General features: G+C 41.5%; 1 protein-coding gene and 1 long non-coding RNA gene across 2 annotated transcripts; both read left to right on the forward strand.

Moving 5' to 3' along the window:
* Positions 1 to 16,510: 16,510 nt before the first annotated feature.
* On the forward strand, positions 16,511 to 18,049 carry LOC129863317 (B-cell receptor CD22-like). Its single transcript, XM_055935207.1, has 6 exons — positions 16,511 to 16,859; positions 17,072 to 17,162; positions 17,352 to 17,391; positions 17,605 to 17,714; positions 17,857 to 17,947; positions 18,026 to 18,049. The coding sequence occupies exons 1-6, from the start codon at positions 16,580 to 16,582 to the stop codon at positions 18,047 to 18,049; spliced, it is 636 nt and encodes a 211-aa protein (XP_055791182.1). The 5' UTR covers positions 16,511 to 16,579.
* A 31,552-nt stretch (positions 18,050 to 49,601) lies between these two features.
* LOC129863244 (uncharacterized) lies at positions 49,602 to 50,725 on the forward strand. The gene is made up of 3 exons (XR_008760951.1): positions 49,602 to 49,731; positions 50,033 to 50,125; positions 50,306 to 50,725. It is a non-coding gene; the product is annotated as an uncharacterized LOC129863244 (long non-coding RNA).
* Positions 50,726 to 72,089: the final 21,364 nt, after the last annotated feature.

The raw sequence follows: 72,089 nt of genomic DNA on the forward strand, positions 1-72,089 counted from the left end.
GAGTGCACTACTTTTGACCGAGCCCTATAGGCCCTGGTCAAACGTAGTGCACTATAAAGGGTATAGGGTTCCATTTGGGACTCAGTCTTTGTTTCATTTCTGTTTCTCTCTCCTCAGACCAGCAGCAGCACAAGCAGCTGAGGTGGATCCCTCTGAGATCTACAGTACAGTCAACAAACCCAGAACCATGAAGACTTGAATATAACAAACCCAGAACCAAGAAGACCTGAACACAACAAACCCAGAAACAAGAAGACATGAACAGAACAAGTTTGACAAAAACCTTGTATATCTGAGCCTGTATATTCAAACTAAGTGACATAAGGCCTGAGGGGGTGTGGAATATTGGCCAATATTAACCAGTAGGTTCGAGCCCTGAATGCTGATTTGCTGAAAGGTGTGGTATATCAGTATGACATACAATTACTATTTACTGGTCTATTTATGTTGGTCACCAGTTTCTAGTAGCAATACGGCACATCGGGGGTTTGTGGCATGTGGCCAATATACCACGGCTAAGGGCTGTATCCAAGTACTCAGTGTTGCGTTGTGCATAAGAACAGCCCTTAGCCATGGTATATTGGCCATATACCACACCTCCTCAGGCCTTATTGCTTAAGTTGATAATAGCAATAACAAACTATAAGGGTTTGTGGTATATGGACTGTACCACGGCTAAGGGCTGTTCTTGAGTGAATATGCCGTGGTATATTGACCATATACTGCAAACCCCTGAGGTACCTTATTGCTATTTTAAACTGGTTACCAACATAAATTGAACAGTATACAAGTATTTTTGCGTCATACCCGTGGTATATTGTCTGATATACAGTATACACTTCTGAAATGCTGTTTCAGCCAATCAGCATCCAGGACCCAAACCACCCAGTTTATAATTGTATATAATAATATTATCCATCCAACAGACACTTTTATCCAAATTCACTCAGTCATTACAGTCATGTTCGAATACATTTCTCGTATGGGTAGTCCCAGCAGTGTCACGCTCATTAAAATGGACTGACCAAGGCGCAGTGTGAGTTGGGTTCCACATATTTATTTGTAGTGAAACTTAAACCAAAAACAATAAACATACATGAACTACGTGGTGCTGAATGCACTCACACAAAACAATATCCCACACAGCAGGTGGAAACAGGGAACCCTTAAGTATGATCCCAAATTAGAGACAACGAACATCAGCTGCCTCTAATTGGGAACCATACTAAGAGCACCAACATAGAAATTAAAAGACTAGAACACCCCCTAGTCATGCCCTGACCTACAACATCATAGAGAACCAAGGGCTCTCTATGGTCAGGGCATGACAAGCAGGAATAGAACCCATGCACCATGCTGTACAAACTGAGTCAGACAGGACTGCTCTATTCACACTTAGAGTAGGAGTGCTGATCTAGGGTCAGTTATGCCTTTTAAACTATGATGAGGACCTTAAAGGAGGACCTTAAAAAAAAAAATGTTTTGTAAAATTGTAAACATTTCTGATTACAATATCTTTTTCCCAAAATGTTGTATTTCTGAAGTAGGCAACCTCAAGGTCCAGTTATATTTTATAGCTATATATGTTGTTATGTTATATGTCTGAAACAATCATCAGACTTGTGAGACTATATGCTGTATGAAGGCTAAGAAGAAGAAAGTAATTATATCTGCTTCTATTATATTGTATTACTTCATATTGTACTGTTAGATGATACACGTAGTAGAAGTTTGGTATATTTTTAGTTTTTATGTCCAGGAAAGAGTTCTGCTTGATGCAAGGTTTCTTATTGCTTTTATCAAATGTTTTTTTTTGTAAGCTAGTGTGTGAAGTGTGACTTTTTTAAAGAATAAACTTCATCGTCATTGTTTTCACCTTGTTATAAGAGTATCTTCAACGGAGACAAAATGGAAAGCTTTCAAAATCACACCTCTTCTACTGTACAGTACATACAGTAACTACAAATAAGAAATGTACATTGGTTTGGAGAGCAATAGTGGTTAATCCACCTTCATCACCATCATCATGAATGCACAAAATATACACAGACACTTTCAGAAGGAGCAACGGGTGGCAGGTAGCCTAGTGGTTAGAGTGTTGGACTAGTAACCGAGAGGTTGAGAGATCGAATCCCTGAGCTGACAAGATAAAATCTGACGTTCTACCCCTAACAAGGCAGTTAACCCACTGTTCCTAGGTTGTCATTGTAAATAAGAATGTGTTCTTAACTGACTTGCCTAGTTAAATAAAGGTAAAATAAAATGTCCGTTACCTAGACACACAACCAGTTACATTAAATATTATTCATTGTCGTTTTTAAAACACACAGACACAACATGACGTAACATGGATGTTTGGAGTGTGGAGGGTAATTCAGTCAGCGATGGCATTCCATTCCAGAACACTGAGAGATGGAACATTCTGGAATGTTGATGATTGATAATAATACATCTCACAGTTAACAAGTTCAGACCAGGCAGTGAGATTATTGCTTGTTTTAAAGCCTTTTGTCCTTAGAAGAATAACAGTCCACCATTTTGTCCAACTAGTAGTTAGAGAATAAGATACATAATTGTTTAGTGCAAATAAAATAGATAATTGTTCAGTGAGAATGTGATGTCATATAGAATGAGTGCTATGGTTTCCAACATGGCTCTTGACCCCCTAACTGTTGACCGACCTTACCAGGTAGGGGTGTCTCTCTTTGGGGACAGAGAGGGACTAGGAGTGGAGGGCAGACTGGAGATCCCATGGAGAGATACCTTTTATCATACTCATACCCAAATAATGTTTATTTATTTTATTTAACCTTTATTTTAACATGGAGTACATATTGAGAACTAGGTAACTTTTTAAAATGTACCCTGTATAATACAACATAAATATTCACATTACACTCTATATACAGTACCAGTCAAAAGATTGGACACACCTACTCATTCCAGAGTTTTTATTTATGTGTACTAGTTTTACATTGTAGAATAATAGTGAAGACTAACATACAGTGGGGCAAAAAGTATTTAGTCAGCCACCAATTGTGCAAGTTCTCCCACTTAAAAAGATGAGAGAGGCCTGTAATTTTCATCATAGGTACACTTCAACTATGACAGACAAAATGAGGAAAAAAAATCCAGAAAAATCACATTGTAGGATTTTTTAATGAATTTATTTGCAAATTATGGTGGAAAATAAGTATTTGGTCAATAACAAAAGTTTATCTCAATACTTTGTTATATACCCTTTGTTGGCAATGACAGAGGTCAAATGTTTTCTGTAAGTCTTCACAAGGTTTTCACACACTGTTGCTGGTATTTTGGCCCATTCCTCCATGCAGATCTCCTCTAGAGCAGTGATGTTTTGGGGCTGTTGCTGGGCAACACGGACTTTCAACTCCCTCTAAAGATTTTCTATGGGGTTGAGATCTGGAGACTGGCTAGGCCACTCCAGGACCTTGAAATGCTTCTTACGAAGCCACGCCATCGTTGCCCGGGCGGTGTGTTTGGGATCGTTGTCATGCTGAAAGACCCAGCCACGTTTCATCTTCAATGCCCTTGCTGATGGAAAGAGGTTTTCACTCAAAATCTCACAATACATGGCCCCATTCATTCTTTCCTTTACACGGATCAGTCGTCCTGGTCCCTTTGCAGAAAAACAGCCCCAAAGCATGATGTTTCCACCCCCATGCTTCACAGTAGGTATGGTGTTCTTTGGATGCAACTCAGCATTCTTTGTCCTCCAAACACAACGAGTTGAGTTTTTACCAAAAAGTTATATTTTGGTTTCATCTGACCATATGACATTCTCCCAATCTTCTTCTGGATCATCCAAACACTCTCTAGCAAACTTCAGACGGGCCTGGACATGTACTGGCTTAAGCAGGGGGACACGTCTGGCACTGCAGGATTTGAGTCCCTGGCGGCGTAGTGTGTTACTGATGGTAGGCTTTGTTACTTTGGTCCCAGCTCTCTGCAGGTCATTCACTAGGTCCCCCCGTGTGGTTCTGGGATTTTTGCTCACCGTTCTTGTGATAATTTTGACCCCACGGGGTGAGATCTTGCGTGGAGCTGTAAAGGTCGTCTTGTGGTGAATGAGCGGACCAAGGCGCAGCGGGTGATGAATACATAATGAAATTTATTAACAGAACGACGAAACACGAAAACTCTTTAACAAACTACAAAACAAATAAACGACGTAGACTGACCTAAAACATGAGAACTTACAAATACACGAAGAACGCACGAACAGGTACAGACTACAAACAAACGCTACAGTCCCGTGTGGTACGAACATACATACAGACACGGAAGACAATCACCCACCAACAAACAGTGTGAAACAGCCTACCTATATATGATTCTCAATCAGAGGAAATGAAAAACACCTGTCCCTGATTGAGAACCATATAAGGCTAACAGACAATGAACCTAAACATAGAAACACATAACATAGAATGCCCACCCCAACTCACGCCCTGACCAACTAAACACATACAAAAACAAGAGAAAACAGGTCAGGAACGTGACAGGAGCCCCAGATCGAGGGAGATTATCAGTGGTCTTGTATGTCTTCCATTTCCTAATAATTGCTCCCACAGTTGATTTCTTCAAACCAAGCTGCTTACCTATTGCAGATTCAGTCTTCCCAGCCTGGTGCAGGTCTACAATTTTGTTTCTGGTGTCCTTTGACAGCTCTTTGGTCTTGGCCATAGTGGAGTTTGTAGTGTGACTGTTTGAGGTTGTGGACAGGTGTCTTTTATGCTGATAACAAGTTCAAACAGGTGCCATTAATACAGGTAACGAGTGAAGGACAGAGGAGCCTCTTAAAGAAGAAGTTACAGGTCTGTGAGAGCCAGAAACCTTGCTTGTTTTTAGGTGACCAAATACTTATTTTCCACCATAATTTGCAAATAAATTCATTAAAAATCCTACAATGTGATTTTCAGGATTTTTTTTCTCATTTTGTCTGTCATAGTTGAAGTGTACCTATGATGAACATTACAGGCCTCTCTCATCTTTTTAAGTGGGAGAACTTGCACAACTGGTGGCTGACTAAATACTTTTCTGCCCCACTGTATATGGAATCATGTAGTAACCAAAAAATTGTTAACTTCTACCGATTCAGAAACCCGGATCCGGGAGCACCCCCCACCCCCCCACCAGTAAAAAAGCTGAATAGCATAGCTAGCATAGCGTCACAAGTAAATACTAGCATCTAAATATCATTCAATCACAAGTCCAAGATACCAGATGAAAGATCCACTTCTTGTGAATCCAGCAATCATTTCTGATTTGTAAAATGTTTTACAGGGAAGACACAATATGTAAATCTATTAGCTAACCACGTTAGCAAAAGACACCATTTTTCTTTGTCCACCATTTTTTCTCTCCACCAGTAGCTATCACCAATTCGGCCAAATAAAGATATTGATAGCCACTAACCAAGAAAAAAACTCATCAGATGACAGTCTGATAACATATTTATTGTATAGGATAGGTTTTGTTAGAAAAATGTGCATATTTCAGGTAGAAATCATAGTTTACAATTGCACCCACCATCACAACTCGACTAGAATAAATACAGAGAGCAACGTGTATTACCCAATTACTAATCATAAAACATTTCTTAAAAATACACAGCTCACAGCAATGGAAAGACACAGATCTTGTGAACTCAGACAATATTTCAGATTTTCTAAGTGTTTTACAGCGAAAACACAATAAATCGTTATATTAGCATACCACATGTGCAAACGTTACCCGAGCATTGATTCAAGGCAAAAAGAGCGATAGCATTATCACCACCAAAATGTATTAATTTTTTCACTAACCTTCTCAGAATTCTTCCGATGACACTCCTGTAACATCATATTACAACATACATATAGAGTTTGTTCGAAAATGTGCATATTTAGCCACAAAAAAACGTGGTTATACAATGAGAATAGTAGCAAAACTGGCCTGAAAATGTCGGGCGCCATATTGGACAGTGATCTAGTCTAATGAATAAATATTCATAAACTTGACTAAAAAATACAGGGTGGACAGCTATTGAAAGACAATTTAGTTCTTAATGCAATCGCTGAATTACATTTTTTAAATTATCCTTACTGTGCAATACCGGGTGCGCCAAAGCGAAGCTACCCCAAAGAAAATGGCGGAATATGCGTTTAACATTTTTCTACAGAACAACGATTTATCATCATAAATAGTTCTTACTATGAGCTGATCTTCCATCAGAATCTTGGGCAATGTATCCTTTCTCCGGTCTAATCGTCTTTTGGTCGAAAGATGTCCTCTTGTCCCGTCGAAATGGCCACTAACGTTCGGCATCTACAGGAAAAGTGTCCAACTCTTCAAAGTGCGTCACAAAGAAATGCCTCAAAATCGCACTAAACAGATATAAATTGCTATAAAACGGTTTAAATTAACTACCTTATGATGTTTTTAACACCTATAACGAGTAAAAACATGACCGGCGATATATTACTGGCTAAACCAAAGCTTGGAAAGAGGCCAGTCCGACGTCCATCGTGCGTCGAGCGCATTGAAGAAAAGAAAGCTCCTTCCGCCTTTCTGTCTTTTATAAAGTCCCTGATTGCGCAATCGACTCCATTCAAATTGTCACCACTTACTGACATCTAGAGGAAGGCGTAGGCAGTGTTTGTAGCCCCATAGGATTCACAGGGACTTAAAAACTGAACTGGGAACAGGGACCAAGATTTCTGAAATCTCACTCCCTGGCAGGAAAAGTGCTGTAGAATGAGTTCTGTTCCACTCAGAGACATAATTCCAACGGTTATAGAAACTAGAGAGTGTTTTCTATCCAATAATAATAATAATATGCATATTGTACGAGCAAGAATTGAGTACTAGGCAGTTTAATCTGGAGACGAATTTATGCTAAGTCGAAACAGCACCCCCTATACTCGCAAGAAGTTAAACAAGTCAAAATATATTTTATATTTGAGATTCTTCAAAGTAGCTACCCATCAAACGCTGTGTGTATCAAGAATGGTCCACCACCCAAAGGACATCCAGCCAAATTGACAACTGTGGGAAGCATTGGACTCAACATGGGCCAGCATCCCTGTGGAATGCTTTCGGCACCTTGTAAGTCCATGCCCTGACAAATTGACGGTGTTCTGAGGGCAAAAGTGGGGGGTGTAACTCAATATTAGGAAGGTGTCCTTAATGTTTTGTACACTCAGTGTATATTCACAACATGACACAACAACACAACAAAAGCATGTGGACGCCTGCTCACAGAACATTTCATTCCCAAATCATGGGCATTAATATGGAGTTTGATATAACAGCAGAGAAACGCTCAACCCTCCAATTATGAGAACTGAAGAGAACCTGGACTGAACAAAACCACCACAGAACCTGGACTGAACAAAACCACCACAGAGCCTGGACTGAAGATAATCAAAACAGAACCTGGACTGAAGAGAACCACCACAGAACCTGGACTGAAGAGAACCAAAACAGAACCTGGACTGAAGGAAACCACCACAGAACCTGGACTGAAGAGAACCAAAACAAACCTGGACTGAAGAGAACCAAAACAGAACTTGGACTGAAGAGCTACAGCATCAAACCAAAGCTAGGCTTCACACCTCTATTCTCATGCTTTCATATTATTACCATATCCAGAATGTTTTCCATAGTTTTAACTTTTGAGTAAATTTGGAGTTGAATTCTCTTTCCTTGTAGTGATAATTAAGTATATTGATGATAAATAAGATAGACTGTGCTTCTGCTCTTTTCCTGTGGGGTTTGGCCATTTAGATATATTTTATTACATAATGTACTTTTCTCAGTGACTGGTATTGATAACATTGACAACAGCTTTTTAATGTGTAAAGTCTTGGACCAAGTTTATTTTGATGTGTTGAAATTATGTACTTTGTATTGCTGTCAGACATTATTGAGCAATGGCATTAATGAGAAGGAGAAGTTACACCATAATCACAGTTTTTTTACATACAATTATGAATAATTACCTAATTTAGATAAAGTATGATTCAGTGTAATTTATGCATCATGTTGTAAATAAGCTCAAAGTTTAAGACAATTCAAACAAAATGTTTTTCTTTTAAATTACAGTTTAGCCTGTCATTCTAAAAAATAAAAAATAAAGATTTTAAATGTATTCCACAGTTATTATAATATTGTATGACATCATTGGGTGTCAAGCATGTAAATGTGGCCGCGTTCGACATTGCAGCCGACTTTAAAGGCGAGTCGAGACTGACTGATCTACAAATAATATGAAGTAGATATTTATCATGCAAGGTGATTTGTAGATCAGTCAGTCAGTCAGAATTTCCCGTCACACGTCACAGTTTTGATGATCTTGAGCCTGTGTGAATGAGGAAGGAAGCCATCTCTGAATTAGCATCTTTGTCCCTGACATAGAGTTGGATAGAGGGCGCAGCTTTGCATCTTTTCATGATGGGTTCTGTGACAATATCGGCAGTGCAATTGAGGGCTCTCTGTATTTTAAAGTTGTCAATTTCTTCTTCTTCAACCTCCAGGATTTTAATGACAGTCGATAAACAAACTGAAAAGATGCATACAATGTTATACCCATGCCTAAAATGCCTTTGTAGCTAGTGTGCCTTTTATCCAACTCTATGGTCTTTCACTACTTCAAAGTTGTGTCAACCACGGACCTCATACCTCACAGTCAGTGTCTGTTTCCTCAGACTGACAGATAGTTCATTACAAGACCTCTCTCCGCTTCACTCTGTAAGTATGCTTGACAAAATCTTAAAATATGTATATTTTATTATTTGTCTATAGCCATGAACCATATTCCTCTGTTATGGGCATGGCGATGCTATAGGAAATTATGTTGTTTTGTTTTTCTGTTATGTACAGTTTACTCTGTAGATGTACTTTTGCATATGAATCTGATTGGGAGATATACTGTATAAGTGGTTTCGTGTATCAACCTTCTGCATGTTATTGTGAGGGTTCTGAGAGTAATAGATTGTTGTGGATACTTCTGCATGTTATTGTGAGGGTTCTGAGAGTAGTAGATTATAGTGGAGAGGTTTGCATGTTATTGTGAGGGTTCTGAGAGTAATAGATTGTTGTGGATACTTCTGCATGTTATTGTGAGGGTTCTCACAGTAGTAGACTATAGTGGAGAGGTTTGCATGTTATTGTGAGGGTTCTGAGAGTAGTAGATTATAGTGGAGAGGTTTGCATGTTATTGTGAGGGTTCTGAGAGTAGTAGATTATAGTGGAGAGGTTTGCATGTTATTGTGAGGGTTCTGAGAGTAGTAGATTATAGTGGAGAGGTTTGCATGTTATTGTGAGGGTTCTGAGAGTAGTAGATTATAGTGGAGAGGTTTGCATGTTATTGTGAGGGTTCTGAGAGTAGTAGATTATAGTGGAGAGGTTTGCATGTTATTGTGAGGGTTCTGAGAGTAGTAGATTATAGTGGAGAGGTTTGCATGTTATTGTGAGGGTTCTGAGAGTAGTAGATTATAGTGGAGAGGTTTGCATGTTATTGTGAGGGTTCTGAGAGTAGTAGATTATAGTGGAGAGGTTTGCATGTTATTGTGAGGGTTCTGAGAGTAGTAGATTATAGTGGAGAGGTTTGCATGTTATTGTGAGGGTTCTGAGAGTAGTAGATTATAGTGGAGAGGTTTGCATGTTATTGTGAGGGTTCTGAGAGTAGTAGATTATAGTGGAGAGGTTTGCATGTTATTGTGAGGGTTCTGAGAGTAGTAGATTATAGTGGAGAGGTTTGCATGTTATTGTGAGGGTTCTGAGAGTAGTAGATTATAGTGGAGAGGTTTGCATGTTATTGTGAGGGTTCTGACAGTAGTAGACTATAGTGGATACTTTTTTTGAACATTTGATTGTGAGATATATCCTGTACATGTTGCTTGTAATATTTGTGCCTGCTAAATGTGAATCTAATAAGCCAAGACTCTCACATACACGTGTCGGTTTGAGAGGAATAGATTATAGTGTGGACATTTTTGAAAATTATCTAAAGTAAGAGTGACAGTAAGAGTAAGAGTGATTGAGTGAATGTTTCGTAAAAGGTTTAGGAGTAGTATTAACATGAGACAGTGATGGTGGGTTGTGTTTAGGAGTAGTATTAACATGAGACACAGTGATGGTGGGTTGTGTTTAGGAGTAGTATTAACATGAGACAGTGATGGTGGGTTGTGTTTAGGAGTAGTATTAACATGAGACACAGTGATGGTCGGTTGTGTTTAGGAGTAGTATTAACATGAGACACAGTGATGGTGGGTTGTGTTTAGGAGTAGTATTAACATGAGACACAGTGATGGTGGGTTGTGTTTAGGAGTAGTATTAACATGAGACAGTGATGGTGGGTTGTGTTTAGGAGTAGTATTAACATGAGACAGTGATGGTGGGTTGTGTTTAGGAGTAGTATTAACATGAGACACAGTGATGGTGGGTTGTGTTTAGGAGTAGTATTAACATGAGACACAGTGATGGTGGGTTGTGTTTAGGAGTAGTATTAACATGAGACAGTGATGGTGGGTTGTGTTTAGGAGTAGTATTAACATGAGACACAGTGATGGTGGGTTGTGTTTAGGAGTAGTATTAACATGAGACACAGTGATGGTGGGTTGTGTTTAGGAGTAGTATTAACATGAGACACAGTGATGGTGGGTTGTGTTTAGGAGTAGTATTAACATGAGACACAGTGATGGTGGGTTGTGTTTAGGAGTAGTATTAACATGAGACACAGTGATGGTGGGTTGTGTTTAGGAGTAGTATTAACATGAGACACAGTGTTGTGGGTTTGTTGGTTTAGATGAACACAATCACTTTCCTGTTCTCCTTTCCTGTCTGTCCTCTGACAGGCCTCCTGAATCATATCAGAAATCTATATATGCACATTAGACTTTACAGAATATGGTCCTCTGTAGCTCAGTTGGTAGAACATGGCACCTGCAACTATATGGGTTAGGTTACCAGGGCCACCCATATCTTAAACATATGCACAAAGACTGTACATTGCTTTTGATAACTAATTGGCATTATTTATGGACAGCAGACTACAATAGACCACACAGTCAGTACATCACACTATGGTGATGTTCAATCATGCCTCTACTTGATTCAGCTACTACCAGTACTGTACAACAGAGGAGGCTGGTATATAGGAGGATGGACTCATTATAATGGCTGGAATGACGGGAACACCATTCATTTTATTCCCATTACTTCCCAAATGAAAGAGGACATCATGAGGACATCATGAGGAATGGAGGCTGCAGTAATGTTGAGATGCCAGTAGGGAGAGCTCTAGTCTAGAACACTGCAGTAATGTTGAGATGCCAGTAGGGAGAGCTCTAGTCTAGAACACTGCAGTAATGTTGAGATGCCAGTAGGGCGAGCTCTAGTCTAGAACACTGCAGTAATGTTGAGATGCCAGTAGGGAGACCTCTAGTCTAGAACACTGCAGTAATGTTGAGATGCCAGTAGGGAGAGCTCTAGTCTAGAACACTGCAGTAATGTTGAGATGCCAGTAGGGAGAGCTCTAGTCTAGAACACTGCAGTAATGTTGAGATGCCAGTAGGGAGAGCTCTAGTCTAGAACACTGCAGTAATGTTGAGATGCCAGTAGGGAGAACTCTAGTCTAGAACACTGGAACCTTCAGTATCACTTTGATGCAGATGATGAGGATTGATGGTTATGGGTTTTAAATGGAATGGGTTCTAATTGAATGACATCATGGAACTTTGACCTGTATATACAGAACTCAGAAGGGCAAGGTAGGTCATTAAAATGTTAACGTTATAAATAGTATTGTCAACACATTGTTTACATGGTTCTGTATGTAGTATAAAGATCACATTGAAAATTGACATTTTTTTTAAATAAAATAAATATATGCCCAGACTTGTCTTTTTCACAATTTCTGTTCAAATACAGTAACAGCCCTTTTCTGGCGTGTTGGTCTGGTTGGCGTGGATGTTAATGTCTAAACAGGAAGGACATGTGTGTGGTGTGTGTGTGTGTGTGTGTGTGTCACTGGCTGTTTATCCTCACAGCTTGGTGATACGAGCTATTATTGAACCTGGTGGTCAGTCTTTAGGCTGCTGTACAGCTTCACGGACCGTAGAGGATTGAACATTTATCCTCCTATATTTGGGGTATTGAGAATAAAACAGCTTCAGAACAATCGATATAGAAATATGTGTTTACAGTTCTACACATCTGTTCAATAAGTGATTGTTGTTGTTTATAATGATGATGATGACTATTGTATATATTAGGAATTTATTTTTGCTTCATGTCATCTTAAATAGACAGACGTAGACATACATGCAACACGTCACACATATTACATACATAGTGCAATAGACTTACAGACAGACAGTATTCACATAGACAACCATGTAGCACAATACAACACAACACAATATGAGCCTGGTTCATTTTCAGTAATGAGGTCCTCTACCTCATTTACAGTTTCTACTTCAATGTATCAGGTGGAGTTATTCACCAGCTATAGAGTGAGTTGTTGTTTATGTTTCTAAGACTGCAGGGTGGGAGATGCAACAATGGCCTTGAGAACAGCAGGAAGTGTGTTGGTGGTCTTTCTCTGGTCTGTAGCAGGTATGGTCTCATTCTTATCTTTTAGTTGCTCTGTTTATCAATCTACAGACATTTCTAAAAGGATAAGAATCATAATGTTGTTCTGGTGTGTTCTGTTAGGAGTCTCCACTTCACTTTAAATAGTTACACCTCACTGAGTGATGCTTATCTGTGGTTTCCATTCACACTCAACTCAGCAACTATGGCAACAAAGTGTGGACAAACCTTACAGTCAGTGTGAGCCAAAAGACCTTGACTTAATTCTGATACCCTTTACATTGTGTAACTGTGTTTCAGTGGTACTGGGTCAGAATAGCAGGAGTGTGACCTGCACCAAGAATAGTATCTGTACCTTGAAGGGGTCAACAGTGGATCTGTCCTGCTCTTACACATATCCCAGAGGTCATACAGTCACAACAACCAAGTGGTATGAATGGAATAGTTGGATCTGGACTCAAATCCAAGATGAATATGAGGATCGTATAGCGTACCGTGGGAATAAGGAGAATGACTGCACCCTGAGAATCACAGACCTGAGAGAGGATGATTCAACAACATATTACTTCTCATTTACAACAGGCTCATGGACAACTGGCTCAGCTGTCACTCTCTCTGTCACAGGTTCTGTAATCTAACATAAAGAGTATAGTTCTTCTAATGATTTATTACATTTTCAATGAGAACCTTGGAATGGTGCTGACTGACAGACGTTGTCCATTGTTCTTTATTCTGACATAAAGAGTATAGTTACCACTTCCGTGCTTCTACACCTGCAATGCTTGCTGTTTGGGGTTTTAGGCTGGGTTTCTGTACAGCACTTTGATATATCAGCTGATGTAAGAAGGGCTATATAAATTCATTTGAATTGAAATTTGATTTCTAAGGATATATTACATTTTCAATGAGAACCTTGGAATGGTGCTGACTTACAGATGTTCTCCATTGTTGTTTCATAACTACAGATCTAAAGGTAACTGGGGGAATGTGGACAAGAGGGGAGTATTGGAAGACACAGACCTGTAGCACCCCCTGTACTCTGAGTGACAACCCCACCTACATCTGGTACAAGAACGGACACAAAGTAAAGGAGGACACATCCAGCCTGAACTCAGACTCCTTTAGTGATGCAGACAGTTACTCCTGTGCTGTAAAAGGCCATGAGGATCTCCACTCTCCTGCAGTGTGTAAGTGTGGACTTTTACATACAACATTTGTTTCAGGTTGTCAGACAATCATTATTTAATTTGCTGTGAATGTGACGTTCACTTCTGCTTTAGGTCCGTATGCTTTGCCAGGCAGTGTTGAACGAGCTTCAAGATATATATATAATCAAATTCATGAAAATGCAGTGAATGGATGAATTTACATCTACCAGATACCTTTCATTATGTTTTTGCACTTGTACACCATAGCACTACATTTTTGAGCACTGAAGACCCATGAAAAAAAAAAGTTTAAAAACTACAAAGCTGAGGGGATAGTCACTTCCTGGTTACTTTCACAGCATATCATTTAAACATTGTAGATTTTTTTTCATTTATATTTTGAGGTGGGATGCCCCGATTGGCATCACTCGTTAGTCAGTATGTGTTACAACTGTGTTGGCATGTGGGGTTTTATTTTGTTTGCCTCTTCTTGGGCAAATCATGTGGGCGCTCATGTCTTTTTGGTTCCAGTTGTTGTTGATAGTCAATTTTCAATGGACACCCCCATGAGTGTCTTTCAGAACCCACTGGTCTCATTTTTGTCTTTGTCAGTGACTCTTTTATTAATTCCCCCTTTTGTTTGGGTGCCATTTTAGGTTTCCTTGCTGGGGAACGTAACTGCATAAGTGTATACAGTAGACATTGTAATTAAGAATTTTATGAAGGTGTTATATTGTCTTGTATTTCAGGTCAGAACTGTTGGAGTGTGACTTACACCCATCAGAAGATCTGTGCCTTGAAGGGGTCAACAGTGAACATGTCCTGCTCTTACACATATCCCAGAGGTTATACAGTCACAACAACCCTCTGGTTCACTAAATGGGGGACTGGTGTAGAACCTGAAGATCTAGGTCAGGTCCCAGAGTATGCAGGTTGTCTGGAGAATCATGGGGCTAAGAAGAAAGACTGCACCCTGAAAATCAAATACCTAAGAGACAGACTCAGCTACGTACTGGTTCAGATTCTGGCTGATCCTGTCTGGCGGACGGTTCTAGCGGCTCCATTCTGACGGGCGGCTCCTGACTGACGGACGGCTCTGAAGGCTCAGGACAGACGGGCGGCTTTGAAGGCTCAGGACAGACGGGCAGCTTTGAAGGCTCAGTACAGACGGGCGGCGCTTGGCAGACGGACAGTTCAGACGGCGCCGGATATACCGGACCGTGCAGGCGTACTGCCTGCCCAACCTTACCTGGTTGTATGCTCCCCGTAGCCCGACCAATGCAGGGAGGTGGAATAACCCGCACTGGGCTGTGTTGGCGAACCGGGGACACCATGCGTAAGGCTGGTGCCATGTATGCTGGCCCAAGGAGACGCGCCCATCAGAAGATCTGTGCTTTAAAGGGGTCAACAGTGAACATATCCTGCTCTTATACATATCCCAGTTATCATGAGATCAAAAAAGCTTTCTGGTTTACTAAATGGTCTGGTATGGAGGCTGAAGATCTGAGCTCAGTGCCAGGCTATGAGGGTCATATAGAGTACCTTGGGGATAAGAAGAATGACTGTACCCTGAGAATCACAGACCTGAGACTGAGTGACTCTGCTGGGTACAGGTTCAGATTGATAACATCTGGAGGAAGGTTTTCTGGCTCACCTGTCTCCCTGACTGTCACAGGTAATCTGTCACACATCTCACATCTATGACACATATCTAGATAGCTGTAATGTGAGTGTTGTTTTGTATGTATGCTAATGAGTATGTTGTGTTGTAATCGGTTTTATTTATTCCATGGAACCCAGGACTTCCTGGAAAACAGTGGAAATTATTACAGAGTTTATTGTCCTGGCTAAATATATCAAATTAATGACCGTAATTACCTTATTAGCAATGCAGTCATACAGACACTGCAGTGTTATGTAACAGGGAAAAAACAAATGTAATATTTCACATAAAATGACATAAATAGGAGGAGAATAATGATTTGTTTCGTTTTACTCTAGATGTTGTGTTGGAGATGGATCCTACATCTGTGTCAGAGAGGGAGAATGTCACACTGACATGTAGAACCAAATGTGCACTGGACCCCATCACAGCCTACAGTTGGTATAAGAATGGACTGCCTTTACCAAACAGCAACACCTCCTCTCCTGTCTATATCCTATTCTCAGTCAGCAGTGAGGATACAGGCAGATACTCCTGTGCTGTAGAAGGCCATGAGGATCTCCCCTCTGCTGAAGAGACGCTCACTGTCACATGTAAGTACATTGGAGGATTCGATGTCCAGTTTGATATACTGATCATGTTGATATTAGAATAGATTGTTTCCACATAAATATATCTATCAATACATATTTTAACATCCTGTCACTCCCTGTTTAGGTCAGAGCGTGACTAGGGGGGTGTTCTAGCCATTTATTTTCTATGTGGCTGGTTTGTATGGTTCCCAATTAGAGGCAGCTGGTAATCGTTGCCTCTAATTTGGGATCATATTTAGGAAGCCCTTTCTCCCACCTGCTTTGTGGGATATTGTTTTTGAGTGAGTGCATGTTGCACCTCAGTACTGCACGGTCGTTGTTTGTTTCTTGGTTTATTTTAAGTTTAAAGAAAAATAAAGATGTGGAACTCGAACCACGCTGCGTCTTGGTCCGTCTCTCCACACGATCGTGACTCATCCATTTCCCTGAATGTGTATTACCACAATGTCATCATTATTTTGACTGATTCTGTTTTAGATTTTCTTCTACTCTGAATTAATAATTTATTATAATTTATAAATTATTTCAAACTCACCCGTAAAATGTAAACACAAATGTTGCTATAAATAAATACAATGTATTTTACACCAGATGGTCCAAGGAACACCTCAGCGTCAGTCAGTCCCTCTGGTGAAATAGTGGAGGGCAGTTCAGTGACTCTGACCTGCAGCAGTGATGCCAACCCACCTGTGGACAAATACACCTGGTACAAGAAGAACGTAACCTCAGCAAAAGCATCAGGACAGAGTTACAGCATCACTGACATCATCTCTGAGGACAGAGGAGAATATTACTGTGAGGCCCAGAATGGAAGAGGATCTATGAACTCTACAGCTCTGATGATCATTGTAGCAGGTAAAGTTACATCCTCAATACTTCAATACAAAATGATGTTCAATAATAAATGATGTTTCAAGGTAATCATCTTCTAGTTTGCCTTATGACACTTTGGTTTATAACTATACATAGGCTTCTATATACAAGTATTGCATTAATGTCCTGTATTGCTGTATATTCATTTTCACTTCATAATAATATGTTCTCATATCATCCATTTGATCTTTTAGGGAAACAGACATCAGTTCTGACTGCAGCTGTAGGAATCATAGTGGTTGTTCTGGTTCTCATCCTCTGTCTCTCTGGACTCATGTGGTTCAGGTGAGTGAAGAAGGGAACATTGATATTTGTATCATTCTTTCACCTTAGACCTCTGATTTGTTATTAACTTAATTAATTCATGAATGTATTTATTGGCCCAATGCCCTTAACTGCTAAATTGTATTAGTAACATATCAACTTCCACTAGAGGTCAGTAGAGAGCAGAACTCACTCTGTCCCTCATTACAGGAGATCCACAGGAGGAAGTGATGCCACAACAGACACACAGGTGACTCTATCAGTTATCAGTTACACCAGGACCCCCCCCCCCCCCCCCCCCCCGGTGTAGTGCTAGGGCAAAAAACAAAACGTGCACCCAGGGGGGCCCCAGCTCCGAGTTTGGGAAACCCTGAGTTACAACTCCATTTTCATTAATTTACTGTGTCACGACAGACTCTTTCATACTATTTTCATTGTTACCTCTCTCTCTCTCTCTCCACAGAGTGTCCATCCTGACTGTAACTGTGACACGTACACAGGTCTGAACATGAGGACCAGGTCACCAGACTATGACACTGGCAGTAAGTCTCATAAAATGAATGCTGTTTGTTTGTGAGTGTGTTTGTGTTTTATACTTGAATGTGTTTAGAGAAAATGATGGAAAGACTCGTGTTTCAATGAACACATGCATTTCCTCTCTCTCTCTCCCTATCTCTCTATATATTTCCCTCTCTCTCTCTCTTTCTGTCCACAGTGTCCATCCTGGCCCTAACATTGACGCCAACAGTGACATGTACTCACCTCTGAACATGAAGACCAGGTCACCAGAGTATGACACCCTGGCAGTAAGTGTATTTGTGTGTGTGTGTGTCCATAAACATTTTAGTGGGAGTGTAAATTGCTAATTCAGTGTCTTCTTTCAGAATGTGAGGGGACCCTCCCACTGAAGAGAACCACCGTAGAACCTGAACTGAAGAAAACCACGACAGAACCTGGACTGAAGAAAAGTACCTCAGAACATCAACTGAAGAGAATCACCACAGATCCTGGACTGAAGAGAATCACCACAGATCCTGGACTGAAGAGAACCACCACAGATCCTGGACTGAAGAGAATCACCACAGATCCTGGACTGAAGAGAACCACCACAGATCCTGGACTGAAGAGAATCACCACAGATCCTGGACTGAAGAGAATCACCACAGATCCTGGACTGAAGAGAATCACCACAGATCCTGGACTGAAGAGAATCACCACAGATCCTGGACTGAAGAGAACCACCACAGAACATGGATTGAAGAGAACCACCACAGAACATGGACTGAAGAGAACCACCACAGAACCTGGACTGAAGAGAACCACCACAGAACCCGGACTGAAGAGCTACAGTTCCAATCCAAAGCCAGGCCTCACACCTCTATTCTCTTGCTATTATATCTAGATGGTTTTCCAGACCAAGAACTTTAACTTTTGAGTAAATGCTGGAATATATTTTTATTTTCTTATTATGATAATTATGTATATTGATGATAAATATGATGGGTTATGCTTCTGCTTTTTTTCAATGGGATTTTTCCATTTCCATTTGTTTGATATAAACAGCATACTTTTCTTGTGTACTAATCTGTTTACTATCTACTATATATATTATATTTTTGATCTTTTTCTATGGGATTTTGACATTTAGGTATTTATAACATCAATCTTCTTAATTGTCTTACTTTCCTCAGTAACTAAAATGGATAATATTGATAAGAGCTTTTTAATATTTTTAGCTCTTGGCTCAAGTTTCTCCTGATGTGTTTAATGATGATTTACTTTGTATTGCTGTCAGACATTATTCCGCATTTTATATTTAATATTACGTAATACTATATATATATATATATTTTTACTCCATCAGATTTTTACTACATCAGTAGCTAATTCACAAATTCGACCAAATAAAGATATAAATAGCCACTAACCAAGAAACAACTTCATCAGATGACAGTCTGATAACATATTTATTGTTTAGCATATGTTTTGTTAGAAATATGTGCATATTTCAGGTATAAATCATAGTTTACATTGCAGCTACAGTCAGAAATTGCACCGAAAGCAGACAGAAAAATTAAAGACACCAACGCCAAATAACTAAATACTCATCATAAAACATTTCTGAAAAATACATAGTGTACAGCAATTGAAAGACAGGCATCTTGTGATTCCAGACAATATTTCCAATTTATCAAGTGTTTTACAGTGAAAACACAATATAGCGTTATATTAGCTTAGCACAAGAGCAAACATAACAACAGCATTGATTCAAGGCAAAAATAGCTATAACGTATAAACCACCAAAATATATTAATTGTTTCACTAACCTTCTCAGAATTCTTCAGATGACAGTCCTGTAACATCATATTACACAATGCATATAGAGTTTGTTCGAAAATGTGCATAATTAGCGCCACAAATCGTGCTTATACAATGAGAATAGTGTCCATAACGTCAAGCAATCTGTCCGGCGCCATCTTGTAAAGGCACCTTTTCTTATCAAAAACTATTCATAATCTTGACTAAAAAAATACAGGTTGGACAGCAATTGAAAGACAAGTTAGTTCTTAATGCAATCGTTGAATTACATTTTTAAAATTAACCTTACTGCGCAATACAGGCTGTGATAACGCAAGGCTACACTGCAGGAAATGGCGTCTTATGCATTTGACATTTTTCAACAGAACAATGAATTATCAGCATAAATAGTTCTTACTTTTCGATGAACTCCCATCAGAATCTTGGGAAATGTGTCCTTTGTCCAAAATAATCATTGCTAGGTTGGAGAACGTCGTCTTCAACGTTGCAATTAGCAGTAAACATTAGCCATGTGGGCCAGAGATACCCAACTTCCTAAAACGTCACGAAAATAAATACCCGAAAATCGCAATATACTGACATAAACTGATATAATTCGGTTTAAAATAACAACATTACGATGTCTTCAACACCTATATCGAATAAAAACAGAGACGGATATATCTAGGAGCTAATAGGGGAGCTTCTAAAATGACATGCCAAGACCCTCCCTGCGTCAGAGCGAAGAGTGGAAAGATGGGACACTTCGGTTCCAAGCAATTTATTACCTTTGGGACCTACGTAGAAACTCCATTTCAACTCTCCCTATTCGCTGACACCCAGTGGAAGGCGTATGCAGTGCATCTCAACCAATAGAGGACAGGCAAATTAATACACAGGTCTCAGAACAGCCAGCAACATTCTGCATTCTGACATCCACATAGGAAAACTGCTCCAGTTCTGTTTCACCCACAGATATAAATCAAACGGTTTTAGAAACTAGAGAGTGTTTCCTATCCAATAGTAATAATAATATGCATATTGTACAAGCAAGAATTGAGTACGAGGCCTTTTTGAAATGGGCACCATTTATCTGGCTACTCAATACTGCCCCTTGAGCCCAAAGAGGTTAACCATGAGTGGCGAGGCCAGCGTTTCCTCAACTCGGTCCTGGGGACCCCAAGGGGTGAACGTTTTGGTTTTTGACCAAGCACTACACAGCTGATTCAAATAATCAAATCTTACTGTCGAGTTGATTACTCAAACACAGAGGCAGTGTTACTTAGTTGTCTTATTAACTTCAAAAATATTATTTATATTTACTGAAATGACCCTAGTTTAACCCTTTGTGTGCTCCTCCAGTGAAGTGTATTCAGCTGTATAAGCACGGACAGTATTTATTTTCACTAAAACAGCTGTTTTAGGTCTACAGTAGCCTCAACAGCACTCTGTAGGGTAGCACCATGGTGTAGCCGGAGGACAGCTAGTTTTCGCCTTCCTCTTGGGTGAATGACTTCAATACAGAACCTAGGAGGCTCATGGTTCTCATCCCCTTCCATAGACTTACACAGTTATTATGACATATTCCGGACGATGTCCTCCAACCTATCAGAGCTCTTGCAGTATGAACTGACATGTTGTCCGACCAATCAAAGTCTCAGATATTTTATCTAGTTCTGAAAGCATAACTACAGCCAGCTAGCACTATAGTGCATAACATGTGGTGAGTAGTTGACTCAAAGAGAAAGACAATAGTTGAACAGTTTTGAACAAATGTATTTATTTAAAAATGAAGGAGAAGCAAGAGAGAGTTGGAGAGAGCTAGCAAACTCTTCTTTGCTTTTTGCTTTTTACCTTTCACTTTCTTAGCCAGCAGCTAATGCAGCTAGCTAGTTTAGCCTACTCAAACAACCGTGTCAAACAGAGAGGGATGGTGTGTTAGCTAGCTGGCTATGGCTATCCAGCACTGGACCTCTTCCAAGTCAAGATAAGCTTTTGGTTTCATTCATTTTTTGCCACCTGGTCCCACAGGTGTAACTGCTAAACTGCTTGCTCACTGTACACTGTACTGCATTATTGTAGCGTTTTTACTAACGCATTAGTTCTAGTAGCTATGTTGACAATACCTTAGCTAATATGGTAACAATGATGTAGGCTGTGTGTAGCGTTAGCACTCATGATATGAAGGTTTTGCTTGGAAAGGTTTTTTCTCCTGCTCACAGACAGCTGATATGTTGTGCACTGAAGTTCACAAGTGAAGGGAAAAGGTGAGAGGAATATAGTGCAGAGATGTAAGAAGGAATTCTACACTGGGCAACGTGATCATGCTGTTTGTATGTGTCTGCTTTAAAAGTGAACTGTGTTTGAATGTGATCAGAGGTGTATTCATTCCACCGATTCTGTTGAAAAAAAGTTTTTTGAATGAAAGCAAACGGAATGAAATGGGGATAAAAATACCTGAATTTGTCCAAGAGAAACTCTTGTTTGCAACTGTTGGACTAATGATTACATCCTAGATCAGCTAGATGCAGGCCAGAGAGTGCAAGGCAGTTTTGAATGCGTCACTGTCTGTCACCTTGATAACTCAAATGTTTCTCTCGACCTGTGCACCTACGTGAACCTTTCATTCCTAGCCTCGTGATGGCTATAGGGAACACTAGAGTATCATGACATGTAGTAGTTAAATATATCCATGTTACATTGAGCTGGGTGAATGGAATATGAATGACAGTCATCCAAAATTCTGTGATAGAAATAAGGCAATATTGTGGGTCCTCACATCTTAAATGTGTCTGTGTGTCTGCCTCTCCATCTCCCCATCATAGAAAAGACAGGCTGCACTACCAGACCCCACCACAGGGGGATAGTATAGACAGACTGCACTACCAGACCCCACCACAGGTGGCATAGTATAGACAGACTGCACTACCAGACCCCACCACAGGGGACATAGTATTTACAGACTGCACTACCAGACCCCACCACAGGGAGCATAGACATTATTACAGGAGTTTGATTTCTGATTTAAAACTTCTTGTCAATAGGGGGAGCTGTTAGCACTTTGTAATAATGACGTTCCCAAATTAAACTGCCTCGTACTCAATTCTTGCTCGTACAAAATGCATATTATTATTACTATTGGATAGAAAACACTCTCTAGTTTCTAAAACCGTTTGAATTATATCTGTGTGTGAAACAGAACTGGACTTAGAGCAATTTTCCTATGTGGATGTGAGAATGCCAAATTTTGCAAGCTGCTCTGAGACCTGTGTATAAATCTGCCTGTCTTCTATTGGTTGAGATGCACTGCATACACCTTCCCCTGGATGTTAGCGAATAGGGAGACTTGAAATGGAGTCTCTACGTAGATCTCAAATGTTATAAATCACTTGGCAAGGACGAGTCTGTTCTTTTCCTTCTTCGCTCTGACGCACTGAGGACCTTGGCATATTGTACTAGAACCATCGGTTATAGCTCTTAGAAATTTCCGGCTGTGTTTTTATTCGATATAGGCTTTAAAGACATCATAATGTTGTTATATTAAACCGAGTTATATCAGTTTATATCGGTATATTGCGATTTTCGGATATTTATTTGCAATGCGTTTTAGTGAGTCGGACACGTCTTTGCCACATGGCTAATGTTTACTGCTAATTGCAACGTTGAAGAGGACGTTCTACAACCTAGCAACGATTCTTTTGGACAAAGGACACCTTTCCCAAGATTATGATGAGAGTTCATCAAAAAGTAAGAACTATTTATGCTGATAATTCGTTGTTCTGTTGAAAAATGTCAAATGCATAAGCCGCCATTAATTGCAGTGCAGCCTCGCTTTAGCGCACGCTGTATGCTGAAGTAACGTTAATTTAAAAAAATGTAACAGCGATTGCATTAAGAACTAATTTGTCTTTCAATTGCTGTCCAACCTGTATTTTTTTGTCAAGATTTGGATTAGTTACTGATTAGAATAGGTGCCTCTCCAAAGATTTCTCCTGACATTTTCTGGGCAGCTTTGCTACTTTTCTCATTTTCGAACAAACTCTATATGCATTGTGTAATATGATGTTATAGGACTGTCATCTGAAGAATTCTGAGAAGGTTAGTGAAAAAATTAATATATTTTGGTGGTTTATACGTTATCGCTATTTTTGGCTTGAATCAATGCTGTTGTGATGTTTGCTATTGTGGTAAGCTAATATAACGCTATATTGTGTTTTCGCTGTAAAACACTTAGAAAATCTGAAATATTGGCTGGATTCACAAGATCTGTGTCTTTCATTTGCTGTACGCTGTGTATTTTTAAGAAATGTTTTATGATGAGTAATTAGGTAATACACGATGGTCTCTGTAGTTATTCTAGTTGCTTTGGTGAGAGTTGTGATGGTGGCTGCAATGGTAGACTATGATTTATACCTGAAATATGCAAATTTTTCTAACAAAACATATTTATTGTGTAGCATATGTTATCAGACTGTCATCTGATGAAAGTGTTTCTTGGTTAGTGGCTATTTATCTCTTTATTTGGTCGAATTTGTGATAGCTACTGATGCAGTAAGAAAAGGGTGGATTAAAAAAAGTGTTGTCTTTTGCTAACGTGGTTAGCTAATAGATTTACATATTGTGTCTTCCCTGTAAAACATTTGAAAAATCAGAAATGATGGCTGGATTCACAAGATGTGTATCTTTCATTCGGTGTCTTGGACTTGTGATTTCATGAACACTTTATTATATGATATCCCTTTGGCTTTAGGCTAGGCTATGCTAGTCAGCTTTTTTGATGGGGGGGTCCCGGATCCGGGTTTGTGACTCGTTAGAGGTTAACCAAAACACTACAACAATAAAGAAATAGATGCTGTACATCTAACATTAATTTATTGTGAGGTTTAGCTACAATGGTTCCTGAGTGGTGGATCTCTCCTCCCCTCATGACTCAAGTGGTGGACCTCTCCTCCCCTCAGGACTCCAGTGGTGGATCTCTCCTACCCTCAGGATTCCAGTGGTGGACCTCTCCTCCCCTATGGACTCCAGTGGTGGACCTCTCCTCCCCTCAGGACTCCAGTGGTAGAACTCTCCTCCCCTCAGGACTCCAGCGGTGAACCTCTCCTCCCCTCAGGATTCCAGTGGTGGACCTCTCCTCCCCTCTGGACTCCAGTGGTGGACCTCTCCTCCGCTCAGGACTCCAGTGGTGGACCTCTCCTTCCCTCAGGACTCCAGTGGTGGACCTCTCCTCCCCTCAGGACTCCAGTGGGTGAGTATGTTTAATTCTGGTTATTCCACAGTATACATTTCTACAGTTACAGGTTCTATAGGCTGTCTCAAATAGCACCCTGTTCCTATATTCCTTGTATTTTGACTGTGGCCACCTCCCCCCCTTTCTCACCTCCTTCTATATTATGTGCTGTAGGTGAGGGGAGATAGAGAGTATCAGAGTTCTACATTCTGATTCTGATTCTATGTTCTGTATTGTAGGTGTGGGGAAAGAGAGAGTATCAGAGTTCTACATTCTGTGCTGTAGGTGAGGGGAGATAGAATTAAAATGTAGAACTCTGATACGCTCTATGTTCTCTACTGTAAATGTGGGGAGATAGAGAGTATCAGAGTTCTACATTCTAATTATTTATTCTGTACTGTAGATGAGAGGAGATAGAGAGTATCAGAGTTCTACATTCTAGATCTAGGTTATGTATTGTAGGTGTGGGGAGAGAGAGAGTATCAGAGTTTTACAAGAGAGATTATGTGCCTCTGTCACCTTCAAGAACCCCAACATGTCCACTTGCACCTTGGAGAGGCTAAAGGTGAGTGGTGGGATGAAGCATAATGCTGCCATATGCATTTAACTATGTGAGATGTGCTTTCAATTATTTTAGCTTGAACTTAAGAAGTTTGTACTTTTGGGACCATGCCATTGGTTCCATTGCACTTTTGGGACTATACTATTGGTTCCATTGTACGCTTAGGACTATGTGATTGGATCTATTGTACATTTAGGACTACGCTATTGGTTCCATTGCACTTTTAGGATAATCTTTATTTAACCTTTATTTAACCAGGCAAGTCAATTTAGAACACATTCTTATTTACAATGGTGCCCTGGCAAGAAGCAAAAGGTCTCCTGTGGGAATGTGGGCTTAAAAAAGGCAATGGAAACTAGTGACATGGACTGAAACAGCTAGAAACAGCTACATGTCTCAATAACCTGTTCATCTATTTGTCCTTTGAACTCCTCCAATGGAGGACATTCCAAGATCAAGGGGCTGATTAATGAAAGGACTTTTTCCCATGTTTGGTTCTAATTTTCGGTACTGTTAGCATTAAACAAGATTGAGATGTGAGTTTGTATGTGTTCTCATTTCCTGCTAGAAGAGAGGATATACAACATGGCAGTTTTCCTTATTAAATGGTCTTCTGAATAAGAATGTACCAGTGTTTGGTCACCCCGTTTGTAGTCCTCTGGCACAGATCCCAGATCCCAGACAGAACACTAGGCATATAGAATGAGTGTGTGAAGTGTCAATCAAAGTGAAGAGGAGTGCACCTCTGATTTCCTTCCCCCTCTCCCTCGGCCTGAACTGTGAAACATGGAAATTACTTCATCATTAGAACTTGAAGGGATCTTTGGCCAGTGAACCTCCTCTGTGATGACCATGTTGTAGACACTAAGGGGGCTGACATCTGTTGTTATCATGTGTTTTACTGTGTATGTATGTTTTGTCATGTGACTGGACATGTGACCCCTTGTGATGTCGCTGTGAGACTCACTGCCAGCCTGATGCCATAGGGTGCCTAGTAATTGCCCCTACAGGGGATAAATAAATCCTATATTTGAATTGAATTACAATTGAATATGGGGCATGTTCCAGGCAGACTATATTGCATTCACCTGCCTGCTCTCACAAACATTAGTCCTTCTCCTTTTTTACCTAAAGGTGTACTATAATTCAAAATCAAATATCTAAATTATCCATGGTATGACCACCTTAAAACAATTCCATATGTCAGCTAGTAGAACCCCCCAAACGGCTCAGACTTTTAGATGTTCAGAAACCCAGTGTCAGAGGGAGCAATGTCCAGCACCTAAACACACAAATCAAATCAAATTGTATTAGACACATGCTGCAAATACAACAGGTGTAGACCTTCCTGTGAAATGGTTAATGACAAGCCCTTAACTAACAATGCAGTTGTTTTTATGTAAAAAAATATTAGATTTTTTAAATTATAAAAATAAAATAAAAACTAAATAGATCACACAATAAAATAACAATAACGAAGGAGCAATAAACAATTACATGAACGATTATTCATTGTCATTTAAAAAAAAAACACGCCTCACTCAGACACAATAGGACACAATAATCCCAGACATACAGACAGACTTAGTTATATGCATGTCAGGGTTCACTTTGGGTCAATTGTTCTGAAGATCAGTGAGCTGAACACATCTCTTTCACACAAGCACACAGTGGATATTCAGAGCAGCTTACCTTGGCCTTGGCATAATGACAGCTCACTGTTGTCTGTTGTTTGTAGCTAGCTAACGTTGATAGCTAAAAGTTACCTATGGGGTCTTGCTTTGGCCTCGGCATAATGACAGCTGTTGTGTTGTTTTTAGCTAGCTAACGTTGATAGCTAAAAGTTAGGTAACTTACTAGCTCACTAGCTAACTATGGGGTCTTGCTGTAATTCAGAGGCAGCACATCATATTGTTCACAATCCAGTCCATTCAGAGTAGCTGTGTGATGCACAAAACTACTTGTTTATCACTGAATAACAGCAGCTTCATGTAGCTAACAAGCTAGCTGAGATCACTAGCTCAATCAATTCAAACACCAGTTCAACATATCTCCCAATAACAGTACTTTTACGTGCATGCCTGGTTTATTCTATATACATTTTTAACATTTTCAAATGTTATTTTACCTTCTAATTTTGTATATTTTCATCAGACTAGTAGGGACATATGAAGCCTGGAAGCTGCAGTAATGTTGAGATGTCAGTAGGAAGAGCTCTAGTCTAGAACACTGGTACCAAAGATACTCCCCTTTCATCTGTTCTGGATCCTTCAGTACCAGCTGATGAGGAGTGATGGGAATGGGTCACATTTTGTCTCTTGTAAACCATGTAGGCCCACTCCTCAAATAAAGAAATGTAACTACAGTATTCTGACTTTAGACAATGTTCTATTTAGATACAGTAACATCCTTTATGTGAAATGCTCTTCCTGCATGTTAACGGCCAGACTAGGCTACTTTTAAAATGTGTCAACCACAGAACTCACACTTAGGCTATGCCTGCTTCTACTAATACTTACAGTAGACTACTTCTTGTTTCCACGCAGTGACAGTACGTTGACTCACTGTACAAGACCTCTCCCCTTTACTTCACTCTGTAAGTACATTTGACGATATCTTGAAATATAGTTTTAGTTTTGATGTTTTTAGCCATACATCACATGACTTACTGTATCTTTGTACTTGTTGGTTTAGTTTGAACTGTGTTTTGGTTGTTACATCAGGGCCTGTATTCATAAAGTGTCTCAGAAGGGCCGTACAAATTATGTTCTAAAAGGCTAAACTCATCTCAGATCAGCTCTCCTACTCTGATACACTTTGTGAAAACTGACCCTTGACTGGTTTCATGTGTGTAGTTTAGGTCAGTTTATTCAATTGCATGTTTAAAACATTATCATTTGTAATGGGGTGAGTGACTGGTTGCCAGGAAGTCAGGCGCAGGAGAGCAGAGATGGGTGATAACAGGAGAACTTTAATATACACCCTGGCCCAAAGGCACAGGCGAGGCAGCACAAAGCACAACCACGGTAACATGAACCGGATTAAACAAAAGAAACAAACCTAGCGTAAGCCAGCCTGTAGCGTAACACCCTACACAAAGAACAATTCCACACACAGACATAGAAGAAACAGAGGGTAATATGCATTTAGTCTGATGAGGGAACGTGAACCAGGTGTGCGGGAAAACAAGACAAAACAAGTGGAAAATGAAAGGTGGAGCGGCGATTGCTAGAAGACCGGTGATGTCGACCGCCGAACGCCGCCCGAACAAGGAGAGGGACCGACTTCGGTGGAAGTCGTACCATCAGTAGAGTATAGTATACTAGTAATACCCAGATCTCAATTCAATAGGGTCATGTTCACTGTCAAACTATAACAGGGTCAAGAATAAATGTGTGTGATCAAATCAAATCACATTTTATTGGTCACATACACATGGTTAGCAGATGTTAATGTGAGTGTAGCGAAATGCTTGTGCTTTTAGTACCGACCATGCAGTAATATATAACAAGTAATCTAACAATTTCACAACAACTACCTTATACACACAAGTGTAAAGGAATGAATAAGAATATGTACATATAAATATATGGATGAGTGATGGATGAACGGCATAGGCAAGATGCAGTAGATTGTATAGAGTACAGTATATACATATGACATGAGTAATGTAGGGTATGTAAACATTATATAAAGTGGCATTGTTTAACCTCTCTTGGGCACGTGAGACGGTAGCGTCCCACCTCTTCAACAGCCAGTGACACTGCTGGGCGCCAAATTCAAATACAGAAATACTCATTATAAAAATTCAGAAAACAAAACATATTTTACATTGGTTTTTAGATGAACTTCTTATGAATCCCACCACGGTGTCAGATTTTAAAAATGCTTTACGGCGAAGCATACCGTACGATTATTTGAGAACATAGCCCACTAGACAAATCATTACAAACTGTAGCCAGCCAGGTAGAACAGTTACACAATTTAGAAATAGAGATAAAATGAATCCCTTACCTTTGATGATCTTCATATGGTTGCAGTCAGCAGACATTCATTTACTCAATAAATGTTCCTTTTGTTTGATAAAGTCTCTTTATACCCAAAAAACGCAGTTATGTTCACGCATTTTCTTCAGTAATCCACAGGCTCAAACGCAGTCAAAACAGGAAGACAAAAAAATCCAAATTGTATCCGTAAAATTCATAGAAACATGTCAAACGATGTTCATATCCAAACTTTAGGTTGTTTTTAGCCTAAATAATCGATAATATTTCAACCGGACAATAACCTCGTCAATTTAAAAGGTAAACAAGAAACGCTCTCTCTCGGTCTTGCGCAGGAAAAAGCTCTGTGACACGGCAGGGTCCACTCATTCAGACTGCTCTTACTTCTTCATTTTTCAGAATACAAGCCTGAAACAATTTCTAAAGACTGTTGACATCTAGTGGAAGGCATAGAAACTGCAATTTGAGTCCTAAGTCAATGGATACTGTATTGGCATTGAACAGAAAACTACAAAACCAAAAAATAACGACTTCCTGAATGGATTTTTCTCAGGTTTTCGCCTGCCAAATCAGTTCTGTTATACTCACATACACTATTTTAACAGTTTTGGAAATTTTAGGGTGCTTTCTATCCATATCTACCGGTTATATGCATATAATATATTCTGGGCCCGAGATGCAGGCAGTTTAATTTGGGCATGCATTTCATCCAAAATTCCGAATGCTGCCCCCTACCCTAGAGAAGTTAAAGTGACTAGTGATACATTCATTACATCCCATTTATTATTATTAAAGTGGCTAGAGATTTGAGTCAGTATGTTGGCAGCAGCCACTCAATGTTAGTGATGGCTGTTCAACAGTCTAATGACCTTGAGATTGAAGCTGTTTTTCAGTCTCTCCGTCAACTTTGATGCACCTGTACTGACCTCACCTTTTTTGATGATAGCGGGGTGAACAGGCAGTGGCTCGGGTGGTTGTTGTCCTTGATGATCTTTTTGGCCTTCCTGTGACATCGGGTGGTGTAGGTGTCTTGAAGGGCAGGTAGATTGCCCCCGGTGATGCATTGTGCAGACCTCACTACCCTCTGGAGTGCCTAGCGGGTTGTGGGCGGAGCAGTTGCCGTACCAGGCGGTGATACAGCCCGACAGGATGCTCTCGATTGTGCATCTGTAAAAGTTTGTGAGTGTTTTTGGTGACAAGACAAATTTCTCCAGCCTCCTGAGGTTGAAGAAGCGCTGTTGTGCCTTCTTCACTACGCTGTCTGTGTGGGTTAACCATTTCAGTTTGTCCGTGATGTGTACACCGAGGAACTTAATTCTCTAGGGTACGTGAGACGGTAGCGTCCCACCTCTTCAACAGCCAATGAAACTGCAGGGCGCCAAATTCAAATACAGAAATACTCATTATAAAAATTCAGAAAACAAAACATATTTTACATAGGATTAAAGATGAACTTCTTGTGAATCCAACCACGGTGTCAGAATTAAAAAATGCTTTACGGCGAAAGCCTACCCTACGATTATTTGAGAACTTAGCCCAGTAGACAAATCATTACAAACAGTAACCAGCCAAGTAGAAGAGTTACACAAGTCAGAAATAGAGATACAATTAATCCCTTACCTTTGATGATCTTCATATGGTTGCACTCAGTAGACATTCATTTACTCAATAAATGTTATTTTTGTTTGATAAAGTCTCTTTATATCCAAAAACCTCAGTTTTGTTCGCGCGTTTTCTTCAGTAATCCACAGGCTGAAACACAGTCAAAAAAGGCAGACAAAACATCCAAATTGTATCCGTAAAGTTCATAGAAACATGTCAAACGATGTTTATATTGAATCCTCAGGTTGTTTTTAACCTAAATAATCGATAATATTTCAACCGGACAATAACGTCGTCAATATAAAAGGTAAACAAGAAGGGTACTCTCTCGGTCGTGTGCATGAAAAAGCTCTGTGACACGGCAGGGTCCACTCATTCCGACTGCTCTTACTTCCTCATTTTTCAGAATAGAAGCCTGAAACGATTTCTAAAGACTGTTGACATCTAGTGGAAGGCATAGGAACTGCAATTTGAGTCCTAAGTCAATGGATACTGTAATGGCATTGAATAGAAAACTACAAATCGAACAAAAAAACCGACTTCCTGAATGGATTTTTCTCCGGTTTTCGCCTGCCAAATCAGTTCTGTGTAACGTTCGTCGTTAGGTGGAAGAGAGGAGGACCAAAGCGCAGCGGGGTATGTTTCCATTTTTATTGGAATACTTAACACGAACAAAACAATAAACAGAAAATGAAACTAACGACGCTACAGACCTGAACATGTGAACATAGAGACAACGAATGCAATGAACAGGAACAATCACCCACAAACAAACAGTGAGAACAGCCTACCTAAATATGGTTCCCAATCAGAGGAAACGTAACACACCTGTCCCTGATTGAGAACCATATCAGGCTAGTGAACAACCCTAAACCAAACATAGAAACACATAACATAGAATGCCCACCCAGCTCACGTCCTGACCAACTAAATAAAGACAAAACAAGGGAAATAAGGTCAGGAACATTGCACATTTGTGGCCTGCTGGAGGTCATTTTGCAGGGCGCTGGCAGTGCACCTCCTTGCACAAAGGCGGAGGTAGCGGTCCTGCTGCTGGGTTGTTGCCCTCCTACGGCCTCCTCCACGTCTCCTGATGTACTGGCCTGTCTCCTCGTAGCGCCTCCATGCTCTGGACACTACGCTGACAGACACAGCAAACCTTTTTGCCACAGCTCGCATTGATGTGCCATCCTGGATGAACTGCACTACCTGAGCCACTTGTGTGGGTTGTAGACTCCGTCTCATGCTACCACTAGAGTGAGAGCACCGCCAGCATTCAAAAGTGACCAAAACATCAGCCAGGAAGCATTGGAACTGAGAAGTGGTCTGTGGTCACCAGCTGCAGAATCACTCCTTTTTTGGGGGTGTCTTACTAATTGCACATAATTTCCACCTTTTGTCTATTCCATTTGCACAACAGCATGTGAAATTTATTGTCAATCAGTGTTGCTTCCTAAGTGGACAGTTGGATTTCACAGAAGTGTTATTGACTTGGACTTACATTGTGTTGTTTAAGTGTTCCCTTTATTTTTTTGAGCAGTGTAGTAATAATAATATGCATATTGTACGAGCAAGAATTTAGTACGAGGCCGTTTGAAATGGGCCCCTTTTGTCACGTTCCTGACCTATTTCTGTTAGTTTGTTGTATGTGTTAGTTGGTCAGGACGTGAGTTTGGGTGGGCATTCTATGTTTTCTGTTTCTATGTTGGTTTATGGGTTGCCTGGTATGGCTCTTAATTAGAGGCAGGTGTTTGGCGTTCCTCTAATTAAGAGTCATATTTAGGTAGGTGTTTTCACAGTGTTCGTTGTGGGTGGTTGTCTCCTGTGTCTGTGTATGTCGTTGCGCCACACGGGACTGTTTTCGGTTTGTTTGTTTTTTCGGTTTATGTAGTCTGTTCCTGTTTCATGCGTTCTTCGTTATATGTAAGTTCTTATGTTCAGGTGCGTCTACGTCGTTTGTTGTTTTGTTAGTGTATAGTCGAGTTCGTGTTTTCTTTAATAAATAATGTCTTCAAACTCCGCTGCATATTGGTTCAATCCCTGCTCCTCCTCTTCTGATGAAGAGGAAGAGGAAAACCGTTACAGAACCACCCACCGATCCAGAACCAAGCGGCGTGAAGTCAAGCAGTGGCCTACTACACAGGAATCATGGACTTGGGAGGAAGTATTGGAAGGTAAAGGACACTGGGTTCACATTGGGGAATATCGCCGCGCTCGTGAGGAGATGGAGGCAGCGAGAGCCCAAGAGCGGTGGTATGAGGAGGCAGCAAGGAGACGTGGCTGGAAGTCCGAGAGGAGACCCCAAAAATTTATTGGGGGGGGCTAAGAGGTAGTGGGCCGAGGGCAGGTAGGAGACCTGCGCCCACTTCCCAGGCTTACCGTGGACAGCGGGAGTACGGGCAGGCGCCGTGTTACGCAGTAGAGCGCACGGTGTCTCCTGTACGAGTGCATAGCCCAGTGCGGGTTATTCCACCTCCCCGCACTGGTAGGGCTAGATTGGGCATTGAGCCAGGTGTCATGAGGCCGGCTCAACGCGTCTGGTCTCCAGTGCGTCTCCTTGGGCCGGCTTACATGGCACCAGCCTTACGCATGGTGTCCCCGGTTCGCCTACATAGGCTGGTGCGGGTTATTCCACCTCCCCGCACTGGTCGGGCGACGGGGAGCATTCAACCAGGTAAGGTTGGGCAGGCTCGGTGCTCAAGGGAGCCAGTACGCCTTCACGGTCCGGTATTTCCGGCACTACCTCCCCGCCCCAGCCCAGTAACCCCAGTGCCTACACTATGCACCAGGCTTCCAGTGCGTTTTCAGAGCCCTGTTCCTCCTCCACGCACTCTCCCTATGGTGCGTGTCTCCAGCCCAGTGCCTCCAGTTCCGGCACCGCGCACTAAGCCACCTGTGCGTCTCCTAAGTCCTGTGCACACTGTTGTTTCTCCCCGCACTCGTCCTGAGGTGCGTGCCCTCAGTCCGGTACCACGCACCAGGCATATAGTGCGCTTCGAGAGGTCAGTGTGCGCTGTCCCTGCTCCCCGCACTAGGCTTGAAGTGCGTGTCCTCAGTCAGGTGCCTCCAGTTCCGGCACCAAGCCTACAGTGCGTCTCAGCCGGCCAGAGTCTGCCGTCTGCCCAACGGCGCATGAACTGCCTGTCTGCCATGAGCCTGCAAAGCTGCCCGTCTGCCATGAGCCTACAGAGCCTTCCGCCAGACAGGAGCAGCCAGAGCCTTCCGCCAGAAAGGAGCAGTCTGAGCCATCCGTCTCCGCAGCGCCATCTGAGCCATCCGTCTCCCCAGCGCCATCTGAGCCATCCGTCTCCTCAGCGCCGTCTGAGCCATCTGTCTCCCCAGCGCAGTCTGAGCCATCCGTCTCCCCAGCGCCGTCTGAGCCATCCGTCTGTCCCGAGCCATTAGAGCCGCCCGTCTGTTCCGAGCCGCCAGAGCCGATAGTCAGTCAGGAGCCGCTAGAGCCAGTCGTCAGTCAGGATCTGCCAGAGCCGCCAACCAGACAGGATCTGCCAGAGCCGCCAACCAGACAGGATCTGCCAGAGCCGCCAACCAGACAGGATCTGCCAGAGCCGCCAACCAGACAGGATCTGCCAGAGCCGCCAACCAGACAGGATCTGCCAGAGCCACCAACTAGACAGGATCTGCCAGAGCCGCCAACCAGACAGGATCTTCCAGAGCCGCCAACCAGACAGAATCTGCCAGAGCCGTCGGTGAGCCATGAGCGTCTAGAGCCGTCAGCCAGCCATGAGCGTCCAGATCCGTCAGCGAGCCATGAGCGTCCAGAGCCGTCAGCCAGCCATGAGCGTCGAGAGCCGTCAGCTAGCCATGAGCGTCCAGAGCCGTCAGCCAGTCTTGAGCTGTCCCTTAGCCCAGAGCGGCTATTTACCCAGAACTGCCCCTCAGTCCAGAGCTGTCTCTCTGTCCGGAGCTGCCTTTCAGTCCGGAGTTGCCACTCTATCCTGAGCTACCTCTCTATCCTGAGCTACCTCTCTATCCTGATCTATCCCTCTGTCTTGAGCTATCCCTCTGTCCTGAGCTATCCCTCTGTCCCGGTGCTGCCCCTGTTGTCGATGTTACCAAAAGGATTTAGTGGGGGTAAGATGAGGGTGGACATTCATAGGGGGAAATGGAAGCTGGGATTGACTATGGTGGGGTGGGGACCTCGCCCGAAGCCTGAGCCACCACCGTGGTCAGATGCCCACCCAGACCCTCCCCTAGACTTTGTGCTGGTGCGCCCGGAGTTCGCACCTTATGGGGGGGGGGGTTATGTCACGTTCCTGACCTATTTCTGTTAGTTTGTTGTATGTGTTAGTTGGTCAGGACGTGAGTTTGGGTGGGCATTCTATGTTTTCTGTTTCTATGTTGGTTTATGGGTTGCCTGGTATGGCTCTTAATTAGAGGCAGGTGTTTGGCGTTCCTCTAATTAAGAGTCATATTTAGGTAGGTGTTTTCACAGTGTTCGTTGTGGGTGGTTGTCTCCTGTGTCTGTGTATGTTGTTGCGCCACACGGGACTGTTTTCGGTTTGTTTGTTTTTTCGGTTTATGTAGTCTGTTCCTGTTTCATGCGTTCTTCGTTATATGTAAGTTCTTATGTTCAGGTGCGTCTACGTCGTTTGTTGTTTTGTTAGTGTATAGTCGAGTTCGTGTTTTCTTTAATAAATAATGTCTTCAAACTCCGCTGCATATTGGTTCAATCCCTGCTCCTCCTCTTCTGATGAAGAGGAAGAGGAAAACCGTTACACCTTTTATCCAAGCTACTCAATACTGCCCCTGCAGCCATAAGAAGTTAATTGCCTTGCGGATGGAATAGCTACACTGTTTGTATTCGGTCATGTTTCCCGTCGCCTTGCCCTGATTAAAAGCAGTGGTCCGCGCTTTCAGTTTTGTGCGAATGCTGCCATCAATCCACGGTTTCTGGTTGGGGAATGTTTTAATAGATGCTGTGGGTACAACATGACCGATGCACTTGCTAATAAACTCACCGAATCAGCGCTTACATCAATGTTGTTGTTCGACGCTATCCGGAACATATCCCAGTCCACGTGATCGAAGCAATCTTGAAGCGTGGAATCAGATTGGTTGGACCAGCGTTGAACAGACCTGAGCAAGGGCGTTTCCTGTTTTAGTTTCTGTCTATAGGCTGGGAGCAACAAAATGGAGTCGTGGTCAGATTTGCCGAAAAGAGGGCTTCATCAATAAGTGCATCAATGACGTCGTCCCCACAGTAAGTACATACCCCACCAGCTGCCATGGATTACAGGCAGGATCCGCACTGAGCTAAAGGGTAGAGCTGTCGCTTTCAAGGAGCGGGACTCTAATCCGGAAGCTTATAAGAAATCCTGCTATGCCCTCTGACAAACCATCAAACAGGCAAAGCGTCAATACAGGACTAAGATCGAATCGTACTACAACGGCAAGGCTTGCAGACTATTACAGACTACAAAGTGAAGCAGAGCTGAGAGCTGCCCTGTGAGATGAACAAATCAGACAAGCTTAAAACCTGTTATGGAAAGGCGTGCCGCTAGCGGGACACCTGGCCAACATCCGGTGAAATTGCAGACCGCCAAATTCAAAATAAGGCTTAACTTCTTGTTAATCCAGACGCTGTGTCAGATTTCAAAAAGGCTTTACGGCGAAAGCAAACCATGCGATTGTCTGAGGACAGCGCCCAGCGCACAAAACCATACCAACATTTCCAGCCAAGTAGATTAGTCACGAAAGTCGGAAATAGCAATAAAATGTATCACTTACCTTTGATGATCTTCATATTGGTGCACTAACAAGACTCCATGTTACACAATCAATGTTCGTTTTGTTTTTGCCTGCCATATCAGTTCTGTTATATTCACAGACGTGATTTGAGTGTTTTCTATCCAAATCAACCAATTACATACATATCCTAGCCTCTGGGCCTGAGTAGCAGGCAGTTTACTTTGGGCACGCTTTTCATCCAAAATTCCGAATGCTGCCCCCTATCCTAAAAAAGTTTACTATTTCTATGCTTACTTCAGGGCTAGTAACATTGAAACATGCATGAGAGCATCAGCTGTTCCGGATGACTGTGTCATCACGCTCGCCACGGCCGATGTGAGTAAGACCTTTAATCAGGTCAACATTCACAAGGCAGCAGGGCAAGACGGATTACCAGGGCGTGTACTCCAAGCATGCGCTGACCAACTGGCAAGTTTCTTTACTGACATTTTCTAACTCTCCCTGTTTGAGTCTGAAATACCAACATGTTTCATCCAGAGCACCATAGTCCCTGTGCCCAAGAACACTAAGGTAACCTGCCTAAATGACTACCGACGCACTCACATCTGTACCCATGAAGTACTTTGAAAGGCTGGTCATGGCTCACATCAACACCATTATCCCATTATCCCAGAAACCCTAGCCCCACTCCAATTTGCATACCGCCCCAACAGACCCACAGATGATGCAATCCCTGTTGCACTCCACACTGCCCTTTCAGACCTGGACAAAAGGAACACCTATGTGAGAATGCTATTCATTGACTATAGCTCAGTGTACTCCCTGTTCATGACTGCACAGCCAGGCACGAGTCCAACACCATCATTAAGTTTGCCGATGACACAACAGTGGTAGGCCTGATCGCCAACAACGACGAGACAGCATATAGGGAGGAGTTCAGAGACTTGGCCGTGTGGTACCAGGACAACAACCTCTCCCTCAACATGATCAAGACAATGGAGATGATGGAGGACTACAGGAAAATGAGGACCGGGCACGCCTCCATTCTCATCGACGGGGCTGTAGTGGAGCAGGTTGAGAGCTTCAAGTTCCTTGGTGTCCACATCACCAACAAACTAACATGGTTCAAGCACACCAATACAGTCGTGAAGAGGGCATGACAAAACCCATTCCCCCTCAGGACACTGAAAAGATTTGGCATGGGTTCTCAGATCCTCAAAAGGTTCTACAGCTGCACCATCGACAGCATCCTGACTGGATGCATCACTGCCTGGTATGGCAACTGCTCAGCCTCAGACCGCAAGGCACTACAGAGGGTAGTGCGCACGGCCCAGTACATCACCGGGGCCAAGCTTCCTTCCATTCAGGACCTCTATACCAGACGGTGTCAGAGTAAGGCCCTAAAAATTGTCAAAGACTCCAGACAACATAGCCTGTTCTCTCTGCTGCCGCATGGCAAGCGGTACCGGAGCGCCAAGTCTAGGTCCAAGTGGCTTCTAAACAGCTTCTGCCAGATATTTGTTGAGGGGGGGGTGCTAATTTGGAAGTGCGCTGCTCATTTGACGGCTTCATGGAGCAGGCCTTTACAGAGTATCTGCTTAATTACCAGCCCCTCGTGGTGATTCGACAGCCTCGGGTGGAGGTGCTAGCTGGTGGAGCTGATATTCGTCAGTCTCGGCCACTCTCACAGGCTTGCAGTGTGCGGTCTCCAATTTGCAGGCCTGATAGGCAGCTGTCATGGGAAGTACAGCTGTTTGGAGAAGGAGGTGTTTTCTGTACTCTTAACCTGTCTGGCACCGGCATTCCGCTAGCGGAACTCCTCCCACATTCCACTGAAAAGGCAGAGCGCGAAATTCAAAAGATATTTTTTTGAAATATTTAACTTTCACACATTAACAAGTCCAATACAGCAAATGAAAGTTACACATCTTGTGAATTCAGTCATATGTCCGATTTTTAAAATGTTTTACAGCGAAAACACCACGTATATTTATGTTAGCTCACCACCAAATACAAAAAAGGACAGACATTTTTCACAGCACAGGTAGCATGCACAAAGCCAACCTAACTAACCAAGAACCAACCAAACTAACCAAGAAACAACTTCATCAGATGACAGTCTTATAACATGTTATACAATAAATCTATGTTTTGTTCGAAAAATGTGCATATTTGAGGTACAAATCAGTTTTACATTGCAGCTACCATCACAGCTACCGTCAGAAATAGAAGCGAAGCTGCCAGAGTAATTACAGACACCAACGTCAAATACCTAAATACTCATCATAAAACATTTCTGAAAAATCAATGGTTTACAGCAAATTAAAGACAAACATCTTGTGAATCCAGCCAATATTTCCGATTTTTTAAGTGTTTTACAGCGAAAACACAATATAGCATTATATTAGCTTACTACAATAGCCTAACACCCACCGCATTCATTCATCAAGGCACGTTAGCGATAGCAATAGACACGTTAGCGATAGGGGATAAATCAGCAAAAGATATTACTTTTCACTGACCTTCATAAACCTTCATTAGATGACAGTCCTATAACATCAGGTTATACATACACTTATGTTTTGTTCGAAATTGTGCATATTTAGAGCTGAAATCAGTGGTTATACATTGTGCTAACGTAGCATCTTTTTCCCAGAATGTGCGGATATTTTTATGACACTCAACTATTCTGACCAAATAACTATTCATAAACGTTACTAGAAAATACATGTTGTATAGGAAATGATAGATACACTAGTTCTTAATGCAATCGCCAGGTTAGAATTCAAAAAATAACTTCATTACGACATCCAGCTTAGTTATAATGAGAGAGTACCCAAAATCTGGACGCAAACGACTATTTCACATGTTCGACAGATATATGAAATAGCATCATAAAATGGGTCCTACTTTTGATGATCTTTCATCAGAATGTTGTACAAGGGGTCCTTTGTCCAGAACAATCGTTGTTTGGTTTTAGAATCCCTCTTCTCCAGTCAATTAGCACGGAAAGCTAGCAAAGTAGCACGAAGCTCTCCTTCCTGAACAAAAGCACACAACGCAACACGCCTAACGTCCCGAATAAATTTCAATAATCTAATAAAACTATATTGAAAAAACATACTTTACGATGATATTGTCACATGTATCAAATAAAATCAAAGCCGGAGATATTAGTCGTCTATAACGGCAGCTTTTCAGAAGGCAAAACCAGATCCCTTCCCGCTCTCTCCAGAAAACAGGAAACTTGTGACACGTCATGCCGAGAGCTTTTATTCAACCCCAGATCAAGTTATACACTCCATTTCATCTCTCACTGCATGTCGACATCTAGTGGAAGACGTATGAAGTGCATCCATACTAATAAATATCAAGGACCTTTATAGGCAGGCCCTAGAACAGAGCATCAATTTCAGACTTCCTGTCAGGAAGTTTGCTGCAAAATTAGTTATGTTTTACTCACAGATATAATTCAAACGGTTTTGGAAACTAGAGAGTGTTTTCTATCCAATAGTAATAATAATATGCATATTGTACGAGCAAGAATTGAGTACGAGGCCGTTTAAATTGGGCACGATTTTCCCCTAAAGTGAAAACAGCGCCCTCTGTCCTCAACAGGTTTTAACCTCTAACGCCTACCAAACCCGGATCCGGGAGCCCCCCCATCACAAAAGCTGACTAGCATAGCCTAGCCTAAAGCCACAGGGATATCGTATAATAAAATGTTCATGAAATCACAAGTCCAAGACACCAAATGAAAGATACACATCTTGTGACTAAAGCCATCATTTCTGATTTTTAAAATGTTTTACAGGGAAGACACAATATGTAAATCTTTAGCTAACCATGTTAGCAAAAGACACCACTCCCTATATCCACCATGTTGTACTCCATCAGCAGCTCTCACAAATTCGACCAAATAAAGATATAAATAGTGTAACGGTTCTCCTCTTCCTCCTCTTCATCCGAAGAGGAGGAGCAGGGATTTGACCAAAACGCAGCGTTGTGATATGACATGATGATTTATTTTACAAGACGAAGACGAAACGAAATACACTTGGATACTTACAAAACAAATAAACGATGTAGACAGACCTGGACGACGAACTTACATGAAACACGAAGAACGCATGAACAGGGAAAACTGGCTACATAAAAGAACGAACATACAAACAAACCGAAAACAGTCCCGTGTGGCGCAACGACATACACAGACACAGGAGATAACCACCCACAACAAACACTGTGAAACAACCTACCTTAATATTACTCTCAATTAGAGGAAAGGCCAAACCCCTGCCTCTAATTGAGAGCCATACCAGGCAACCCTTAAACAAACATAGAAACAGAAAACAGACTGCCCACCCAAACTCACGTCCTGACCAACTAACACTTACAAAACTAACAGAAAACAGGTCAGGAACGTGACAAATAGCCACTAACCAAGAAACAACCTCATCAGATGACAGTCTGATAACATATTTATTGTATAGCATAGGTTTTGTTAGAAAAATGTGCATATTTCAGGTATAAATCAGAGTTTACCATTGCAGCCACCATCACAACTCTCACCAAAGCGACTAGAATAACTACAGAGACCATCGTGTATTAGCTAATTACTCATCATAAAACATTTCTTAAAAATACACAGCATGCAGCAGATGAAAGACACAGATCTTGTGTATCAAGACAATATTTCAGATTTTCTAAGTGTTTTACAGCGAAAACACAATATAGCGTTATATTAGCTTAGCACAATAGCAAACATTACAACAGCATTGATTCAAGCCAAACATAGCAATAACGTATAAACCACCAAATATATTAATTTTTTCACTAACCTTCTCAGAATTCTTCAGATGACAGTCCTGTAACATCATATTACACAATGCATATAGAGTTTGTTCGAAAATGTGCATATTTAGCGGCACAAATCGTGTTATACAACGAGAAAAGTAGCAAAGCTGCCAGGAAAATGGCAGGAGAAATCTTTGAAGAGGCACCTAATCTAATCAGTAACTATTCCAAAACTTGACTAAAAAATACAGGTTGGACAGCAATTGAAAGACAAATTAGTTCTTAATGCAATCGCGGAATTACATTTTTAAAATTAACGTTACTGAACAATACAGGGTGCGATAAAGCAAGGCTACACGGCAAGTAATGGCGTCGTATGCATTTTACTTTTATCAACAGAACAATGAATTATCAGCATAAAAACTGCTTACTATTAGCTGAGCTTCCATCAGAATCTTGGGCATGGTGTCCTTTCTCCTGAATAATCGTCTTTGGGTTGAAAGATGTCCTCTTGTCCGGTCGAAATAGCCGCTAATGTTAGCCGCAAACTGAAGTGGTGTCCAACTCCTGAAAGCGCATGGCAAAGAAATCCCAGAAAATTGCAATAAACTGCTATAAACTGCTATAAGTCGGTTTAAATTAACTACCTTATGATGTCTTTAACACCTATAACGAATAAAAACATGACCGGAGATATAGAAATACTATAACGAAAGTGTTTGCAGGACGCCATTCTGATGTCTTCATGCGTCAAGCACACTGTTGAAAAGGACGGTCCTTCCGTTCTACGGTCCTATATAAGGTCCCAGATTGCGCAATCGACTCCATTCAAAGTCTCACCGCTTACTGACATCTAGAGGAAGGCGTATGGAGTGCATGTACCCTCATAGCTTGCATGGGGACTTATAAACTGATCTCAGAACAGGGACCTCGATTTCTGAAATCTCACTCCCTGACAGGAAAAGTGCTGCAGAATGAGTTCTGTGTCACTCAGAGAAATAATTCAAACTGTTTTAGAAACTAGAGAGTGTTTTCTATCCAATAGTAATAATAATATGCATATTGTACGAGCAAGAATTGAGTACGAGGCAGTTAAATTTGGAGACGAATTTGTACTATGTCGAAATGGCACCCACCCAGTGGCAAGAAGTTAGTGCCATGCATTCAGGGACCTTTAAAATGTTTGACATTTGATTGGTGGATTCAAATAAAATATTTAAAATGTGTGACACAGTTGATTTATCTGAGGGCCCTTCAGGACCAGACTGATAGGTAGTAGGGTTGACATCTATACTGTGTAGGATTTGTGTTTTAACTTTCTACATCCATAACAACCAGCTCTCTAGACTTGTATACAGACTTTATGGGCCTTATTGGCCTTCACTACAGATGGTGGGTGTGTATGTGTGTGTGTGTGTGTTTGTTTGTTTGTTTGTTTGTTTGTTGGTGCGCTTGTGCTTGTGTGCGTGTGTGCATGTTTGTGAGTCACTTGCTGTTTAGACTCACAGCTTTCGGGTAGAAGCTACAGTATATTGAACCTGGTGGTCAGTCTTTAGGCTGCTGTACAGCTTGACAGACCTTAGAGGATTGAACATTTATCCTCCTATATTTGGGGTTCTGAGAATAAAACAGCTTCAGAACAATCGATATAGAAATATGTGTTTACAGTTCTACACATCTGTTTAATAAGTGATTGTTGTTGTTGTTGTTTATAATGATGATGATGACTATTGTATATATTAGGAATTTATTTTTGCATCATGTCAGTTTAAATAGACAGACGTAGACAGACATGCAACACATGACACACATTACATACATAGTGCTGTAGACTTACAGACAGTCAGTATTCACATAGACAACCATATAACACAATACAACACAACACAATATGAGCCTGGTTCATTTTCAGTAATGAGGCCCTGTACCCCATTTACAGTTTCTACTTCAATGTATCAGGTGGAGTTATTCACCAGCTATAGAGTGAGTTGTTGTTTACGTTTCTAAGACTGCAGGGTGGGAGATGCAACAATGGCCTTGAGAACAGCAGGAAGTGTGTTGGTGGTCTTTCTCTGGTCTGTAGCAGGTATGGTCTCATTCTGATCTTTAAGTTGCCTTGTTTATCAATATACAGATATTTCTAAAAGCATAACCATTTTTATGTTCTACTGTCGACACATTTGGCGTCTCTGCTTCACTTGAAACAGTTTTCTTTCACACCTCACTGCGTGATGCTTTTCTGTGGTTTTTATTCACACTCAACCAAAGAGTATCTATGTCTCAACTCAGCAACTATGGAACAAAGTGTTAGTGTGAGTCAAAAGACCTTGAACTTAATGTAACGTCCTTGTGATGTCTAACTGTGTTTCAGTGGTACTGGGTCAGTATGGCTGGAGAGTGAAATACACCACTCATAGTATCTGTGCCTTGAAGGGGTCAACAGTGGAGATATCCTGCTCTTACACATATCCCAGAGGTTATAAAGTCACGACAACCTTGTGGTTCACTAACATTTATGATGTGGAGAATTATGTGAGTCTGTTAGATGACCCAGACTACAAAGGTCGTGTCACGTACCGTAGTGATAAGACGAATGAACACACCCTGACAATCCCAAACCTGAGAGAGAGTGACTCAGCTACGTACATGTTCAGATATATAACAGATCAGACTGAAGGGAAATATTTCGGTAGCCCTGGAGTCACTTTGTCTGTTACAGGTACAGTGACATTATATATAATGCTAATCTGGTTAATTGGTTCTGGAAAATTGTCTTGATTTGTATTGAAATAATATAATTAATGTGAAAGTATGGTGTAATAGGAATGTCTGAATTGATGGTTTGAGAATGTCCACTCCTGCCTCATTTGAACTAGACAGCAGGTCATTGATGGTTTTAATGTTGTTATCTACTCCAGACCTGCAGGTGAAGGTGACCACTACATTCTGGTCAACGACACTGACCTGTAGCACCACCTGTACTCTGACTGGTAACCCCACCTACACCTGGTACAGGAACAGTAAGATTGTACAAGGGGCCTCCTCCCCCTCGTACCCAGTCGACTTAAAAACTGAAGACAGCTTCTACTGTGCTGTAAAAGGCATCAATTCTCCTGCAGTGTGTGAGTGTGACTAATACACTTTTAAAGTCTGTCAAAATCATCCAATACATCATTGGTCAGTGTTGATGTTTAGTGAAACAGACATCAAATAGGGCTAATATTCCATTTAGATTAATGGTTGTTGATTTCAAAGTTCAAAATACTTCCACCATTTCATAATGAGAAGGCTAACTTTCACTTTGTTATCCAGATGGCCCAAAGAACTGTTTAAGTTGACCTGTTTTTCAATGTACAGACATTTTTAAAATGTTAATAATGTTATAATGTTATTCTGCTGGTCTGTTTGGCGTAACTTTATAAAGTGAAAAAGAGATCTTTCACTCCTCATTGAGCGATGCTTATCTGTTGTTTTCATTCACACCCAACTCAGTAACTATGGCAACAAAGTGTGGACAACCCATCTTGTTAGTTAACCTGTCTGGCCCAGGCATTCCGCTAGCGGAACTCCTCCCACATTCCACTGAAAAGGCAGAGCGCGAAATTCAAAAAATATTTTTTTGAAATATTTAACTTTCACACATTAACAAGTCCAATACAGCAAATGAAAGATACACATCTTGTGTATCCAGTCAACATGTCCGATTTTTTAAATGTTTTACAGCGAAAACAGCACGCATATTTATGTTAGCTCACCACCAAATACAAAGAAGGACAGACATTTTTCACAGCACAGGTAGCATGCACAAAGCCAACCTAACTAACCAAGAACCAACCAAACTAACCAAGAAACAACTTAATCAGATGACAGTCTTATAACATGTTACACAATGTTCGAAAAATGTGCATATTTGAGGTATAAATCAGTTTTACATTGCAGCTACCATCACAGCTACCGTCAAAAATAGCACCGAAGCAGCCAGAGTAATTATAGAGACCAACGTGGAATACCTAAATACTCATCATAAAACATTTCTGAAAAATGTATCGTGTACAGCAAATGAAAGACAAGCATCTTGTGAATCCAGCCAATATTTCAGATTTTTTAAGTGTTTTACAGCGAAAACACAATATAGCATTATATTAGCTTACTACAATAGCCTGCCACACTACCGCATTCATTCATCAAGGCACGTTAGCAATAGGCACATTAGCGTTAGCGAATAAACCAGCAAAAGATATTAATTTTCACTAGCCTTCATAAACCTTCCTCAGATGACAGTCCTATAACATCAGGTTATACATACACTTATGTTTTGTTCGAAAATGTGCATATTTAGAGCTGAAATCAGTGGTTATCCATTATGCTAACGTAGCTTCTTTTTCCCAGAATGTGCGGATATTTCTATTAGACTCTCACCTATTCTGACCAAATAGCTATTCATAAACATTACAAAAAAATACATGTTGTATATGAAATGATAGATACACTAGTTCTTAATGCAATCGCAGTGTTAGAATTCTAAAAATATCTTCATTACGACATAAGGCTTACGTTATAGCGAGAGCGTGGCCAAAACCTGCGCGCAAAACTACTAGTATACAGTTCGACAGATATATGAAATAGCATCACAAAATGGGTCCTACTTTTGGTGATCTTCCATCAGAATGTTGGACAAGGGGTCCTTTGTCCAGAACAGTCGTTGTTTGGATTTAGAACATCGTTATTCCCTCTTGAATTAGCAAGCACACTGGCCAAGTGGCGCGAAGCTCTCCTTTCTGAACAAAGGCACACAACGCAACACGTCTAACGTCCCGAATAAATTTCAAAAATCTAATAAAACTATATTGAAAAAACATACTTTACGATGATATTGTGACATGTATCAAATAAAATCAAAGCTGGAGATAGTAGTCGCCTATAACGACGGCTTTTCAGAAGGCAATTCCAGGTCCATCTTCGCGCTTTCCAGAAAACAGGAAATGGATGACTCGTCGTGCCAAGAGGATATATTCCACCTCAGACCAAGATAAACACTTCATTTCTTCTCTCACTTCCTCTTGACATCTAGGGGAAGGTGTATGACGTGCATGTATACTCATACGTATCATGCCCATTTATAGGCAGACCCTTGAACAGAGCATCATTTTCAGACTTTCCACTTCCTGGTCAGAAAGTGTGCTGCCAAATGAGTTCTGTTTTACTCACAGACAAAATTCAAACGGTTTTAGACACTATAGAGTGTTTTCTATCCAATAGTAAAAATAATATGCATATTGTACGAGCAAAAATAGAGTACGAGGCCGTTTAAATTGGGCACGATTTTCCCCCAAAGTGTAAATAGCGCCCTCTATCCTCAACAGGTTTTAAAGCCATTTTGGAATAACTTTCTTTTACTAAATGTTGTGATGTGTCACTGTGTGTTTCAGTAGTACTGGGTCAGGATGGCTGGAGTGTGACTTACACCACTCAGAGTATCTGTACCTTGAAGGGGTCAACAGTGGAGCTGTCCTGCTCTTACACATATCCCAGAGGTCATACAGTCACAACAACCCTCTGGTTCACAAAATGGGGGACTGGTGTAGAACCTAAAGATCTGGTTCAGGACCCAGAGTATGCAGGTCGTCTGGAGTATCATGGGGATAAGAAGAAAGACTGTACCCTGAGAATCGCAGACCTGAGAGAGAGAGACTCAGCTACGTACTGGTTCAGACTATTAACAGATCAGGAAGGAGGGACATATACTGGCAGTCCTGGAATCACTCTGTCTGTAACAGGTACAGTTACATTCAATATAGTTAAACTGTTGGATTCCAATTAGTTCAGTAAATTTGTCTTTCTTTGTATTTACATCTGTATAACATAGGATTTCTTCCATCTTTGTATTAGAGTGATAAGTCAGTGATGAAGGGATTTACAGTGATATTGTTTATTCTCCAGGTCTTCAGGTGAAGGTGACTGGTGGACATCAGGATAAGACACTGACCTGTATCACCACCTGTACTCTGACTGACAACCCCACCTACATCTGGTACAAGAACGGACAACATCTAGATGAGAGCACCTCCCCCCAGTACAGAAACCCAGTCTCCAGTAACTATGAAGACAGTTACTCCTGTGCTGTAAAAGGCCACGAGGATATCCACTCTCCTGCAGTGTGTGAGTGTCAACTTTTTTTATCTACATTTCAAATAAACACAATTTTGTTCAGGTCGTGAGACCTTTATCAATTAATCAATGAATATTGATCATTATTTAATAATGATGGTTGTCACAAATGTAAACTGTTAAACTGATATTAATTAAAGGTGTAAAGATTTATATAAGGTGTTCTATTGTCTTCTTGTATTTCAGGTAAGAAGTGTTGGAGTGTGACTTACACCCATCAGAGTATCTGTGCCTTGAAGGGGTCAACAGTGGACATATCCTGCTCTTACACATATCCCAGTTATCATGAGATCAAAAAAGCTTTCTGGTTTACTAAATGGTCTGGTATGGACACTGAAGATCTGAGCTCAGCGCCAGGGTATGAGGGTCATATAGAGTACCTTGGGGATAAGGAGAGTAACTGTACCCTGAGAATCACAGACCTGAGATTGAGTGACTCTGCTGTGTACAGGTTCAGATTGATAACATCTGGAGGAAGGTTTTCTGGCTCACCTGTCTCGCTGACTGTCACAGGTAATCTGTCACTCATCTCACATCTATTACTGTAATTACCTTATTCAGTGCAGTCATACAGACATAATTGTGGTTTGTGATGGAAAAATATAAAATGTAGTATTTCACATAAGAGGACATATATAGGAGGATAATAATGATTTGTTTCATTTTACTCTAGATGTTGTGTTGGAGATGGATCCTACATCTGTGTCAGAGGGGGAGAGAGTCACACTGAGATGTAGAACCAAATGTACACTGGACCCCATCACAGCCTTCAGTTGGTATAAGAATGGACAGCCTATACCAAACAGCAACACCTCCTCTCCTGTCTATATCCTATTCTCAGTCAGCAGTGAGGATACAGGCAGATACTCCTGTGCTGTAGAAGGCCATGAGGATCTCCCCTCTGCTGAAGAAAATCTCACTGTCAGATGTAAGTACATTGGGGGTTTAAACCTTTAGTTTGGTATATTAACATTGTAGTGACAAATATTGGCTCCACATGATACGTCAATTGATCATCTTCAATAAGAGGATGGATCTAAAAGTCATTGTGTGGAAAAGTACATTTGTGGAAATTTTGTGTAATATTTTTACCTGATCTAATTTTTACTATTTTAAAATCCACTGTCTTTTACATCAGATGGACCAAGGAACACCTCAGTGTCAGTCAGTCCCTCTGGTGAAATAGTGGAGGACAGTTCAGTGACTCTGACCTGCAGCAGTGATGCCAATCCACCTGTGGACAAATACACCTGGTACAAGAAGAACGTAACCTCACCAAAAGCATCAGGACAGAGTTACAGCATCACTAACATCAGCTCTGAGGACAGAGGAGAATATTACTGTGAGGCCCAGAATGGAAGAGGATCTATGAACTCTACAGCTCTGATGATCATTGTAGCAGGTAAAGTTCCATCTTCAAAACTTCAATACAAAATGATGTTAAATAAGAAATGATGTTTCAAGGTAATCTTCTTCTAGTTTGCCTTATGACACTTTGGTTTATAACTATACATAGGCTTCTACATACAAGTATTGCATTAATGCCCTGTATTACTGTAAATTCATTTTCACTTCATAATAACATTTACTCATATCACCTATATTTCATTATAGGGAAACAAACATCAGTTGTGACTGCAGCTGTAGGAATCATAGTGGTTGTTCTGGTTCTCATCCCCTGTCTCTCTGGACTCATGTGGTTCAGGTGAGTGAAGAAGGGAACATAGATATTTGTATAATTCTTTCACCTTAAACCTCTGATTTGTTATCATTCATAAATGTATTTATTGGCCCAACGCCCTTAACTGTTAAACTGTATTAGTAACATATCAACTTCCACTAGAGGTCAGTAGAGAGCAGAACTCATTCTGTCCCTCATTACAGGAGATTCACAGGAGGAAGTGATGCTACAACAGACACACAGGTGATTCTATCAGTTATCAGTTATACCAGGACCACCCCCCCCCCCCCCCCCCGTGTAGTGCTAGGGCATAAAACAAAACGTGCACCCAGGGGGGGCCCCAGCTCCGAGTTTGGGAAACCCTGAGTTACTACTCCATTTTCATTAATTTACTGTGTCACGACAGTCTCTTTCATACTATTTTCATTGTTACCTCTCTCTCTCTCTCTCCACAGAGTGTCCGTCCTGACTGTAACTGTGACACGTACACAGGTCTGAACATGAGGACCATGTCCCCTGACTATGACACTGTGGCAGTAAGTCTCTTATCATTCATTTTGATTGTTTGTGAGTGTGTTTGTGTTTTATACTTGAATGTGTTTAGAGAAAATTATGGAAAGACTAGTGTTTCAATTAACACATGAATTTGCTCTCTCTCTCCCTCCCTCTCTCTCACTCTCTCTTTCTCTATATCTTTCTCTCCCTCTCTCTCTCTCTCCCTCCCTCTCTCTCACTCTCTCTTTCTCTATATCTTTCTCTCCCTCTCTATCTCTCTCCCTCTCTCTCTATATATTTCCCTCTCTCTCTCTCTCTCTCTCTCCCTCTTTCTGTCCACAGAGTGTCCATCCTGACCCTAACAGTGACCCCAGAAATGACATGTACTCACCTCTGAACATGAAGACCAGGTCACCAGAGTATGACACCCTGGCAGTAAGTGTGTGTGTGTGTGTGTGTGTGTGTGTGTGTGTGTGTGTGTGTGTGTGTGTGTGTGTGTGTGTGTGTGTGTGTGTGTGTGTGTGTGTGTGTGTGTGTGAGTGCGTGAGTGCGTGCGTGCGTCCATAAACATTTTAGTGGGAGTGTAAATTGCTAGTTCAGTATGTCTTCTTTCAGAATGTGAGGGGACCCTCCCACTGAAGAGGACCACCACAGATCCTGGACTGAAGAGAACCACCACAGAACCTGGACTGAAGAGAAGCACCACAGAACCTGGACTGAAGAGAACCACCACAGAACCTGCACTGAAGAGAACCACCACAGAACCTGGACTGAAGAGAACCACCACAGAACATGGATTGAAGAGAACCACCACAGAACATGGACTGAAGAGAATCACCACAGATCCTGGACTGAAGAGCTACAGTTCCAATCCAAAGCCAGGCCTCACACCTCTATTCTCTTGCTATCTTATATAGATGGTTTTCTAGACCATGAACTTTAACTTTTGAGTAAATGCTGGAATATATTTTAGATTTTATTATTATGATAATTATGTATTTCGATGATAAATGGGATGGGTTATGCTTCTGCTTTTTTTCAATGGGTTTTTCCATTTCCATATTTTTTCTTGTGTACTAATCTGTTTACTATCTATAGTTGAATTTTATATTTCTGATATTTTTTTATTGAATTTTGCCATTTAGGGATTTTTAACATTAATAGTCTTACTTTCCTTTGCAACTAATATGGATAATATTGATAAAAGCTTTTTAATATATTTAGCTCTTTGGTCAAGTTTCTCCTGATGTGTTTAATGATGTTTAACTTTGTATTGCTGTCAGACATTATTCCACATTTTATATTTATTATTATCTTCTACTTGGTCACAATCCCGGATCCGGGAGCACCCTCATGAGTAAAAAAGCTGACTAGCATAGCCTAGCATAGCGCCACAAGTAAATACTAGCATCTAAATATCATAAAATCACAAGTCCAAGACACCAGATGAAAGATACACATCTTGTGAATCCAGCCATCATTTCCGATTTTTTAAATGTTTTACAGTGAAAACACAATATGTATTTCTATTAGCTAACCACGATAGCAAAAGACTCAACCGCATATTTTTACCGCATAGGTAGCTATCACAAATTCGACCAAATAAAGATATAAATAGTCCCTAACCAAGAAACAACTTCATCAGATGACAGTCTTATAACAGATTTATTGTATTGCATATGTTTTGTTCAAAGAATTTGCATATTTCAGGTATAAATCATAGTTTTACATTGCAGCCACCATCACAAATCTCACCAAAGCAGCTAGAATAACTACAGAGACCAACGTGAAATACCTAAATACTCATCATTAAACATTTATGAAAAGTACATGGTGTACAGCAAATGAAAGACAAACATATTGTGAATCCAGCCAATATTTCAGATTTTTTAAGTGTTTTACAGCGAAAACACAATATAGCATTATATTAGCTTACTACAATAGCCAACCACACAACAGCATTCATTCAACGCAACGGTAGTGATAGCGAAACAAACAGCAAAAGATATACATTTATTCACTAACCTTCACAATCTTCATCAGATGACAGTCCTATAACATCATATTACACAATACATATATGGTTTGTTCGAAAATGTGCATATTTAGCGGCACAAATCGTGGTTTTACAATGTAAATACGTAGTCAAAATGCTAAAATATTGTCAGGAGAAATCTTGGAGAGGCACCTAATCTAATCAAATAACTAATCATAAACTTTACTAAAAAATACATGTTGGACAGCAAATGAAAGATACACTAGTTCTTAACCTGTTTGGGCTGCAGGGTCAGTATTGAGTAGCCGGATAAAAGGTGCCCATTTCAAACGGCCTCGTACTCAATTCTTGCTCGTACAATATGCATATTATTATTACTATTGGATAGAAAACACTCTCTAGTTTCTAAAACCGTTTGAATTATATCTGTGAGTAAAACAGAACTCATTTTGCAGCAAACTTCCTGACAGGAAGTGGAAAATCTGAAATCGATGCTCTGTTCTAGGGCCTGCCTATAAATGTCCTTGATATATATCAGTATACATGCACTTCATACGTCTTCCACTAGATGTCGACAGGCAGTGAGAGAAGAAATTGAGTGTATAACTTGATCTGGGGTCTAATAAATGCTCTTTGTATGACGTGTCACCAGTTTCCTGTTTTCTGGAGAGCGCGTGAAGGGACCTGGTTTTGCCTTCTGTACAGCTGTCGTTATAGACGACTAATATCTCCGGCTTTGATTTTATTTGATACATGTGACAATATCATCGTAAAGTAGTTTTATTAGATTATTGAAATTTCTTCGGGACGTTAGGCGTGTTGCGTTGTCTGCGTTTGTTCACGAAGGAGAGCTTAGCGCCACTTTGCTAGCTTTCCGTGCTAATTAACTGGAGAAGAGGACATTCTAAATCCAAACAACGATTGTTCTGGACAAAGGACCCCTTGTACAACATTCTGATGAAAGATCATCAAAAGTAGGACCCATTTTATGATGTCATTTCATGTATCTGTCGAACATGTTGTACTAGTAGTTTGCGGCCAGGTTTTGGGCACGCTCTCGCCATAACATAAACTGCATATCGTAATGAAGTTATTTTTAGAATTCTAACACGGCGATTGCATTAAAACCTGTTGGGGATGGGGGCGCTGTTTAGACTACTTATGCTAATTTGGCTAATTTTTTAAACGGCTTCCCACAAAATCCTTGATCGTACAATATGCATATTATTATTATTATTGGATAGAAAACAGTCTATAGTTTCTATAGGAGTTGAAATTTTGTCTCTAAGTGGAACAGAGCCCATTCTACAGCAATTTCCCTGACATGGAGTCAGATTTGAGAAATGTTGGCCACTCTTCTGAAGTCATTTAAAAGGGCACTGTCGTTGCTATGACTATACGGACACTTCTTACGTCTTCCCCTGGATGCCTTTACGTGATGACGATTCCAACGGGGTCGATTGCACGTTCACAGGCCCTACAAATGAAAAAACCCTGAAGCTAGTCATTCTTTGGGAGCTGCGTCATGAGCAAAGTGGACACCGGCGCGCACCTGTTCCAAGCGTTAGTTTAGCCTGTTATATTTCTCCGGTCATCTTTTCACTCGTTATAGGAGTTAAAAACATCATAAGGTAGTTAATTTAAAGCGTTTTATAGCAATTTATATCCGTTTAGTGCGATTTTGGGACATTTATTTTTGCAACGATGTGAAAAGTTGGGCACGCTTTTCAGTTCATCCCGAACGCAGTTGACTTTTCCACATGGCAAGAGGACAGCTTTCCACCAAAAGACGATTTCTCCCAAGAAAGGATCCTTTGCCCAAGATACTGATGGAAGAACAGCTCAAGGTAGGACATTTTTATTATGATAAATCGTGTTTCTGTCGAAACATTTTAGTGGCTTAGGACGCCATGTTTTTTGACGTAGCTTCGCTTGGCGCAAACTGTATTGAAAAGTAAGGATAAATTAAAAAATGTAATAACGCAATTGTATTAAGAATTAAATTGTCTATCAATCCCTGTCCACCCTATATTTTTTAGTCACGTTTATGAGTATTTATGTATAAGAGTAGATCACTGTCTAAGTGGCGCAAGGACATTTTCTGACCAGCTGAGCTACATTTCACATTGTCTAACCATGATTTTGGTGGCTAAATATAAACATTTTCGATCAAACTCTATATGGATTGTGTAATATGATGTTACAGGAGTGTCATCTGAAGAATTCTGAGAAGGTTAGTGAAAAAATTAATATATTTTTGGCGATGTTGACGTTATCGCCCACTTTGGCTAGAATCAATGCTGGGCTGCTATGTGCTATGTGCTATGCTAATATAACGATTTATTGTGTTTTCGCTGTAAGACACTTAGAAAATCTGAAATATTGTCTGTATTCACAGGATCTGTGTCTTTCGATTCGTGTATGCTGTGTATTTTTACGAAATGTTTGATGATTAGTAGTTAGGTAAACACGTTGCTCATTGTAATTATTCTAGTCCATTTGTGATGGTGGGTGCAATTGTAAACTATGCCATATACCTGAAATATGCACTTTTTTCTAACAAAACCTATCCCATACCATAAATATGTTATCAGACTGTCATCTAATGAGTTTTTTTGTTGGTTAGGGGCTATAAATATCTTAGTTTAGCCGAATTGGTGATGGCTACTGGTGTTGGTGGACAAATAAAAGATGGTGGATTATGCTAATGTGTTTTTAGGTAATAGATGTACATCTTTACATATTGTGTCTTCCCTGTAAAACATTTTAAAAATCGGAAATGTTGACTGGATTCACAAGATCTGTGTCTTTCATTAGCTGTATTGGACTTTAATGTGTGAAAGTTAAATATTTTAAAAAAATATTTTTTTTGAATTTCGCGGCACTGGTTTTTCAGTGGGGGGGGGGGGGGGGTGCCGCTAGCGCCACGCTGATCCTAGACAGGTTAATAACTAGTGTATCTATCATTTCCTATACAACATGTATTTTTTATACAACATTTATATGTTTATGAATAGTTATTTGGTCAGAATATGTGAGTGCCAGAAAAATATCCGGACGTTGTGGGAAAAATATGCTACGTTAGCACAATGTATAACCACTGATTTCAGCTCTAAATATGTACATTTTCGAACAAAACATAAGTGTATGTATAACCTGATGTTATAGGACTGTCATCTGATGAAGCTTGTCAAGGTTAGTAAAAAATTACATATATTTTGCTGGTTTGTTACGATCGCTAACTTTTGCTGCTGGGGAATGGCTTGTGTTTGTGGCTATTGTGGTAAGCTAATATAACGCTATATTGTGTTTTCGCTGTAAAACACTTAAGAAGACAAATACATTGATTTTTTGATAAACTAATAACACATTGATTCATAACTATTTCCACTCAGCTCTTGTTTCTTGTATTTCTGCCTATTAGACACATGATGGCGACATTGAATAATTTAACCATGAGTGGCGAGGCCAGCGTTTCCTAAACTCAGTCCTGGGGACCCCAAGGGGTGAATGTTTTGGTTTTTGCCCAAGCACTACACAGCTACTTCAAATAATCAAATCTTGATGACGAGTTGATTACTCAAACAGGGAGGCAGTGTTACTTAGTTGTCTTATTAACCTCCAAATTATTATTTCACTGAAATGACCCTAGTTTAACCCTTTGTTGTCTCCTCCAGTGAAGGGTATTCAGCTGTATAAGCACGGCCAGTATTTATTTTCACTAAAAGAGCTGTTTTAGGTTTACAGTAGCCTCAACAGCACTCTGTAGGGTAGCACCATGGTGTAGCCGGCGGACAGCTAGTTTTCGTCCTCCTCTGGGTACAATGACTTCAATACAAAACATAGCGGGCTCATGGTTCTTAACCCCTCCCATAGACTTACACAATAATTATGACAACTTCCGGAGGACGTCCTCCAACCTATCAGAGCTCTTGCAGCATGAACTGACATGTTGTCCGACCAATCAAAGTGTCAGATATTTAATCTAGTTCTGAAAGCATAAGATACAGCCAGCTAGCACTGCAGTGCATAACATGTGGTGAGTAGTTGACTCAAAGAGAAAGACAATAGTTGAACAGTTTTGAACAAATTAATTTCTTTAAAAATTAAGGAGAAGCAAGAGAGAGTGGGAGAGAGCTGGCAAACTCTATTTTGTTGTATTTTTTTTGCTTTCACTTTCACTTACTTAGCCAGCATCTAATGCAGCTAGCTAGTTTAGCCTACTCAAACAACCGTCTCAAACAGAGAGGTATGGTATGTTCGCTAGTTGGCTACGGCTATCCAACACTGGAACTCTTCCAAGTCAAGGTAAGCTTTTGGTTTTATTCATTTATTGCCACGTGGGCATACCAGTGTATCTGCTAAACTGCTTGCTGACTGTACACTGTTCTGCATGATTGTAGCATGTTAACTAAAGCATTAGTTCTCGTAGCTATTTTGACAATACGTTAGCTAAAATGGTAACAATGATGTAGGCTGTGTGTAGCATTAACAGTCATGATATGAGGGTTTGGCTTGGAAAGTTTTTTTATCCTGCTCACAGACAGCTGATGTGTTGTGCACTGAAGTCCACAAGTGAAGGGAAAAGGTGAGAGGAGTATAGTGCAGAGATGCGAGAAGGAATTCTACAATGGGCAACGTGATCATGCTATTTGTATGTGTCTGCTTTGAAAGTGAACTGTGTTTGAATGTGATCAGAGGTGTATTCATTCCACCGATTCTGTTGAAAAACGTTTTTTTAAACAAAAGCAAACGGAACAAAATGGGATAAACATACCTGAATTTGTCCAAGAGAAACTCTTGTTTGCATATGTTGGACTAATGATTACATCCTAGATCAGCTAGATGCAGGCCAGAGTGTACAAGGCGATACTGAATGTGTCACTGTCAGTCACCTTGATGACTCAAATGTTTCTCTCGACCTGTGCATCTACGTTGTAACCTTTCATTCATATTCTAGGTTGTAACAACCTCATGATGGCTATAGGGAACATTAGAGTATCATGACATGTAGTACCATAAATATATTGATGTTACATTGAGCTGGTTGAATGGATAATGAAAGACAGTCATCCAAAATGCTGTGAAATAAGGCCATACTCGTAAAAAATTTGTATCCTCCCTCACCTTAAATGTGTTTGTGTGTCTGTCTGTCTGTCTCTCCATCTCACCGACATAGTATAGACAGACTGCACCACCAGACCCCACCACGGTGGCATAGTATAGACAGACTGCACCACCAGACCCCACCACGGGGAGCATAGTATAGTCAGACTACACTTCCAGACTCTACCACGAGGGGCTTAGTATATACAGACTGCACTACCAGACCCCACCAGAGGGAGCATAGCCATTATTAGAGGAGTTTGATTTCTGATTGAATCAAAATACTACGACAATAAAGAAATACATGCTGTAATTCTAACATTGATTTATTGTGAGGTTCACCTACAATGTTTCCTGAGGGGAGGACCTCTCCTTAACTCAGGATTCCAGTGGTGGACCTCTCCTCCACTCTGGACTCTAGTGGTGGACATCTCCCCTCAGGACTCCAGTGGTGGACCTCTCCTACCCTCATGACTCCAGTGGGGGATCTCTTCTCCCCTCTGGACTCACGTGGTTGACCTCTCCTCCCATCAGGACTCCAGTGGTGGACCTCTCCTACCCTCTGTACTCCAGTGGTGGACCTCTCCTCCTCTATGGGCTCAAGTGGTGGACCTCTCCTCCTCTATGGACTCCAGTGGTGGACCTCTCCTCCTCTATGGACTCCAGTGGTGGACCTCTCCTACCCTCAGGGCTCCAGTGGTGGACTTCTCCTACCCTCAGGGCTCCAGTGGTGGACTTCTCCTCCCCTCAGGGCTCCAGTGGTGGACCTCTCCTCCCCTCTGGACTCCAGTGGTGGACCTCTCCTCCTCTATGGGCTCAAGTGGTGAACCTCTCCTCCTCTATGGACTCCAGTGGTGGACCTCTCCTCCTCTATGGACTCCAGTGGTGGACCTATCCTCCCCTCAGGACTCCAGTGGTGGACCTCTCCTCCCCTCTGGACTCCAGTGGTGGACCTCTCCTCCCCTAATGACTCCAGTGGTGGACCTCTCCTCCCCCCTGTACTACAGTGGTGGACCTCTCCTCCCCTCAGGACTCCAGTGGTGGACCTCTCCTCCTCTATGGACTCCAGTGGTGGACCTCTCCTCCTCTATGGACTCCAGTGGTGGACTTCTTCTCCCCTCTGGACTCAAGTGGTTGACTTCTCCTCCCCTCATGACTCCAGTGGTGGACTCCCCCCCTTCCCCTATACTCCAGTGGTGGACCTCTCCTCCCCTCAGGATTCCAGTGGTGCACACCTCCTCCCCTCAGGACTCCAGTGGTGGACCTCTCCTCCCCTCTGGACTCCAGTGGTGGACCTCTCCTCCCCTCTGGACTCCAGTGGTGGACCTCTCCTCCCCTCTGGACTCCAGTGGTGGACCTCTCCTCCCCTATGGACTCATGTGGTGGACCTCTCCTCCCCTCTGGACTCCAGTGGTGGACCTCTCCTCCCCTCTGGACTCCAGTGGTGGACCTCTCCTCCACTCTGGACTCCAGTGTTGGACCTCTCCTCCCCTCTAGACTCCAGTGGTGGACCTCTCCTCCCCTATGGACTCATGTGGGTGAGTATGTTTAATTATGGTTATTCCACGGTATACATTCCTACAGTTATAGGTTCATTACTCCTTCTCCTTTTTTACCTAAAGCGGTACTATAATTCAAAATTAAATAGCTAAATGATCCATGGTATGACCACCTTAAAACAATTCCATATGTCAGCTAGTAGAACCCCCCAAACGGCTCAGACTTTTAGATGTTCAGAAACCCAGTGTCAGAGGGAGTAATGTCCAGCACCTAAACACACAAATCACATCAAATTGTATTAGTCACATGCTCCAAATACAACAGGTGTAGACCTTCCTGTGAAATGGTTAATGACAAGCCCTTAACTAACAATGCAGTTGTTTTTATGTAAGAAAATCATTTAAAAAATATATTTTAAAAATGTTTCAAAAAACAGATCAGACAATAAAATAACAATAACGAAGCAGCAATAAACAATTACATGAAAGATTATTCATTGTCATTTAAAATAACAAGCAACGTGCAGACACAATGGAACACAATAATCCCAGACAGACAGACAGACTTAGTTATATGGATGTCAGGGTTCACTTTGGGTCCATTGTTCTGAAGATCAGTGAGCTGAACACATCTCTTTCACACAAGAACACACTGGACACTCAGAGCAGCTTGCCTTGGCCTTGGCATAATGACATGACACTGTTGTCTGTTGTTTGTAGCTAGCTAATGTTGATAGATAAAAGTTAGCTAACTAGCTAGCTCACTAGTTAACTATGGGGTTTTGCTGTAATTCAGCAGCAGCACATTACATTTACATTTACATTTAAGTCATTTAGCAGACGCTCTTATCCAGAGCGACTTACAAATTGGTGCATTCACCTTATGACATCCAGTGGAACAGCCACTTTACAATAGTGCATCTAAATCTTTTAAGGGGGGGGGGGGCAGAAGGATTGCTTTATCCTATCCTAGGTATTCCTTGAAGAGGTGGGGTTTCAGGTGTCTCTGGAAGGTGGTGATTGACTCCGCTGTCCTGGCGTCGTGAGGGAGTTTGTTCCACCATTGGGGTGCCAGAGCAGCGAACAGTTTTGACTGGGCTGAGCGGGAACTGTACTTCCTCAGTGGTAGGGAGGCGAGCAGGCCAGAGGTGGATGAACGCAGTGCCCTTGTTTGGGTGTAGGGCCTGAGCAGAGCCTGAAGGTACTGAGGTGCCGTTCCCCTCACAGCTCCGTAGGCAAGCACCATGGTCTTGTAGCGGATGCGAGCTTCAACTGGAAGCCAGTGGAGAGAGCGGAGGAGCGGGGTGACGTGAGAGAACTTGGGAAGGTTGAACACCAGTCGGGCTGCGGCGTTCTGGATGAGCACAGGCAGGGAGCCCAGCCAACAGCGAGTTGCAGTAATCCAGACGGGAGATGACAAGTGCCTGGATTAGGACCTGCGCCGCTTCCTGTGTGAGGCAGGGTCGTACTCTGCGGATGTTGTAGAGCATGAACCTACAGGAACGGGCCACCGCCTTGATGTTAGTTGAGAACGACAGGGTGTTGTCCAGGATCACACCAAGGTTCTTAGCGCTCTGGGAGGAGGACACAATGGAGTTGTCAACCGTGATGGCGAGATCATGGAACGGGCAGTCCTTCCCCGGGAGGAAGAGCAGCTCCGTTTTACCGAGGTTCAGCTTGAGGTGGTGATCCATCATCCACACTGATATGTCTGCCAGACATGCAGAGATGTGATTCGCCACCTGGTCATCAGAAGGGGGAAAGGAGAAGATTAATTGTGTGTCGTCTGCATAGCAATGATAGGAGAGACCATGTGAGGTTATGACAGAGCCAAGTGACTTGGTGTATAGCGAGAATAGGAGAGGGCCTAGAACAGAGCCCTGGGGGACACCAGTGGTGAGAGCGCGTGGTGAGGAGACAGATTCTCGCCACGCCACCTGGTAGGAGCGACCTGTCAGGTAGGACGCAATCCAAGCGTTGGCCGCGCCGGAGATGCCCAACTCGGAGAGGGTGGAGAGGAGGATCTGATGGTTCACAGTATCGAAGGCAGCCGATAGGTCTAGAAGGATGAGAGCAGAGGAGAGAGAGTTAGCTTTAGCAGTGCGGAGCGCCTCCGTGATACAGAGAAGAGCAGTCTCAGTTGAGTGACTAGTCTTGAAACCTGACTGATTTGGATCAAGAAGGTCATTCTGAGAGAGATAGCAGGAGAGCTGGCCAAGGACGGCACGTTCAAGAGTTTTGGAGAGAAAAGAAGAAGGGATACTGGTCTGTAGTTGTTGACATCGGAGGGATCGAGTGTAGGTTTTTTCAGAAGGGGTGCAACTCTCGCTCTCTTGAAGACGGAAGGGACGTAGCCAGCGGTCAAGGATGAGTTGATGAGCGAGGTAAGGTAAGGGAGAAGGTCTCCGGAAATGGTCTGGAGAAGAGAGGAGGGGATATGGTCAAGCGGGCAGGTTGTTGGGCGGCCGGCCGTCACAAGACGCGAGATTTCATCTGGAGAGAGAGGGGAGAAAGAGGTCAGAGCACAGGGTAGGGCAGTGTGAGCAGAACCAGCGGTGTCGTTTGACTTAGCAAACGAGGATCGGATGTCGTCAACCTTCTTTTCGAAATGGTTGACGAAGTCGTCTGCAGAGAGGGAGGAGGGGGGGGGGGGGAGGATTCAGGAGGGAGGAGAAGGTGGCAAAGAGCTTCCTAGGGTTAGAGGCAGATGCTTGGAATTTAGAGTGGTAGAAAGTGGCTTTAGCAGCAGAGACGGAAGAGGAAAATGTAGAGAGGAGGGAGTGAAAGGATGCCAGGTCCGCAGGGAGGCGAGTTTTCCTCCATTTCCGCTCGGCTGCCCGGAGCCCTGTTCTGTGAGCTCGCAATGAGTCGTCGAGCCACGGAGCGGGAGGGGAGGACCGAGCCGGCCTGGAGGATAGGGGACATAGAGAGTCAAAGGATGCAGAAAGGGAGGAGAGGAGGGTTGAGGAGGCAGAATCAGGAGATAGGTTGGAGAAGGTTTGGGCAGAGGGAAGAGATGATAGGATGGAAGAGGAGAGAGTAGCGGGGGAGAGAGAGCGAAGGTTGGGACGGCGCGATACCATCCGAGTAGGGGCAGTGTGGGAAGTGTTGGATGAGAGCGAGAGGGAAAAGGATACAAGGTAGTGGTCGGAGACTTGGAGGGGAGTTGCAATGAGGTTAGTGGAAGAACAGCACCTAGTAAAGATGAGGTCAAGCGTATTGCCTGCCTTGTGAGTAGGGGGGGAAGGTGAGAGGGTGAGGTCAAAAGAGGAGAGGAGTGGAAAGAAGGAGGCAGAGAGGAATGAGTCAAAGGTAGACGTGGGGAGGTTAAAGTCACCCAGAACTGTGAGAGGTGAGCCGTCCTCAGGAAAGGAGCTTATCAAGGCATCAAGCTCATTGATGAACTCTCCGAGGGAACCTGGAGGGCGATAAATGATAAGGATGTTAAGCTTGAAAGGGCTGGTAACTGTGACAGCATGGAATTCAAAGGAGGCGATAGACAGATGGGTAAGGGGAGAAAGAGATAATGACCACTTGGGAGAGATGAGGATCCCGGTGCCACCACCCCGCTGACCAGAAGCTCTCGGGGTGTGCGAGAACACGTGGGCAGACGAAGAGAGAGCAGTAGGAGTAGCAGTGTTATCTGTGGTGAGCCATGTTTCCGTCAGTGCCAAGAAGTCGAGGGACTGGAGGGACGCATAGGCTGAGATGAGCTCTGCCTTGTTGGCCGCAGATCGGCAGTTCAGCACATCATATTGTTCACAATCCAGTCCATTCAGAGTAGCTGTGTGATGCACAAAAATACTTGTTTATCACTGAATAACAGCAGCTTCATGTAGCTAACAAGCTAGCGGAGATCACTAGTTCACTCAATTCAAACGCCAGTTCAACATAAGTCTGAATAACAGTATTTTTACATGCGTGACTGTTTTATTCCAAATACATTTTCTAAATTTTCAAATGTTATTTTACCTTCTATTTTGTATATGAAGCCTGGAAGCTGCAGTAATGTTGAGATGTCAGTAGGGAGAACTCTAGTCTAGAACACTGGAACCAAAGATACTCCCCTTTCATCTGTTCTGGAACCTTCAGTACCAGCTGATGAGGAGTGATGGGAATGGGTCACATTGTGTCTCTTGTAAAACATGTAGGTCCACTCCTCAAATAAAGAAATGTAACTACAGTATTCTGACATTAGACCATGTTCTATTTAGATACAGTAACATCCCTAATGTGACATGCTGTTCCTGCATGTTAATGACCTGACTCGACTACTTTTAAAACGTGTTAACCACAGAACTCACACTTAGGCTATGCCTGCTTCTACTAATACTTACAGTAGACTACTTCTTGTTTCCACACAGTGACAGTAAGTTGACTAACTGTACAAGACCTCTCCCCTTTACTTCACTCTGTAAGTACACTTGACGATATCTTGAAATATAGTTTTAGTTTTGATGTTTTTAGCCATACATCACATGACTTACTGTATCTTTGTACTTGTTGGTTTATTTTCAACTGTGATTGGTTGTTACATCAGGGCCTGTTTTCATAAAGTGTCTCAGACAGTCCATATAATCCATATAACTGATCCCAGATCAGCTCTCCTACTCTGATACACTTTGTGAATACTGATCCTGGACTGTGGTTTTATGTGTTTAGTTTAGTTCAGTTGATTCATTTACATGTTTAAAACATGATCAGTAAAGTTTGCCAGTAATACCCAGATCTCCATTCAATAGGGTCATGTTCACTGTCAAAGTATAACAGGGTCAAGTATGACTGAGTGTGTGTGCGTGTGCGTGTGCGCGTGCGCGTGCGCGTGCGTGTGTGTGTGTTACTGTTTGTGTGTGTGTGTGTGTGTGTGTGTGTGTGTGTGTGTGTGTGTGTGTGTGTGTGTGTGTGTGTGTGTGTGTGTGTGTGTGTGTGTGTGTGTGTGTGTGTGTGTGTGTGTGTGTGTGTGTGTGTTTCTGTTTGTGTGTCTATTTGTGTGAGTGTAAATGTATTTTTATATATTAATCTGATTGTTGGATATACAGTCACGACCAAAGTGATTGGCACCTTTGTACATGTGGTTTCACATGAAGACTTTAGCATGCTATTTTAAGAGCTCTCAGAGCAACAGAGTGACAGTAAGAGTAAGAGTGAATGAGTTGATGTTTTATTGGAGCTTTAGGTGTAGTTTTAACAAGAGACACAGTGATGGTGTGTTGTGTTTAGGAGTAGTATTAACATGAGACAGTGATGGTGGGTTGTGTTTAGGAGTAGTATTAACAAGAGTCACAGTGATGGTGGGTTGTGTTTAGGAGTAGTATTAACATGAGACAGTGATGGTGGGTTGTGTTTAGGAGTAGTATTAACAAGAGTCACAGTGATGGTGGGTTGTGTTTAGGAGTAGTATTAACATGAGACAGTGATGGTGGGTTGTGTTTAGGAGTAGTATTAACAAGAGTCACAGTGATGGTGGGTTGTGTTTAGGAGTAGTATTAACATGAGACACAGTGATGGTGGGTTGTGTATAGGAGTAGTATTAACATGAGACACAGTGATGGTGGGTTGTGTTTAGGAGTAGTATTAACATGAGACACAGTGATGGTGGGTTGTGTTTAGGAGTAGTATTAACATGAGACACAGTGATGGTGGGTTGTGTTTAGGAGTAGTATTAACATGAGACAGTGATGGTGGGTTGTGTTTAGGAGTAGTATTAACATGAGACACAGTGATGGTGGGTTGTGTTTAGGAGTAGTATTAACATGAGACACAGTGATGGTGGGTTGTGTTTAGGAGTAGTATTAACATGAGACAGTGATGGTGGGTTGTGTTTAGGAGTAGTATTAACAAGAGTCACAGTGATGGTGGGTTGTGTTTAGGAGTAGTATTAACATGAGACACAGTGATGGTGGGTTGTGTTTAGGAGTTGTATTAACATGAGACACAGTGATGGTGGGTTGTGTTTAGGAGTAGTATTAACATGAGACACAGTGACTGTGGGTTGTGTTTAGGAGTAGTATTAATTCTTCTGGCTGCAAGCCCGACGTTTGTACACTTATGACAACAGCCAGCTCAAGTGCAGGGCGCGAAATTCAAAATATATATTTTTTAAATATTTAACTTTCACACATTAACAAGTCCAATATAGCAAATGAAAGGTACACATCTTGTGAATCCAGCCAATATGTAAGATTTTTAAAATGTTTTACAGCGAAAACAGCACGTATATTTATGTTAGCTCACCACCAAATACAAAAAAAGGACAGACATTTTTCACAGCACAGGTAGCATGCACAAAGCCAACCTAACTAACCAAGAACCAACCAAACTAACCAACAAACAACTTCATCAGATGACAGTCTTATAACATGTTATACAATAAATCTATGTTTTGTTCGAAAAATTTGCATATTTCAGGTATAAATCATAGTTTACATTGCAGCTACCATCAGAAATTGCACCGAAAGCAGCCATAATAATTACAGACACCAACGTCAAATACTTAATTACTCATCATAAAACAATTCTGAAAAATACATAGTGTACAGCAAATGAAAGACAGGCATCTTGTGATTCCAGACAATATTTCCGATTTATTAAGTGTTTTACAGCGAAAACACAATATAGCGTTATATTAGCTTACCACAATAGCCAGAAAGACAAGCCATTTCCCAGTAGCAAAAGTTAGCGATCGTAACAAACCAGTAAAATATGTATATTTTTTGACTAACCTTGATATTCTTCATCAGATGACAGTCCTATAACATCATGTTATACATACACTTATGTTTTGTTCAAAAATGTGCATATTTAGAGCTGAAATCAGTGGTTACACATTGTGCTAACTTAGCTACTTTTTCCACAACGTCTAAACAGCAACGATATTTTTCGGGCACTTTTTCTGACACACATATTCCTACCAAATAGCTATTCATAAACATAACAAAAAATACATGTTGTATAGGAAATGATAGATCCATTAGTTCTTAATGAAATCGCAGTGTTAGAATTCTAAAAAATAACTTCATTACGACATCCAGCTTCGGTATAGCTAGAGTACCCCAAAGTTGGGCGCCGGCGACTAGTTCACATGCACGACAGATATATGAAATAGCATCATAAAATGTTTCTTACTTTTGTTGATCTTCCATCAGAATGTTGGGACAAGGTTGGGACAAGGTGTCCTTTGTCAAGAACAATCGTTGTTTGGATTTAGAACGTCCATTTTCCCTCTTGGATTAGCAAGCACACTAGCCAAGTGGCACGACGCTCTCCATGTCAACAAACGGAAGAGAACGGAACACGGCAAAACTCCCGAAAAAATTTCAATAATCTGATGAAACTATATTGAAAAAACATACTTTACGATGATATGGTCACATGTATCAAATACAATCAAAGCCGGAGATATTAGTCGCCTATAACGGCAGCTAAACAGAAGGCAAATCCATGTCCCTCTTCGCGCTCTCCAGAAAACAAGAAATGGGGGACACGTCATACAAAGAGCTTGTATTCCACTTCAGACCAAGATAAACACTACATTTCTTCTCTCACCGCCTCTTGACATCCAGGGGAAGGTCTACGAAGTGCACGTATACTAATACGTATCATGACCATTTATAGGCAGGAAGTAGAACAGAGCCTCGATTTCAGACTTTCCACTTCCTGGTCAGGAAGTTTGTGCCAAATGAGTTCTGTTTGACTCACAGATATAATTCAAACGGTTTTAGAAACCAGAGAGTGTTTTCTATCCATTAGTAATAATAATATGCTGATTCCACCCTGTGATAAGCAGTAACCACTTTGTCAAAGACAGGGATGCAAAATATGTATATTGTCCATTCCCAGCATGCCTCTCCAGGGTGCTGTTGGAGAGACCCATCACTGCAGCGCTCCACCAACATTCTGTAAAAAATAATGCAGTAGATATAACATTTGGTAAAAAGAATATGTGGCCTTTTCGGGAAACTTTTTACATCAGGTTTCTCCGATCAAATAGCCTAACATAAATGACGCCCAATGACATAACAAATGAGCTGACACTTCACAAACAACATATTCTAAAAACAGGACAGGTCAAAGTAAAATAGACAATATGGACTGGACAACCAGGCTAGTCACTGCTGTCCAGGAGATTCATCCCGTGGGCTAAATTGTCATGATCAGTGGTTTCAAGTTTGTATCCTTCAATGTTTTACATAAGCTGATCATAGTTAGAGAAAAAACATATTTCTGCATTTCTCGCTGTGTAAACACATTGCAAATAGGCTCAGGATAACTCCTCCTGATAAAGTTGGGTAGCTGAAATTAAGAGCTTAATTAGCCAAATTGATTAGTCACATGAATCAGGACTAATTAAGTTGATGAAACGGCCTGTTTTACAAACGGTGGACCTACCAAATGGACGGTCATTCATGAAATTCTATTGTGGGCCGACATGGTAGAAAACACCCCCGTAAGCACAGGCCGACATCTTTTGGACATATTTTTTGGTCATGTCCGAACTGGCAGTCTTCTTTGGTGTTTTACAAATGGTAGGCCTACAACATAGATGGGCATTCCTAAGATTACATTTCAGACAACACTGTAGGCTATGCCTCATTAAGCACCGTCCTACACTGACACCTCTTGGATGTATTTTTTTTTTTCCATTCCGGACCGGCCCTGATTTCCACGTTCACGGACGTTGGTTTTTGGTCTGGTCCGGACCAAATCTGAACCAATCATAGACGTCTAGTTTGGTTGAGATTTTGCCCGGTCTGGACCAGCTTTCATTTGGCACAAACAAAGACGTCTATAAATAACGTCTTTTCATCTTTCATTAAGAACCTAAAGTGAACCTAACTTCAATGTCTGGAAAAACAAGTATTTTAAAACCACGACCTGGAGAGGTAACAACAGCAATCGACTTAACACTTTACAACTAAGCACACTGAAAATAAACAAGCCTTCTGCAGAGTTGCACACACTGTGCACCAACCAACAGCTCCACACAGAGAGCCAGAAGAGCTTTATTTCCTCCTTCCTGACTGCTGATGAGCTCTTAAAGTGGCAGCGCACGGTGAAGGCTCTGTGCAGAATACGCCACAACATTAAATTATATATGGATAACAGGCTACATTATACTATGTTTGGATAACAGGCTACATTAGACTATATATGGATAACAGGCTACGTTAAACGATATATGGATAACAGGCTACATTAGACTATATATGGATAACAGGCTATATTAGTCTAGATATGGATAACAGGCTACATGAAACTATATATGGATAACAGGCTACATTAGACTATATATAGATAACAGGCTACATTAGACTATATATGGATAACAGACTACATTAAACTATATATGGATAACAGGCTACATAAGACTATATATGGATAACAGGCTACATTAGACTATATATTGATAACAGGCTACAGTAGACTATATATGGATAACAGGCTACATTAGACTATATATGGATAACAGGTTACATTAGACTATATATGGACAACAGGCTACATTCGACTATATATGGATAACATGCTACATTATACTATATATGGATAACAGGCTACATTAGACTATATATAGATAACAGGCTACTTTAGACTATATATGGATAACATGCTACATTATACTATATATGGATAACATGCTACATTAGTCTATATATAGATAACAGGCTACTTTAGACTATATATGGATAACAGGCTACATTAGGCTATATATGGACAACAGGCTACATTCGACTATATATGGATAACATGCTACATTATACTATATATGGATAACAGGCTACATTAGACTATATACGGATAACAGGTTACAATAGACTATATATGCATAACAGGCTACATTAGACTATATATGGATAACAGGCTACATAAGAAAATGTATAGATAACAGGCTACATTATACTATATGGATAACAGGCTACATTAGACTATGTATGAATAACAGGCTACATTAGACTCTATATGGATAACAGGCTACATTAGACTATACAGTATATGGACAGCAGCAGTCAATACAGCAGGTTGTGGTGATGATGATACTGATGTCTCTGCTAACTAATGCTACTACCAGCACTGAACACAAGGGTCAACAGTGTAACATAATATGATAGTGACATGTTGTAATACTACAGACATCAGTGTTTGTGTGATTAAATGTGACTTTGTCAAGTAGACAGTGTTGTGTTTCACCATTATATCTGATGTAATTCCAGTTCGTAATATTGATATTAGCCCAACATTATTGAGGACATTATTATTAGGATGGTGCAGTAATGTTGAGATGCCAGTAGGGAGAACTCTAGTCTAGAACACTGCAGTAATGTTGAGATGCCAGTAGGTGGAGCTCTAGTCTAGAACACTGCAGTAATGTTGAGATGCCAGTAGGGAGAACTCTAGTTTAGAACACTGCAGTAATGTTGAGATGCCAGTAGGGAGAGCTCTAGTCTAGAACACTGCAGTAATGTTGAGATGCCAGTAGGTGGAGCTCTAGTCTAGAACACTGCAGTAATGTTGAGATGCCAGTAGGTGGAGCTCTAGTCTAGAACACTGCAGTAATGTTGAGATGCCAGTAGGGAGAACTCTAGTCTAGAACACTGCAGTAATGTTGAGATGCCAGTAGGGAGAGCTCTAGTCTAGAACACTGCAGTAATGTTGAGATGCCAGTAGGGAGACCTCTAGTCTAGAACACTGCAGTAATATTGAGATGCCAGTAGGTGGAGCTCTAGTCTAGAACACTGCAGTAATGTTGAGATGCCAGTAGGTGGAGCTCTAGTCTAGAACACTGCAGTAATGTTGAGATGCCAGAAGGGAGAACTCTAGTCTAGAACACTGCAGTAATGTTGAGATGCCAGTAGGGAGAACTCTAGTCTAGAACACTGCAGTAATGTTGAGATGCCAGTAGGGGGAGCTCTAGTCTAGAACACTGCAGTAATGTTGAGATGTCAGTAGGTGGAGCTCTAGTCTAGAACACTGCAGTAATGTTGAGATGCCAGTAGGTGGAGCTCTAGTCTAGAACACTGCAGTAATGTTGAGATGTCAGTAGGTGGAGCTCTAGTCTAGAACACTGCAGTAATGTTGAGATGTCAGTAGGTGGAGCTCTAGTCTAGAACACTGCAGTAATGTTGAGATGCCAGTAGGGGGAGCTCTAGTCTAGAACACTGCAGTAATGTTGAGATGTCAGTAGGTGGAGCTCTAGTCTAGAACACTGCAGTAATGTTGAGATGCCAGTAGGTGGAGCTCTAGTCTAGAACACTGCAGTAATGTTGAGATGCCAGTAGGGAGAGCTCTAGTCTAGAACACTGCAGTAATGTTGAGATGCCAGTAGGGAGAACTCTAGTCTAGAACACTGCAGTAATGTTGAGATGCCAGTTGGGAGAACTCTAGTCTAGAACACTGGAACCTTCAGTATCACTTTGATGCAGCTGATGAGGAGTGTAAATTGAATGTGTTTGTAGAATAGAATGAATGACATCATGGAACTGACCAAATGTAAATGGAACTTTGACCTGTTCCATGTAGAACTCAGAGGGGCAAGGCAACACATTCTAATATATTATAAACATTCCATATAGAATAGTCAACATATTAACATGGTTCTGTATTTAAATAAAAGTGTAAATGGGGGACATTGTGTCCATTATAGAAATGTAGGACCCATTTTAATACAGTAATCTCCCTTTTCTGACATGCTGTTCTGGTCCTCATGCATGTTAATGTCTTAAAGAGGAAGTAGAGGCCACTTCTGCATCAGCTACTTGTGTTCTATTTTAAATATGTATCAACCACAGAACTGACACTCACTACCAGTCAGTTGACTCACTGTACAAGACCTCTCCCCTTCACTTCACTCTGTAAGTACTCTTGACAATGTCTTGAAATATAGTTTTTAATTATTTCTTTTTTTTCATAAGTCATATTCTTGAGGGTAATGTATCATTTTACTTCTTGTTATGTTTTGATCTGTGTTTTGGTTGTTATATCAGGGTCAGTATTCATAAAGTGTCTCAGTGTAGGAGTGTTGATCTGAGATGAGATGATTAACCAGGGTAAAAAAGACGTGCAGACAAGCATTGTAACACTGCAGTGTGTGTGTATGTGTGTGTGTGTGTGTGTGTGTGTGTGTGTGTGTGTGTGTGTGTGTGTGTGTGTGTGTGTGTGTGTGTGTGTGTGTGTGTGTGTGTGTGTGTGTGTGTGTGTGTGTGTGTGTGTGTGTGTGTGTGTGTGTGTGTGTGTGTGTGTGTGTGTGTGTGTGTGTGTGTGTGTGAGGAGGGGGGGGGGAGTTGTACATTGCTAGACATGACCACCTTGTTGACCTGATTGCCAGTGAGGTGAGACAAGTAGTCTCACCATCATCACACATACATAAACATTGTTGTGTCAGGGGAAGCTGTTTTTTTGTTGATTATGATGTGTTTTCCTGTGAGCCAAATACGCCAGATATTGTATTGTGGGGGCAGGAGAGGTGCTCGTTGTGGAAGTGGGCTGCTCATTTAACTACTACATGGAGCAGGTCTTTACAGAGAATCTGCTTAAATACCAGCCCCTCGTGGTGCTTGGACAGCCTGTGTGGAGGTGCTAGCTGCTGGAGCTGATATTTGGCTGACACAGTCTGGCAGTGTGTGGGCTCCAGATTGAGGTTCTGAGAAAAACTAGGACAAATCAACTAACTAGGTACTGCTCTGTTTCAGCTGTCATGCTGTTTCAAGAAGGAGGTCATTTCTGGACCCTTGAGTGGCATACATACAGGAACTTTAAAATGTTTAAACCCTTTTCTTATTTTTTATTATTTGTTTCAAATAAAGTATTTCAAATGTGTGTGTGACACAGCAGATTTATCTGAGGGCCCTTCAGGACCAGACTGATAGGGAGTAGGGTTGACATCTATACTGTGTAGGATGTGTGTTTTAACTTTTCTACATCCATAACAACCAGCTCTCTAGACTTTGATACAGACTCCATGAGCCTTATGGGCCTTCCCTTGTGTGTGTGTTTGTGTGTGTGTGTGTGTGTGTGTGTGTGTGTGTGTGTGTGTGTGTGTGTGTGTGTGTGTGAGTCACTTGCTGTTTATCCTCACAGCTTGGTGATAGGAGCTATCATTGAACCTGGTGGTCAGTCTTTAGGCTGCTGTACAGCTTGACGGACCGTAGATGATTGAACATTTATCCTCCTATATTTGGGGTTCTGAGACTAAAACAGCTTCAGAACTATCAATGTAGAAATATGTGTTCACAGTAGCACACATCTGTTCAATAAGCGATTGCTGTTGATGATGATGATGGTGATGACTTTATTGTATCCATTAGGACATTGTTTTGCATCATACATCATGTCATCTTAAATAGACAGACGTAGACAGACATGCAACACATCACACACATTACATACATAGTGCTGTAGACTTATAGACAGACAGTATTCACATAGTGTCAGGTTTTGGCCAGGACTATTCAGGTTTTGGTCACTAGATGTCCCCATTGCACCTTTTTGAACCTTTTGTTTTTTCCCTTCTAATTATTGTTTTCACCTGTGTCTTATTTCCTTGTAGGTGTTTAAACCATTAGTGTCCCTCAGTTCTTTGCTCTGTGTTTGTATGTTAGCACCAAGCCCCAGCCATGCTGTGAACTTCTATTTCTCTTGTTGGATTTTCCAGAGGTTCTCTGGTTTTGTTCTTGTTTATTTTTGATTAGTCTTCTGAGGTTTGTCTTTTCCCTGCTGTTCTTACCACTTTGTGGATTTTCTTTGTATTTTTGGAGGATATCCATTTTTTTTCTTGGCTTTTTCTTTTGACGTTGTGTATTTA

This window comes from Salvelinus fontinalis, chromosome 10 (genome assembly GCF_029448725.1).
Source record: "Salvelinus fontinalis isolate EN_2023a chromosome 10, ASM2944872v1, whole genome shotgun sequence".
NCBI lineage: Eukaryota > Metazoa > Chordata > Actinopteri > Salmoniformes > Salmonidae > Salvelinus > Salvelinus fontinalis.

Coding starts and splice junctions, on each gene's coding strand:
- LOC129863317 (XM_055935207.1), top strand. CDS start 16,580: ATGTATTTTACACCAGATGGTCCAAGGAACACCTCAGCGTCAGTCAGT. Junction 17,392..17,604: donor ATGCCACAACAGACACACAG/GTGACTCTATCA, acceptor CTCTCTCCACAG/AGTGTCCATCCTGACTGTAA. Junction 17,948..18,025: donor CAGAGTATGACACCCTGGCA/GTAAGTGTATTT, acceptor GTCTTCTTTCAG/AATGTGAGGGGACCCTCCCA.